Source organism: Lactuca saligna, chromosome 5 (assembly GCF_052625555.1).
Source record: "Lactuca saligna cultivar CGN05327 chromosome 5, ASM5262555v1, whole genome shotgun sequence".
Lineage (NCBI taxonomy): Eukaryota > Viridiplantae > Streptophyta > Magnoliopsida > Asterales > Asteraceae > Lactuca > Lactuca saligna.
In genome coordinates this window covers 263212587-263284675 of record NC_136421.1, presented here as the reverse complement: position 1 = coordinate 263284675, position 72089 = coordinate 263212587, and the positions used below count along the sequence as shown (strand labels likewise).

At 34.3% G+C, this 72089-nt stretch overlaps 5 protein-coding genes across 10 annotated transcripts; 3 read left to right on the top strand and 2 right to left on the bottom strand.

Annotated features, from left to right (window-relative positions):
• The first annotated feature begins 26255 nt into the window (after nucleotides 1–26255).
• Nucleotides 26256–26592, top strand: LOC145044955 (seed maturation protein). Its single transcript, XM_078993316.1, has one exon. The coding sequence runs from the start codon at nucleotides 26261–26263 to the stop codon at nucleotides 26525–26527; it is 267 nt and encodes an 88-aa protein (XP_078849442.1). The 5' UTR covers nucleotides 26256–26260; the 3' UTR covers nucleotides 26528–26592.
• Nucleotides 26593–30031: 3439 nt separating this feature from the next.
• Nucleotides 30032–36390, bottom strand: LOC145047660 (C2H2 and C2HC zinc fingers superfamily protein). Of its 5 annotated transcripts, XM_078995990.1 has the most exons (13): nucleotides 36169–36390; nucleotides 35978–36058; nucleotides 35865–35886; nucleotides 35464–35546; nucleotides 34502–34534; nucleotides 34272–34350; nucleotides 34133–34185; nucleotides 33878–33938; nucleotides 33641–33723; nucleotides 33339–33487; nucleotides 31923–32070; nucleotides 30653–30865; nucleotides 30032–30294 (listed from the first exon to the last, which is right to left on the bottom strand). In XM_078995990.1, exons 1-10 carry the CDS (start codon nucleotides 36184–36186, stop codon nucleotides 33398–33400), a joined length of 603 nt encoding a protein of 200 aa, XP_078852116.1. In that variant the 5' UTR covers nucleotides 36187–36390; the 3' UTR covers nucleotides 30032–30294; nucleotides 30653–30865; nucleotides 31923–32070; nucleotides 33339–33397. The 5 variants fall into 5 exon arrangements, with proteins under 5 accessions (XP_078852116.1, XP_078852118.1, XP_078852119.1 ...); XM_078995992.1 differs by lacking the exons at nucleotides 30653–30865; nucleotides 31923–32070 and adding an exon at nucleotides 32736–32884; XM_078995993.1 differs by lacking the exons at nucleotides 30653–30865; nucleotides 31923–32070 and adding an exon at nucleotides 32736–32875.
• Nucleotides 36391–49715: 13325 nt separating this feature from the next.
• LOC145047659 (putative protein disulfide-isomerase A6) lies at nucleotides 49716–53292 on the top strand. Its single transcript, XM_078995988.1, has 11 exons — nucleotides 49716–49955; nucleotides 50908–50992; nucleotides 51264–51361; nucleotides 51424–51479; nucleotides 51603–51720; nucleotides 51871–51898; nucleotides 52084–52175; nucleotides 52281–52437; nucleotides 52517–52641; nucleotides 52771–52870; nucleotides 52968–53292. Exons 1-11 carry the CDS (start codon nucleotides 49804–49806, stop codon nucleotides 53031–53033), a joined length of 1077 nt encoding a protein of 358 aa, XP_078852114.1. The 5' UTR covers nucleotides 49716–49803; the 3' UTR covers nucleotides 53034–53292.
• A 9966-nt stretch (nucleotides 53293–63258) lies between these two features.
• LOC145047658 (uncharacterized) lies at nucleotides 63259–64748 on the top strand. Its single transcript, XM_078995987.1, has one exon. It carries the CDS (start codon nucleotides 63405–63407, stop codon nucleotides 64533–64535), a length of 1131 nt encoding a protein of 376 aa, XP_078852113.1. The 5' UTR covers nucleotides 63259–63404; the 3' UTR covers nucleotides 64536–64748.
• Nucleotides 64749–66267: 1519 nt separating this feature from the next.
• LOC145047657 (Polynucleotidyl transferase, ribonuclease H-like superfamily protein) lies at nucleotides 66268–71167 on the bottom strand. Of its 2 annotated transcripts, none has more exons than XM_078995986.1 (13): nucleotides 70969–71167; nucleotides 70806–70882; nucleotides 70606–70647; nucleotides 69984–70119; nucleotides 69212–69899; nucleotides 69032–69116; nucleotides 68843–68930; nucleotides 68568–68749; nucleotides 68306–68438; nucleotides 68036–68172; nucleotides 67823–67897; nucleotides 67595–67717; nucleotides 66268–66565 (listed from the first exon to the last, which is right to left on the bottom strand). In XM_078995986.1, exons 4-13 carry the CDS (start codon nucleotides 70099–70101, stop codon nucleotides 66464–66466), a joined length of 1731 nt encoding a protein of 576 aa, XP_078852112.1. In that variant the 5' UTR covers nucleotides 70102–70119; nucleotides 70606–70647; nucleotides 70806–70882; nucleotides 70969–71167; the 3' UTR covers nucleotides 66268–66463. The 2 variants fall into 2 exon arrangements, with proteins under 2 accessions (XP_078852112.1, XP_078852111.1); XM_078995985.1 differs by having other exon boundaries at nucleotides 68568–68752; nucleotides 70969–71166.
• Nucleotides 71168–72089: the final 922 nt, after the last annotated feature.

Below are 72089 nucleotides of genomic sequence, written 5' to 3'. Positions count from 1 at the left end.
TCTAATGTGCGGATCGCAATGGGTACGCTTGGAAAATCACTATAAGTTATCTGTTGTATAGTATCGAACTGAAGAAGAAGTAAAAACTAAGTTTCTAGACATACGGTCAAAGGTGAAGAATTTTATCAAAATTTATCACAAGATCGACAATGAATTACTGGATGAAGATGAAGAAGTAATTTTGCAGCTGACAAAGGAGGAATACAAACAGAAAGATAACAGAAGATAAGAGGGTTGATTTTCCATACGAACATGCTTGTGATATTTTAAAAGATGTCCCCTATTTTTAAATTATGTATTTTGTTATTTTTGATAAATTATTTTTTAGCCTAAGCGATCTAAACGAATGTCATAGTAGTCGTTAAATTGAGAACGTGCATATAGATAATGCCCAAATCTGACTTCGTAAGAGGAAGTTATGATTTTTTAAAGTTTCAACGCAGTAATGTAGACACATAAATCGAAATTCTAATCGGTTGATTGTTAGCTGAAACAATCTAAACAAGAATTGAAGATCACATGAATATGAACCCGTCGATATAAAGATAGTTGAGAAAAGAGTTTGTATGAAGAAGTTTTGAATTTCGCACAGGCTTGAACAGTCTAAACTTGTCTAAATACGAATTTTTGTTAGAGAGATAACTAAAGGTTGAGACCTTAATGAAAGTTGTAGAGATCGTCAAGATGATTTCAAGGATATACAAAACGTCGAAAACGGAGCTTGTATGCGAAATTTATGGCCATCCTAAGATCTGTAAAAATTTACCTATATTGATGATGTGGCAGCACCATAGTGCACCATGTGGCATGGTCAGCGACCCCCCCCTCTTCCGAGACACTTCGATGTGGATCCATAAGAAACGAACATGTGGCACCACCACATGGTGACATGTGACATTGTTCTAGAAGGATGATGCGGGAGAAGGGATGGATGACACGTGGCAGGCGACCAAAGGAGCCACCAAGGAGCAAAGGTGCGACACGCCTATGGTCAGTGCGTGGCGTACCCTATTTTCCTATATATAGTTGTTGATTTTGCTCTATTTCCTCATCAATTTTACTCTAAGCCTCTCAAAACCTCTCTAGCTTTCAAAATCGATTTCTCCCAAATTTTTAGGATATTTTAGTAGAGTCTTTGGAGTTCTAGGAGCCCGAACAATAGGAGCTATCGGGTCGAAGTTCTATCAATGTAATTTTACCGGTTTTTGCTAAAACCTCTGTAAATTAAGTAGCACTCTTTTGCTTTCAGTGTAACTTATATTTATAGTCATAAGTCGTTACTATGAACCTAGAAATAAAATTTATTGGTAATTTCATGTCATTATATTGGTTGATCTACTTACGGGATAAGTGTATATAATGGTCACTTTGGCTTTGTTTTTGGATTTTAGAAAAGCTATTATGCCAAAATGATCATGCCTCCCAACTTTTCTACATGGCTGATCTTTATTTGATAGAACTCTCAGTATTCATTGAGATCAGTGAAGAATTAAGACTACCATTAATCATTAGGGAATAGTTAGACTAAGACTTAGTAATCATTATACTAGGTCACATCAAAGGAAAAGCTAAAGGTGTTAGGCAAAGTTTTGCCGAATTCCCTAGTCATTCACCTAAGTTAGGTGAGTGCATAGTTACTTTCAACTTACACATAGATAAAAATATTCTAAATGCTTAATTGTTATGTGCAATGTTTCTGGTGTGTTTAATATATTTGTACAATATTATACGATTGTTACTTGATCTAATCATTTATTATATTTAATAATATGATTGGATAGTAAATGGTTGTGTGTAAAAATAAATGAGAGACTGTGATTGGGCCATGTGAGTTAGTGGCTATGATAGGTTAAATGAGAGTTGTGTGAAATAATAAGTCGTGATTTTTCGTGCCTATCCAGAGTACTACTGTATTGTCGTGCTTACCCAAAGTACTATTGTACTATCGTGTGATGTCCAAAGTATTATTATACTGTCGTACTTAACTAAACGTACTATTTGTACTGTCACGCTATGTCCAAATTATTATCATACTGGTGTGCCTAATAAGTTAGGAAAATACAAATGAGTAATGTCAAGGATCCTTTAACGATCATCATTTTAGGATTATGAAGATAAAATAAGGGCAATAGGGTAACTGGGATATTTGAATGTTGAGGATTATATAGTTAAAAGAATATAATATTGTGGGTTGAAAACCCTATGTACTCACCATGTTTCCCAACCTGACCCACTCGATTTCTTTGTATCACAGGTAGCAATACGAAGATGCTAATAGATAATGTAATTATCTACTGAGAGATTTAAGAAATTCGTAGGATGCAACAATATTGATGTAAGGTCTACTTATGCTTATGTTTTTGTATTATTTATGGCATCCCAAGTTTTAATAATCATTGATAAACATTTCTTTGGAAATACTTTTTATGGGACATATTATGCATTTACAAGGATCACTCTGATTTAAAATACACATAAAGAAAAAGTTTTCAAAAGGCTGTAAATTTGAGAATGTCATAGTAACTTCGTGAAATTAGCCAAGATAAGTTTAAGTCAGTTTTACGAGGTGAGATAAGTGGATTCAAGAGAAGAAAGTCAAAAGATTATGCACTTAGGCCATAAAGGATAAAATGGAAATTTTATGCCTCTAGTGACAAGTTTATGACTTAATGGATTAAGAAGCGTAAGTATTCAGTCCTAAGTAGTTTAATGGACTTGTAGAACTCATTCTCAACTTCATGTTGATATAAAGGTCATTGAAAACCGATTTAAAACGAAGAAGTTATGATAGTTTGAAGTTAGAATGGAAATTGGACAAAGTTAGAAAGAAATCAGTAAAGAAGTTTGTTGATGTGCCGCAATTGCGACACGGTAAGGCCCTTTCCACAACGTAGTTTGCTAAGCGATAAAAGTGTCATAAGTTTTATCATAGGTAGAGGGAGACGTACTTTAAACCATGACGTAGTAAGAGCTTACCATAACATGGAAATGAAAATAGAATGTTATAGGTGAAAGGCACCATACTTGATTAGAGGGAGGCCGCGGCGTATATTGTCACACCCTCAATTGTCGGCGTAAATGCCGAGGTGTGCGATGTGGTGTGCAATGTAAATTAGTGATCACAGTTTGTAAATTAGTGATCACAGTTATTGAACATACATTGAACAATACAAATATAATCTTCTATTATTACCGAAATATAAATTACATCGTCAATGACCGCTAAATCATGACACACGCTTAATAATTCAGTGTTTACAAAGGTATAGTACAATAACGGAAAGTCTTCTATGAAAACTCTTCCGACATGCTAATAAACATGAGAATACATGCATTAAGATACGCCAACAAAATATTGTTGGTGAGTTCTACAGCTTTTGACACGAAGTACTTTTATAACGAAAAGTATTTTATAAACTTTTATCTGATTGACCAGCTTTTATAAATACGTACTATTCTATCAAAAGTATAAAATAGATGAGTTATAAAATTGTATTTGGACTTATATAGAAATATTGTTTGTTTAAATCCAAAAGTACAAAATTTAACAAATATATAAGTCATTCAAACTTATATCAAAGTTTATCGTTTCTGTGACCAAAATACATTTTATATAAATATTTTGAGTATCACATTATATAAGACAAAGGCGTGTCACACCTTGTGAAAGTATAATAATAAAATAACCAGCTTCAATCTTATAATCCCCTACAAGCGATTGTATAGTTTACATGTAGAACTCATAAATTCCGAGTTTATAAACTTGTATGGTTGTGTCAGAGTATATATTAAGTGTTATCTTACTTAATTTTGGAAACAGACACTTAATCTGTGGAGAAAACTCCTCCCACATAAACGTTGTGTTTTCATGTCATAATTATTAAGTCTCATCTTACACCTTTTTATTTGTCTCAAGAGAATTAGTTTCACAAAAAATGCTTTTGTACAAAAATGAAAGGTTTATATAAATAACTTATTAAATGTCAGTTAATAAACCTTGTTCACTTGTGTCATGATGTTGATTAAGGTGTTGTTTGTTTTTTTGAAGTCAAAATGTCTGCAGTCTGCGGACCACATCTGTAAGCCTCTGCGGCAGAAGAGGTGGACCAAATGTCTGCAGTCTGCAATAAGAAGACTGTTTGTTTTTAACGTCTGCGGGCTGTTAAAATAACTTGAATTTTTAAACTTAATTTCATGTCATAAACATTAAAAATGTATTTTTAACAAAAAAAAAAAGAAAGAAAAAAGAAACTGCACAGTGGCCCATGTTTTTTTTTGGTTTAGATTAAAATGAGATCTGAAGACCTTTGTAGACAGTGGCCCATGTCTGCGCCATGAAGACCTCGCGCAGACGTTTTCTGATCTGCGCACTTCCAGAAAAAAAAAAACAATCTGCAAGGACATATGTCTGCGCATTGTCTGCGCGGCGCAGACAAAAGTGGTTGCGCATATCTTCACACAAAAAACAAACAGCCCCTAAGTGTTATATGACTTAACTTTGGTAACGACATTTATCGTTTTGAGTCAAAACTATCCAATTCTATACAATCTCTTTCAACTTGTTCAAGTGAACAAAACCCCGTATAAATCCTACTTTAATTCTATACAGTACCTAAAAAATCTAGGGTCTATAATGAGCTCATAACCGAACTGCGACACGAAGCCTCTGCACCAGCACTAAAAAAGGGTGTGCTGAAAGTCCACATCAAACAATTTTATCAATGTCATGGAGTAAGTAGTGTAGAAACGTCAACGCCTAATTTCGACTCGTCAGACGATGCCCGTAGCTAGCAACCATTAGTGGGATGGCTACCCATGTATATTTGTACCATTAATCTATACCTAACATTCCACTTTACATATAGATTGACGGTTATAATTCATAGGACATTGACTAAGACATACAGTCTTAGTGTAGTTACAACATATCCCATGCAGCTTAGAAAATGGTCCTAACTCATATGGATTTTAGAAACGAACATAGCTTATGTTGGAAACCCGTGGGTGTTGGTAACTAACAATGTGTCTAGGCATTCTAACCCTAAACTTGCAATTATAAGTTTATTAAACACCTATAATTCTTTGATGTTTAGGAATAATTTGCAGTATCTTAAGGTGATTCTCCTATAGAACTTCTAATTTTGGTTCACAAGCTTGATGTAATTCTTAAGCTTTTATTAACTTTTAGCATTGTGCTTATTTTTCAAGCTAATAAAGCACTCATTTTGGGAGACTCTTATGTTTTCAGCACTACCTTCATCAAGGTATTGCAACGTACTTTCATATATTTATGTATTATACATCCTACTTTCATTTCTTTCTATTAAAACATTGTGAATTAAAACACTTTGTGAAATTTTTTTTGCAGTATCTTTATGAACGAATGGAGAAAGATCTGGATACCATTACTCTATCTGGGCTTATTGATGACTTGCATGTTGCTTAATCAGGAAGAGAAACAAATGGCACTTCATTTGAAGTCAATGACACGATTATTGAAAGTGGGTCCAACAAACTTACTTCAGAAAAAGGATCAAAGAAGAAAAAAACACATCCAATACAAATACCAAAACAATTGATTACAATCCAGATAATCAAGAACCTCCTGCTAAATTACAGAAGAATCACAAAAAAGTCAGAATTGCATCTTTATCACATGGGTCAGACCCAATATCAAGTGCCAAAAAAGACGAGGATACCCTTGGTATCTTTGTAGAAGAAGAACTATGTCAAAAGATAAATGGACTTGTACTTGACTTTGAAGATCAAGGTGATTCTTGTTTCCTGTTTAACTTTTTTTTTTCTCATTTTAGGTGTTGGATACAGTTCTTGTGCCCTTAGGTAATCATTTACGACCTATGCTGATTAATACATGGAATGAGAGAAAAAAGTTGCTTTAACAGATAATGCACAGAAAATAAAACATGCCCTTGACAATTTGCAAACGAAACTAGATGAGGTAGTTACATTTTCATAGAATACTAATTTAATTTTTATGTTTTTTTTTTTTGAAAAAGAAACTGGATGAGGTAAAAGCTAATTAAGTGATTATATCAATTCTTTAAAGTGGCTATATTTTCAACTAAATGCTAGACACATCAGTGTTTCATGTTGACATTAGAAAGGTAAACATAAACTAACAGATATGAGATAACACTCATTATTTTGTTTATACGTAGTAATTTGTTGAAGCTTTTAATTTCTTCAGACTGCTTACATTTCTATTATGAGAACTTCAAGAACTCTTGAAAGAAGTGACTTTGATTCTCTATTGAAGCTATACAGAGAAGTCGATGCACTTCAAGAGAAAACTAGGTTCCCGAGTAAGCATATATAGTAAGCCTTTAAAATGTAATCTAAATCAATCCATTTTCCTATAAACAGGTCGGGTTTTCGACCTATAATCTTTGACATTCTTCAGATTATATAGCTTCTTCTCCAGAATCTAATGTATTCATAAATGTTCTAAATATCATGTTTTATTCCGCATTATCTATTTAAACCATTAATATCAACTCATTTGAATCATTCCATGATTCTTTTTAAATTGTTACTTTCACACAGATCCGAGAACAAGACATGTTTGTTGATCCAACAGCCTTTGGAATTGGATCCGATGGCAGTTACAGCTGTGAGGGATGAGGAACCCAAGTTTACTCAAGGCACTGTTGTAATTCATTTCTGATTTTTTCTATTTAAACAATGTTAGCTGCCATATTTTTCGTTCTGTCTTTTAATAAAGTGTTAACTGCAAGAAAAAACAATGTACTTTGATTTATTTGTCTATTATAGCACCATAATTTCAAATTTTCTTATCAAAGTATCGTACTTAAAAATATTTGCCAAGTTATAGCAATTAAATATGTACCGTGAAACTAGAACCGGCCCGGAAAAAGACAACAACTTCCCCGGCCTGTAGCAAAGCGCGGGCACTTCCTCTAGTTTTTATAAAAACCGGTGGATAATAAATCATTTTTTTATAAAAATCAAAGCGATCATTCGACACAATATGTAACCACTTTTATTAAAACCGGTAGATAATAAATCAATATTTTATTATAAAAATCAAAACGATCATTTATTGTTTAAAAACTATATCAAAGTTTTCTAACAAAATTGTGCAGCATAACATCTGTATTTTGACCAAAACTAGGTTTCGCCCATTGTGAAACCAATCACAAATAGGGTAATGTACAAGTCACTAAAGCAGTAATTATATCAAAATGATATTTTAACATTTATCATATTTTTGTAACAAATTTTGATACATGTGTTATTTATATATGAATATAACTTGTGAAGAGAGCTAATAAATGTTTTATTCGCATGTGAATATAACATATGAAGAGAGCTCATGCAACTATAAAAAGTTTATTACACGCTATATTCATATATAAATGATACTTAAATTATAAAAAATAAATAGAGAAATAAATAAGCATACTTTTTATTCATATATGAATAACAAATGAACTGTAACATAAGAAAATAACGAATGCACTGTAATAAAAACATGATATACTTTTATTACACGCTATATTCATATATGAATAACAAATTAATTGTAACATAAGTGAATAACGAATGTACTGTAATATAAATTTTTAAGATAATTCTATTTATTTATTAATAAAGAGATCTTAAACTATAAAAAAAAATTATAAATTTTGATATATTTTAAACCGTTTTTCGATAAAAATAATTCCTTAAAAATAAAAAAATTAAAAAAAAAAAACTATATTTTTGTATATATCAAGGTAATGATTAGCACGGTTTATGGAAACATGTTTTGTTTGAAAACACACATGTATTCTTTTCCCCCTTTCCGCCGGTACGATAAAGGGTTATGTGGCAAAAATAAATGATTGGTTGAGAATGATTTTCAAATTCTTAACCTTTTTTATTTTTTCAATTAAACTTATCTTTATAGTATAATTATTAAATTATTAATAAAAACTAAAATAATTGTATTTGATTTAACTCATTAAATCTTATACCAACATACTCCCAACAGTCATTGGAACTCAAGTTCGACCAATTCTTATTTTTTAAAAGATAAATCTTCATAAATGGTCCACCTGGAGAATATCAAGTTTAGTCCTTAATTTTTTTTCATCTCATGGAAGGATATGTTGTTTCAATTTCTATCGTGGTTGGTCTCGCACCCATATAAAAAGAACATTAGATTTATTTGAAAACTATACAACTAAGGTGGCTTTTATCAAACCCTTTTTATTTTATTTTATACTAGTTTATAATCCATGAAACCACGGTTACAAAATTAATTAAACTTTAATAGTGTAACACCGGATTTTTCAAAACAAAATTTTCATTTTTAAAACATACTTTCATTCATAATTAATATCAAACATAATGTATCCATTGTCATCATAGTAAAAACATGTCACAGAATCACATAAACAAAACTCAACGAGTGTGTACAGATTATGTCGGCGCCTTCCCGCGATCATCACTCGTACCTGAAACACATACACAAAACACTGTAAGCATAAACGCTTAGTGATTTCCCCAAAATACCACATATAACACATATTAGCCACTTGAGGTTATAACTCTGTAGACCCTCTGGTCCTAACTCTATGAACCTTCCGGTTCTAACTCTGTAAACTCTAGAACATACATAACATAAATCACACAGAAATAATGCAGTGCATCATAATCACATAAATAGCATACAAGATACTCTGTCATATAACTCTAATTACCACTCTAGATAAAGTATAGTGAGAAGACTCACCTCGGGAATCTCGGTAAAATCTCGAACTCAGAAATACTGGCCTAGCCTCCGTCTAGTCACAATAATAAATTACACTAAATGAATATCTCTCCACCACATTTGGATATTCTCTCATAAAAATCCCTAGAAGGGTAAAAGACCATTCTACCCCTCTACAGGCCCAAAGGCCCACTTGTTGACAAACCCTAAAAATCAACTGTCTATTTTGACCAGACTCGCCGAGTGCATACGATGACTCGGCGAGTCCCATCGTCCCCACAGACTCTTCCCTTTTTAAGTCTCACTCGACTCACTGAGTCAACCCCCCCCCTAACTCACTGGATTACCACTGAAGTCAGACCCCGGGGAAACCCGGTCCGACTCGTCGAGTCTACATATGGACTCGGGGAGTTTCCTCCATGGACTCGCTCAAACAACCTCCTGAGGTCAGATCTGCCTTACCAAATCATAGATCTAACCCTTAAACACTCAAAAGTCACGTAAAGGTGCAACCTTTACGTGCATGCAACCCATAACAAGCCTCAAATGGAGAATTAACACTAGAAATGGCAACCTAGTCTCCAAATTCTTATTTGCTTGCAAAAAGCTGGAAGATAATGGATCTAGGGACCTCTCATGGTCCAGATCTGATGTTATTCATACCAAGGGGACCTCATACTCACTTGATCTCATAAAATTACGAGGGAAAAACCCTAAAACTATGAAATCCACCATATGAATGTGAAATGGAAAGAATTATACCTCCAAAGACAATATCTCAAGATGATTAGCTCCAATCCAATCCCCTTCGCGTTCTAGATGGATCCACTCTTCTTCCTTTAGCAAAATCACCCCAAAAATGAAGATTATAAGCCCTCCTTTGCACTCAAGACTTCCTCACTCTCTCTAGGGTTTCTATGGAATAGTGTGGCCGCAAATGAAGGCCATTAAAGGTCTTTAAATAGGCTCCCAAACTTGGGGATTAGGGTTTTCCTAATCAGCACCGACTCGGCGAGTCAGATACCCAACTCGTCGAGTATGGTCGTAAAACCGCATCAACAGATAAGACTCTACTTGACGAGTTGTGGCTCCAACTCGTCAACCCAAAAATAATAATTCAAAATAATAAAATTACATACCCAAACTTCGGCTGTTACAATTCTCCCCCACTATAATCAGACTTCGCCCTCCAAGTCTCGCTCTGCAAATAACTCTGGGTATTGCTCACGCATCTCGATCTCCGGTTCCTATGTCAGCTCGGACCCTTTCTGATGCTGCCACTGAACCAGCACCAAGGACAACTCCTTGTTTCTCAAAACCTTGATCCTTTGATCCCGTATCGTAATTGGCCTTTCAGCATAATTTAGGTTCGCATCCACCTGAATATCCTCCAATGGTACCAATGTCGATTCGTCGGCAATACACTTCCTCAACTGGGACACGTGGAAGGAATCATGAATCTGACCCAACTCTATAGGTAACTCCAAAAGATACACTACCCTGCTTACCCTTGCGATCACTCTGAATGGACCAATATACCGAGGCCCCAACTTGCCTCTCTTCCTGAACCGAATCACACCTTTCCAAGGTGATACCTTCAGGAGAACGAAATCACCAACTTGGAACTCAAGCACTGAGTAATGCTTATCCGCATAGCTCTTCTGACGACTCTGAGCCATCAGCAACCTCTGTCTGACCTGCTGAATTTGCTCAGTAGTCTGGATCACTATCTCCGTACTACCCATCACCCACTACCCTACCTCTCCCCAAGACCTCCTTCCATACAACAACTTGAAGGGAGGCATACCAATACTCGAATAATGGTTGTTGTTATAGGAAAACTCAGCCAAAGGAAAATACGTGTCCCAACTCCCTCCTCGAGCGTCTGAATAGTCCGCTCACTCTGACCGTCATTCTGAGGGTGGTAAGCAATGCTGAAATGCAATCATGTACCCAGCTCTTCGTGAAACTTCTTCCAATACCTGGAAGTGAAACGCACATCTCAATCAGACACAATCGAGATCGGCACCCCATGTCGTGACACCACCTCTATCACGTATACCTCTGCCAACTTCTCTGCAGAAGAGCTCTCACTGATAGAAAGGAAGTGAGCGCTCTTCGTCAACTGATCTACAATCACCCAGATTGCATCGACACCTCTTGAGGTTCTTGGTAACTTGATGATAAAATCCATAGTAATCTATTCCCACTTCCACTGGGGAACCTCAAGTGGCTGCAACTTGCCATGCGGCCGATGGTGCTCGGCCTTAACCCGGCAACAAGTCAAGCACCTCTCTACAACCCACGAAACATCCATCTTCGTGCAAGGCCACCAATAATCTCTCTTCAAATCCAAATACATCTTAGTGGCCCCGGGATGGATCGAAAATCTCGATCTATGCACCTCCTCCATCAAAACACCATGTGCCCCGCCTATATAAGGCACCCAGATCCGACCGTGATAAGTCATAAGCCCCCGACTATCGGTCATAAACTCAAATATCTACCCAATCACTCGCTCCTTGTGGTTCTCTGGTCTCGCCGCCTCTGCTTGAGCCCTCGGATGGTATCTAACACTGCGGTCATCACCGTCATCCGCATACACATATCTCGAATCGGAGCACTTTTCGCCCTACGACTCAGTGCATCGGCTACCACATTCGCCTTGCCCGGGTGGTATAGGATCTCACAATCATAATCCTTTACTACATCCAACCATCTCCTCTGGCGCATGTTCAGGTTAGGCTAATCCATTAAGTACTTCAAACTCTTGTGGTCCGTGTATATAGTACATCGAACCCCATACAGGTAGTGACACCAGATCTTGAGAGCGAACACCACTGCCCCCAGCTCCAGATCATGAGTGGGATACCTTTCCTCATGAGGCTTCAGCTACCTTGATGCATATGCTATCACATGCCCTCTCTGCATAAGCACCGCGCCCAACCCTGATATCGATGCATCACAGTATACCACAAAATCCTCCACTCCCTCTGGAAGAGATAACACCCGGACTTCGCACAATCTCTAGCGAAGAGTCTCATAAGACGTCTGTTGGTTTGGACCCCATGACAAAACAACTCCCTTCCGGGTCAACCGGGTAAGTGGCACTGCAATCTTGGAGAAATCCTTGATGAATCTCCGATAATAACTAGCCAATCCCAGAAAATTTCTGATCTCGGCGGTGGATTTTGGCACTTTCCAACTTATCACCGCCTCAATCTTGGCCGGGTCGACCAATATACCATTCTGATTAACAAGATGCCCCAAGAACTAGACCTCTCGTAACCAGAAATCACACTTGGAGAATTTGTCATAAAGCCTCTCTAATCTCAACACCCCGAGGACCTCCCCTAAATGCTCCTCATGCTGCTCTCGGGATCTAGAATACACTAGAATATCATCAATAAACACAATCACTGACCGATCCAGCATCGGCCTGCATACCCTGTTCATGAGATCCATGAACGGTACTGGTGCATTGGTGAGCCCGAAGGGCATCACCATGAACTCATAATGCCCATAACGTGTCCTGAATGCCATCTTTTGGATATCCTCATCACGTACCCTCATCTGGTGATATCCATACCTCAAGTCTATCTTGGAAAACTAAGCCGCCCCCTACAACTGATCAAACAGATAATCGATCCTCGGCAACGGATAACGGTTCTTGACCGTCAGCTTGTTCAGCTCCCGGTAATCAATGCACATCCGGTGCTAACCATCCTTTTTCTTGACAAAAAGGATTGGAGCTCCCCAGGAAGAGTCTTGCATCTCTGGCGGCGCAATACGATAAGGCGCCTTGGCGATAGGCGCTGCTCCGAGAACCAAATCAATATGAAACTCCACCCGCCTTTCGGGAAGCACACCCGGCAATTTCTCAGGAAAAACATCTGGAAACTCGCGCACTACCGAAACATCATCATCTGAACTTGGACTATCCACGGCTGCTCGGGTATCCATCACATAGGCTACAAACCCCTTGCAACCCTGATGAAGACTCTGCTTGGATCTAGCGGCTGAACAAAACGCTGACTCACTTCGGGTACCTTCCCCCATATACCGTCAACACTCCCCCCCCCCACTAGGGTCTCGTATCGTCACCAACTATCGCTCGCAGTCAATAACAGCCCCGAAGTGGCTCAACCAATCTATACCCACTATAACGCACACGTCCCCCATCACAATCGGTTCCAGATCTATTGGAAACTCAACACAGAAGATCTCAAGCACACATCCCCGAATCACATCCCTGGCGTACACCGCTCGCTCGTCGGCTATAGAAACCCGCAGAGGTCGACTCATCGCCTTTTGCTGAATACTGATGTGCTGACTGAACGCTAAAGACACAAATGACCGACTCGCATCCGAGTCAAATAACACCAAAGCAGGTACAGAATTCACAAGAAAAGTACCTACACATATCATAATATAAACACAATATCTCAAGCATAGCATAAATAAATGGAAGGATACATACCAGCCACAACATCAGGCGTTGTGCGGACCTCCTCCACTATTAACTGAAAGGCTCTCCCGCAAGCCTTAGGCGCCTTGGCCTTCACTGGCCGACTTTCTGTAGCTCGCACCGTAGCAGGGGCAGATCCCTGTGATGCTTCCTGCTCCGACCGCCGCAGCTGTGGGCACTCGGCCTTCCGATGGCCAGTCTGGTTGCAGTGGAAACACACTGCAAATCCCTTAGGGAAGTCCTTCGCCATATGCCCCTCCTTACCACACTTGTAGCAAAATCCAGATCTACATACCCCCGCATGACCCTTGCTGCACTTACCACAAGTGCGGCCCTTCTGGCTCCCCAACCTCGCATCAGCGGGCTTTGCCCTCTTGGATGCCGGTTGAGACTGATTCGGTCGCCTCTCCATCCTCTGAGACTCAGCCTCCTCCCTGACCTGTGTCTTGAGCTCGATCTCCCTCTTCCGAGCATTTTCCTAAATCTCGGCAAATTTCCGGTACGTCGAGTTCACCACGAACTCGCGAATGTCCCTCCTCAGAATACTCAGATATCGACTCATGCATGCCTGCTCCGTAGACACTTGCTCAGGGCAAAACATCGCCCTTTCGTGAAACATCCTGGTAATCGTGGTAACAAACTCAATACCCTGCTTGAGGGTCAAGAACTCCTGGGCTATCCGTTCCCTTTCCACCGGGGGAACGTACTCATCTCGAAACATAGCGATAAACCTCTCCCAGGTTACCGCAACAAGCTCTGCAGAAGTGAAGTGTGCTGTCATGAACTTCCACCAATCCTTCGCTCCCAAGCGAAGCTAGTTCAAAGAGAACCGTACCCTCAGATGCTCCGGACATGAACATGTGTAGAAGCACCCCTCAATGTCAGAGATCCATCTCATCATGGCTATCGGATCCTGAGTCCCATCAAACTCTGGTGGCTTTGTGTTGCTGAACTCCCGGTACAGCAATGCATCACCCCCCTATGGCCTGGCAGCAGCAATGGCTGCAGTGGCTGCAGCAACAGCGGCATCAGTAAGAGCAGCGTACCGCTCATCAAAAGTCACAATCAGAGTGGTCTTGATAGACTCGAACATCTCTAGAATCTCAACTCGGATGGCAGCAGCCACCTCATCATGAATCATCTGGTGGAGCTCCTCATTGCTCGCACCCCCTTCGCTAGTCCCTGGCATGTGGCATGTCCCAACCATGATGTCTATGAAATACAACATAAAATTTATCAGAGACTCTCTCGAGCATACTCGCACTCGATAACTCAACCCTACTTGCTCCCTAGTATCCTAAGGATTCCTACTTGGACTTTTCACTGATCCGGTGTTTCCAGTAGTACGGGCCCTATAGTACCTTCCACACTGCATCAGTATTCATTCCAAGTCTCCCTCCACGGATCCCATATCACAAGTACTCTATCTCTTGCTGCACACAAGCTACCCTTCAGTAGGCTCTCATAAGCTCCTCACTGCTACCTACTCACTCTCAAGCATCTCATAGCAGTAATCTCCCTAGGCTAAGGCATCACAAATCAGGAAACTCTAGTCCTAATAAGAATACCTAGCCTACCCCAGCATGCGTATCATATCATAATATATCTCATAACACATAATGTAAGGGTATTTTTGAGAAATCACCGTTCGGGCGATGGCTGAGCGTATACACTGCTTTCCTCTGTTTTGTTCTCAATCCTTTTACTCTTGGGAAAATCATTTATTTTATGAAAACTTTCTCAAATCCTCAGTTTGAGTTCAAATACACCCGAAGGCGAATCTAAATCCCTCAAACCAAGGCTCTAATACCAAATTGTAACACCGGATTTTTCAAAACAATTTTTTCATTTTTAAAACATACTTTCATTCATAAATTAATATCAAACATAATGTATCCACTGTCATCATAGTAAAAACATGTCACAGAATCACATAAACAAAACTCCACGAGTGTACAGATCATGTCGGCGCCTTCCCGCGATCATCACTGGTACCTGAAACACATACACAAAACACTGTAAGCATAAATGCTTAGTGAGTTCCCCAAAATACAATATATAACACATATTAGCCACTCGACGCTATAACTCTGTGGACCCTCTGGACCTAACTCTGTGAACCTTCCGGTTCTAACTCTGTAAACTCTAGAACATACACAACATAAATCACATAGAAAAAATCCAGTGCATCACAATCACATAAATAACATACAAGATACTCTATCATTTAACTCTAATTACCACTCTAGGTACAGTATAGTGAGAAGACTCACCTTGGGAATCTCGGTAAAATCTCGAACTCAGAAATACTGACCTAGCCTCCGCCTAGTCACAATAATAAATTACAGTAAATAAATGTCTCTCCACCAAATTGGATATTCTATCATAAAAATCCCTAGAAGGGTAAAAGACCATTCTACCCCTCTACAGCCCAAAGGCCCACTTGTTGACAAACCCTAAAAGTCAACTGTCCATTTTGACCAGACTTGCCGAGTGCATACGATGACTCGGCGAGTCCCATCGTCCCCACAGACTCTTCCATTTTTAAGTCTCACTCGACTCACTGAGTCACCCCCCCTAACTCACCGGGTCACCACTGAAGTCAGACCCCAGGGCAACCCGGTCCGACTCATCGAGTCTACATATGGACCCGGCGAGTTTCCTCCATGGACTCGCTCAAACAACCTCCTAAGGTTAGATCTGCTTAACCAAATCATAGATCTAACCCTTAAACACTCAAAAGTCACGTAAAGGTGCAACCATTACGTGCATTCAACCCGTAACAAGCCTCAAATGGAGAATTAACACTAGAAATGGCAACCTAGTCTCCAAATCCTTATTTGCTTGCAAAAATATGGAATGGCTCTAGGGACTTCTCATGGTCATGTTATTCATACCAAGGGGACCTCATACTCACTTGATCTCATAAAATTATGAGGAAAAAACTCTAAAACTATGAAATCCACCATATGAACGTGAAATGGAAAGAATTATACCTCCAAAGACAATATCTCAAGATGGTTAGCTCCAATCCAAGCTCCCTTCGTGTTCTAGATGGATCTCTCTCTTCTTCCTTTAGCAAAATCAGCCCAAAAATGAAGATTATAAGCCCTCCTTTGCACTCAAGCCTTCCTCACTCTCTCTAGGGTTTCTCTGGAACATTGTGGCCACAAATGAAGGCCATAAAGGTCTTTAAATAGGCTCCCAAACCCGGGGATTAGGGTTTTCTTAATCAGCACCGACTCGGCGAGTCAGATACCCAACTCGTCGAGTCCGGTCGCAAAACCGCGTTAACAGATAAGACTCTACTTGACGAGTTGAGGCACCAACTCATCGAGTTTCCCCAAAAAATAATAATTCAAAATAATAAAATTACATACCCAAACTCCGGCTGTTACAAATAGTTATAACACAAAATTATTAATCAATTATAATCGTTAATTTAAATAAATATGTGAAATTATATCACCTTAAATTTGTATTAATTTTATTTTAATTTTTATTCGATTGTTATTAATTTATTGTAATTAAAGTGAAAATATTAAAATTTGAAATAAAGAATTAGTAGGTTGACAAGTGGCATGCATTAATTAAGAGGTTTAATAGGGTGATACATAACAAAAAAAAGAATAAAATGTGTATTAATTAGAAAGCCTAATATGATGACACATGTCAAAAGGAGGTTAAAATTATTCTTTTACTAGTTTATAACCCGTGATAACCACGGTTATAAAATTAATTAAACTTTCATATTGAAAAATCAAAATCATTAATAAATTATTTTAAATAAATTATTACTTAAAAGATATTTTTTTAGTTATATAAAATTATAATCGTTGATTTAAATAAATACGTGGAGTTATATCATTTTATAACTTATATTAATTTTATTTTAGTTTTTAATCTAATGTTATTAATTTAATATAATTAAAGGGAGAAATTTTTAAATTTTGAAATTTAAAATGAAGAATCAATTATTAATTTAATAAAATTAGAGTGAGAAATTTAAAATTTGAAATTTGAAATGAATAATTAATATATTGACAAGTGGCATGATAAATGATATATAACATTAATGAGGGTACATCCGGTGCCCGGTTCGAGACAGTGGTCAGGACACCGTAAGGAACGGGAAAGTGTGTTCGAGTTTCGATGGGTATGTCTTGTGAGATCCGGTCCGATTAAGGCCAGGTGGCACGTTGTGGGAGTATTTCTGGAGTTGAGTTGCTGTAGGCTTCGAGGGCGAAGCCTAATTTAAGTGGGGGAGAATTGTAACATCCCGAAATATCAAGAGTAGAGTTGAAGGGATAAAAGAGTAAATTGGGAAAGAGTGACTCGGCGAGTCCATGTGCGGACTCGGCGAGTAGAGTCGCAACTTGGTCGCGTGTTAAGTGGCCGACTCGGCGAGTCAGGGTAATGGACTCGGCGAGTAGGCGCTGAGTGGAGAAAACCCTAATTCTCGGGGTTGAGCCTTATATAAAGATCATTATGTTTCCCTCCCAGCCTCTTTATCACCCCTTGAGCCCCAGAAACCCCTAAATCACGAAGAAGCACCATTGTTGGATGGAGTGGAGCTTGGAGAATGTATTTGTGAAGGAATTTTGGGAGATTGAAGGCTTGGAGCAAGGGGCTTTGTTTGAATTCGAGTCTCATTTCAATTAGGGCATTCCTTTGAGGTAATATCTCGTTTTTTTGAGCTGCTATTTCTTAGATGCATCATTTTGGGGATGTTGGAGATCATATCTTTGGATGTATTGGAGTTTAGAGGTTAGATCTGAGGTTGCTACCTCAGGTCTGGAAGGGAGAAGGTCTAGAGTGCATGAAAGTCCCTGATTGTGAGTGGTTGATGGAGTCATCTTGTCCCAAATCCTAGCCCAATGTGCAAACGGCTTAGATCTCTTTGGATTCACGTAAAGTTTGCCACTTTACATGATGGATGGGTTGTAGGAGGCTAGATCTATGTTTTGGATCAATTGCATGGCCTGGAGTGCTTCTGAATGGATTCAGAACGGTGGTACTCGGCGAGTTACATGGGTAGACTCGACGAGTTGCTTGCAGATGGCTTGGAACTCGACGAGTTGGAAGAACAACTCGGTGAGTAGGTTGAAGATAGCCTTGGACTCGACGAGTCCATTTGGACTCGGCGAGTCTTGTCGAAGAGTCCCAAATATTCTCTGGTAGAGTCGAGAATCGGTGAGTTGAGGGATGACTTGGTGAGTCGAGTGCGAGTGGACTCAGAGTTGTTGGACTCGGCGAGTCTTGGGGTGACTCGGCGAGTTAGGTCGCAGATTGAATGAAGTTCTGATTATGGGAACTCAACGAGTCACAGAGTTGACTCGACGAGTAGGGTCAGTCAGGGGTTGACTTAGACTGAGGACTTTGATTTCGACCAAGGGTTGGTCGTTGACTTTTAGGGTTTGGTCAGCGATGTTGCCTTTGGGCCAAGAGAGAGGTAAACTAGTCTTTTACCCATGAGAGGGTGTTATGAGAGGATTTATTCTAGTCTCGAGAGTTATATTCATGAGAATATTTGCTTTACGTGTTAGGCGGTGGCGAGTTTGAGATTCCAGTGTGGGGATATCTGCTTTCTGCTTGCCAGGTGAGTCTTCTCACTATACTTTACCTTGAGTAGGTAACCAGAGTTATGTGTTCAGAGTATTTGTATTCTATATGTACGTGATGTGTTGTACTGCATTATTTCTATGTGATTTATGCTGTGCATGTTTATAGAGTTGGAACCGGAAGGTTCCCAGAGTTAGAGCCTGAGGGTTCACAGAGTTTAGGTGCACGGACCCATAGAGTTATAGCCTCGAGTGGCTAATATGTGTTATGTGTGGTATTTTGGGGAACTCACTAAGCTTCGTGCTTACAGTGTTTTGTGTGATGTTTTTTTCAGGTTTCTTTCAGTATCACGGGACGGCACCGGCTTGATTGTACACACCAGAGAAAGAGTCATATTTTGGAGGATCCTGGTTTTCTATGCAAATGAAAATGGAGTCATGTTTTGTAAATCGACTATGAATGAGATTTTAAACAAGTGTTTCTAAGAAGAAAATGATTATTTTAAATGAAAAATTTGTCTTGAAATTTACGATGTTACAAATTCTTCTGAAATCACTGAACAACCACCTCCCAATGTCGGATTTTAAGGAAATCATATCGAACCCCACGTGGTTTGATCAAAACCCCATCCCTCGATTCCCCTTCCTCCGTCGTTAACCACTATGCGATGCCACCTCTAAAGTTTCTAGAAAAAACATACCATTCATTCCAGCCATCGGATTTTTCTAAAATCACCTACATTGGACTCCCCTTAGTGTGTAGACAAAACCCTAACCAATCTCAAAAAACCGTCGGGGCTACCTTGGACGGCCACTCCATGCCGCCTTTTTCAGACACTTCTGACCATCCATTTTCAAAATCAACACCACTACTAGAACCATTGATGTGTGCATAACAAACCCGCTCTTAGAAAACCCGCATAGCATCTTGCCCGAAGTCCATCTGCTGAAACCCGATCGTCGACAAGAGGAAGACGAAGATGGTGGTCAATAGTTTATGTATGTCTTTACTACCAGTATTGATGAAGAGAGAGAGAGAGGGGAGAGGGAGAGAGAGAGAGAGAGAGAGAGAGAGAGAGAGATAGGATGTTAAGGTTAAAGTTAACAATAGAAGGTGGTGGTGACAGTGACGATAGTGGTGGCTGGCGGTATCGTGTTGATGGTTGTAGTGTCAAACAATGGCGTGAAAGAGGGGTGCAAGGGGGAGAGTGATACTTATTTGATTTTCTATTTTTTTTTTTTTTGGTTAAATCACTTAAGCATCAAGAAAAATAAAAAATAAATTAAAGAACATATAATATTTTTTATTCCTTACCAAAAAAAAAAAAAATCTTATACAGGTGAATGAACAACCACGATAAAAATTCAAATCATATTACTTTTAATGGCATGAAATTTTAAAGATTAAACTTGATATTTTTATAAATGATTTATTTTTTAATAATAAAATATTTAATATATTCTCTAATAAATAAAAATCATTTTTATCACTTGTCACATTCTCATGCATTTTGACACATATAATTTTGTATTAATTCTTAGAAGTTAATTTTCAATTGTTATTTTGTTGTAATTTTCGAATTTCTTAATTAACTATTATAATTGACAAGTTATAGAAAATAATTAATGTGTAACTAATTTGTTTCCTTATATTTTCAAATTTTAATATGTTTCCATCAATATACATTATTCAAAATTAGGATGTTTATTTCAAAGTTCATCATCATTTTCAAATTTTATATTTTTCATATATAATCTTTTTAATCAACCAATGTAATCCGTGAGTTTCATGCCTAGTTATAATAATAAAAAAATCAACTAACTATGGTTCCACATTTGTTAAATTTGACATCTTAATATATATATATATATATATATATATATATATATATATATATATATATATATATATAGATATATATATATATATATATATATGAAAAAAATTTAGGTTGTAACCATAAACCAAATTTGATATTTTATAATTGATTTGTTCCATAGAATGAAATACTTAATATTCTAATAATAAAAAAATCAATTGACTATGGTTTGAGTTGTTTATAATTTACTTTTTAAATTTGACATTTAAAAAGTTTGATATGTTACAACTCTAAGCATGGTTTTAAAACGTGTCATAATGTGAGGCGTGGTGTAACAGTTACGAAAATGTTTAAGACGAGTTTGTTAAATGTGACGCCCAAATAATATGTTAAAGCGCGCCTTATCGCTTTATAACACGAGTTTTTTTTTCTAATCGGACCTCAAACAATTTAATTTTTGTTAACTTTTATATTAAATGATAATATAACAGTTCTAAAAATTTGATATATTTGATATAATTCTTTGATTCTATGATCTTTTATGTATATAAAATTGTTACATTTTAAAAAAATGCTATATTTCGCCATGACTTAGGTTAACCTGTCAAGCTCTCGATTCACGCCATTTGGATTCTTGATTCTAAGAGCATTTCCAATAGGAGCTTTTTTTTATGGAAAGTGACACAAATGCCCTATGAACTTTTTCGGATTTACCTGTTGAGTCCCTAAAATTTTTATCGGGCTTTATGGGTTCCTAAACTAATATATGACCTGCTCTTTTAGTCTCTGTCAACCTGTAATAGTCGGTTCAATGGCATTTTAGACCAAAAAACTCACATTATGCCCCTATAAAACCATAAAAAAAATAGTTCTAGGATCAATACGTACCAAAAAAATTCTTATTTTCTTCTAAAGACGATTCACACTCAATTCATACCCTCCTGAACCAAATGCTCATCAACATTTTATTCAGCCATTACAGCCACCATAACCCACCATAATCACCATTGAATCAATATCACAACAACCCAATCCAAACACCCTTATTCCTCCCCCTTGTCTCATGAAATAAGCCACCCTTGGAGCACCCATAACCCACAAAAACCACCGGTCAGCCACCATAACCGATCACCTGCAAATCGAAGAAAAAAAGAGATTGACTCTCATTTTCTCTGTGAACCTCATCAAACCCACGCATCCTTCTCAACATCGCATCCATCAAATTTGCAACTAGGAAGGAGAAGGAGAGGTAGCTTGTGCAATTTTGAACAGAGAATAAGGAAGGAGGGGTCAATTCCTCGAAGAGTTGAAATCGGATCAAAGAAAATAGTGGAAGGGGGTTGTGATCGAGAATCGATTAGAAGGGGAAGAGGGTTGTGATCTTCGGTGAGTGTGTGTGTGTGTGTGACGATCGAGGGTGAAGATAGAAAGAAGAGCAACGATTGATTTCTTGGGGTGGTACGAATTTAGTGTGAATCGGATTTAAAAGAAAATGAGAGTTTTTTTGTATGAATTGATCCCCGAACTTATTTTTTTGGCTTTATAGGGGCACAATGTGAGTTTTTTTGGCCTAAAAGATCCTCGAACCGACTATTACATGTTAACAGAGACTAAAAAAACAGTTCATATCCTAGTTTAGGGACCCATAAAGCCAAAAAAAAAAAAAAAAAAAAAAAAAAAAAAAAAAAACTTTAGGGAATCAATGGGTAAACCCTAGAAAGTTCGTAAGGCATGTGTGTCATTTTCCCCATATTTTCTTACACTGATGACTTTCTTGATTTAAATTTTGATATTGTTTTCAATGCGAGTAAAAACAACAATTGCTTTTGATTGTTTTTGATATCGTAATTAAGATTTTATTTTAGTAATAAATTTGTTCATTGTGATTTGTAGTATCGGAGTTTGTAGCTTATTTTCTGTTGATCAAAGAAATATCGACCAAAAAACTCCATTTTTTTAACTCAAAAATCACTTACCATGCCTATTATGATTAAAATTAATTAGAGAGTAAAGTTAGTATTATTGCACGATTTATGAAACTATGTTATTTTATTTTACTTCTAGACAATGATTAGGTTGTTCTGCATACTTAGCTATGGCATGAATGTGTTGGCCTCAATGTTAGATGTGTATGGCACTAAATAGTAAATACTAATTCAAATTAATAGGAACAGAACTTCGGCGCCTTTAACATCATTATACTCGGAGCCAATAAGCCCAGCCATAACCGAAATGTTCAACCTTCGATTATTATATTTTCTACTTATGTGTGTTGGTGCTTTTCTGGCTTATGGATCACTAAACTGGTAACGTTCTTTGTTTTTTTACCTCTTTCTCTTCAACTCTATTCAATTGAATAAAAAATGTATTAGACTAAAAATATAATTATTGTTTAGGATGATGAAGAAGCTAAACATGGTGAACATTGTTGTTATGATGAAGCTCTAGACTCCGAGAGAGTTGAGTGTTTCTTTTAGTTGCCTAGCCATAAATCTACATGTTTTTGTATTGATTTTTTTCCCGTTTTAACTGTTACAGTATATTTATTTCAAAAGAGTTTAAATTAGGACTCATCGTCTATTTTATTCTTTCACTAGTTTATAATCCGTGAAACCACGGCTACAAAATTAATTAAACTTTAATAGTTAGAACACAAAATTATTAATCAATTATAATCGTTAATTTAAATAAATATGTGAAGTTATATCATCTTATAATTTGTATTAATTTTATTTTAACTTTTATTGCATTGTTATTAATTTATTGTAATTAAAGTGAAAATTTTAAATTTGAAATAGAGAATTAATAGGTTGACAAGTGGCATGCATTAATTAAGAGGTTTAATAAGGTGACACATGATAAAAAAAGAATAAAATATGTATTAATTAGGAAGCCTAATATGATGACATATGTTAAAAGAAGATTAAAACTATTCTTTTATTAGAATATGGATTATGTATGATTTGGATTTCTTACTGTAACGGGTAAAACAAAAATGGCATTTGTTGCAGTTTATAATTATAAAGAATATGATTTGAGTCTTTCTCAAAACTAAAATCCCAATGCTTAAAATCTGAAAAATAATAATAATAATAATAAATAAAATATGATGTCATTGTGGATGCTTGAAGGCTATGATCGAAGTTATGTGGATTTCCAAATGTAAGGACACCATAAATCTGTGAAGGGCATTTCGATCTTTTGACAGTAAAGATGACAGTTTGGCCACCGTATCAATTGCTTTGCTTGGAATTGTGGTTTTTCGCTTCATAAGTTAAAATACAAGTGTTAAAGTTAGAATTAGATCAAACAAACTCTTTGGATTCCATTCCTATTTTGAAACATGGTGTTGTAAATGGTTACAGTTTTCAAATCCAATAGTAGGTAGAACTTATTAGACGGTCCATGGAATCTAGTAAGTTTTTATATCCATTTCTTTTATTGATATTGTTTTTTTATCTTTTTTATTTCTTTTGCGTTGCATCAAAATTTGATTTTGTTTGATTGTATTTACTTGATGTAATCCAGTCAAACAAAACACCCATGATTTTTAATCCAAACTTAACATTTAAGTTTGAAATTCATTTCAAACCCGCGCTAATGGCTCAGGTGGTTTTTACTAGTTGAGATTAAATTCTTGACAAGATTCATAGACCAACAAATAATATGTAGCTTCAAAGCCTATAAAACGGTGACATGCTTGTTTTAGTATTGTTATTCAACAGCTGAATTTTATAAAATCTTTTTTGAAACTATAAAACATTGCAAAGAACTTACAGTCGATATTTTATTTTAGGGTTTAAATCATTTTTAGTCATAGAATTTTTCTGGATGTTTTATTTTGGTAATTATATTTTGTTTAAACTATAATTGATCATTGAACTTGTTTATTTTAGTTCATTTTAATCTCTCTAACCGGTGATAGCCGGTGTATAACAACGAACGACATTGTCCAAGTTATATTAGTCATTGAATTTTTTTGGTATGTTTTATTTTAATCGTTATACATTTTTTAAGCTACCATTAGTCACTGAAATTGTTTATTTTTTTGTTTTAGTCAATCTAATTTTCTATTATCATTCATAAAAAATTTTAAAAAAAAACTACTATTTTTTTTTTCTTTTTTTCTACAACTAAACTAGTTAAATCAATTATTTTAGAGTACGGATAGTCCTTGTGATTTAGGGGTCCTCCATGTTTGGTTCTTACTTTTTTACTCCAACGATCCAATAGCTTTAAAAATATTATATTGTCCTTATCCACTTCATTGCTTCTGTCGCCATCAGAGACACACTCAATCACCGTCTATAATTACTAATTAGTTTCACTTTGGGTGACCCTGTGGGAAGTCGTTGTATCAGGTCGTCCAAAGCAAACAATATCTTGGTAAGTGCGGATCAATTGAAAACACGAACATGTCAATGTCTTCTTCCAGGAGCTCGAATCACGAGACATGATCTTCATTCAAAGCACAAGGACTGTGTTTTGTATGAAGCAACCGAAAATACAAACAAGTTAAACTAAAGAGAATATGAGTAAGAGGTTTGATGGTTGCCTTAATTTTATGAGAAGTAGAAAGTGAAACTAATTATCAATGATGATTGGGTGCATGGGTGTAGTTCAAAATAATCTTTTTAAAGTTATGGGAATCGTCTGAGTTAAGGATTAAAGACACACGATACCCTAAATCATAGAGATCATTTGTATAATTCACTCTAAATTAATTTATGTAACAAGTTTATTTGTGGAGAAAAAGAAAAAACAAAGTAGTAGTTTTTATATATTTTTTTTTATAAATGGTAATGATAAAATAGAGTGACAAATGAAAATTTTAAACAAATCCAGTAACTAGTGATAGCTTGAAAAAAATAACAAAACATCCGAAAAAAGTTCAATCGACTAATTATAATATTGAAAAAATTGTTTCATGTTATAAACCCGGTATCACCGGTTATAATGATAAAATAAATTAGTGACCACTTATATTTTAAACAAAATATAATAACTAAAATATAACGCTCAAAAAAATGCGTAACTAAAAATGATCTCAAGCTAACCAATCAATCCAATTTAATCTTAAAAAATTACATAAAATTCTATATCTCCACAATACCCAAAATTAGTCAAAAACACGACTTTCCAAACAAGACTCACGCTATGTATGTCCAAACCTCTCCTAGCTCTAATTTTAAGCCAATGGAAGGCAAGAACCTTGTGAACTTTCAATGAAGTTGACAAAGCTTGATCCAGATTGCAAAAGCACCGAGGATAGGAAAGGCAACAAATGGTCAATAAACTCGACGCTAACATAATATCCTTTCACTCATATCTAGGATAAAAATATATATATACATCGATCGTAAATTATCTAATAGGTGGTTAAAATATTTTTGCATTATGTTATTTAATTTATCGACTTGCGAACTTTCAATGAAGTTCAGAAAGCAAACTAACAATTTGTTAACATAAAAAAAAATAATATGAAGATGAAGATCACGATCAGGTCTTTACCCAGCAGCACCCAATTACAAGACACATAAGGGTTGAGCACGTGTAATACATTCCTGCCACGTAACCACAACGTGGCAAATATGGGTTTATTATCCTTTACAACTCCAACTATAATTAAAGAGTACTGGCAAGAAAGGCAAAAAGTAACAAGGTAGAAGTCAAAATGTCAGGAGCCCAAGGAACTCTGCCGCCGGGAAGCACGACGGCGACTACGTACCATTCTGTGCCGGGAGGAGAGAACCAGAGTCGAATGGATATTCACTCGAAAGAGGACGAGGGTAAGGTTCAGATTGACAAACTACAGGACAAGGTGGAAGATTGTGCCGGACGTGGTGGCCCCATTTTCGGTGATGCCGTTTCAGCCACCGTTGAAGCTCAAGAACAAGGCCGTCCAGACAAACCAGACCCTGGCGTTACCGGCACCGGATAGATTACTATACTACTACTGATCATCTAAATAAATTGTAGTCTCTTGCGTAGTCTGTGTGTTTTTGTTTTTAGTTAGTGTTATGTAAAGTTAAATGTTACAAGTTTACATGAATGGACGTTTATACGTAATGTTAAACAAGTAAAAAAAACCCGCCCTACGCCTTGGGTTTAAATGAAATTTAGCTATTGAAAATCATAATGTTAAATGTGTATACATATGGACATCAGGACATGTCAGTGTATACATGCAGTACTATACGTAGTTTTTTAGTTTGGACAAATGATATCTAGTTGATTAATTGCGGCTATTCCGTTTGGATTTCTGAGAGAGTGATCGACCTGAAGGAAGGAATCCTTATTATTACCAAATGTTATTATGGTATGGATTTGAGTAGACATACGATAATAGAGCAATGATAGTTTGGGATTGTAGTGTAGCTCGGTACACCAAAACTTTTGGTGAATGGTATGTAAGGTGCATCATGTCGAGTTATCCAAAAATGAACGCCAAGAGACGATAAACTTCTCTAGGATACTCCAAATGCTGTTTAAATTGCCAAATGTTATTTATATGTTTAAAATGAACAGAAAATGTAATCGTTACATATACCGACCTATTATTGTTGTTGCAAATTAAAAATAAAATGTTATCTTTTTATTTTTATTAAATAAACATAAACGAACTCATATCTAGGCAATTGTGTCGGGTGCAGGTTGGCGGATCAAAATATGTCAATCCAAACACAACCAATTTAAATATACAGGTCACGAGTTGGCGGGTTTGAAATATATAAACTCAACTCGCCAACTCATTTATTTATATGGGTTCGGTTGGGTTCGTGGGTTAGATTTGGGTTTGTTGGTCAGATTCCATAAATAAAATTGACAAGAATAAATTATTGATGGTTGATGCAAATATATACGAATTTTAGACACTTAACTACTTAAGTCTTAAATATCCAAATGAAAATTTAAAATGTTCAAACTAAACATTAATACAAGCATATATAACACTTATTATATAATATTTATTAAATATTGATACCTGATACATAAATACATTTAAAAATTATATATATATATATATATATAAACAGGTTGACAGATCAACCCGTTTATTTTTTTAGAAACTCATATAACCATATATCATATAACCATATATGACTCGTTTAATAAATGGTTTGACGGGTTGAAAAACTCAACCCAAACTCATTTATTTCGTATCGTGTTGCAGATCGTGTCGAGAATTATCAGCACTACTCGTATCCTTTATGTTATCATTTATTCAGTTTTATGTATTATTGAGTCATTATTAAGGATAAGCTTTTGAACCTAACCGAACCCATTTGGAACCGGATCGAGTTTGGCATATTGCAAGAACCGATACTCAGATTGTTGGTGCGGATGCCCGGTCATCCAGCTATATTTCCAATTTGGAACCGGTTTCCAACAATGTACTTCAAAATATGGAGTGGTGTTGGTTTGCATTCTTATAGCAAAACACTTCCAAATAGGGATAGGAGTAGCAAATATGCTACCGATTTTAGTTTTTTGTGATGAGATGCTTTTTAAGCCGGTGAAATCAAAAAAATTTTACTTCATTTTCTTTTTAAAAAAAGAAAACGTAAGTAGTTACAAATAGTTCATTTATCATTTTTCAAAACCAAAAACATCAATCTTCTCTAAATAGTGTCTAAACCATATTTAGGCTTCAAAAAGAATTTGACAATTTTTTATTTATTTTGAAAATGTGCACAATCAGCAGTTATATGGACGGCTGATGAGTATAATCAACAGTCATAACTACTGATTGTGAGCATCGGTAGTTCATATGACTGATTATTGTGCATAATTCACATTCCAAAAAAAACAAATCTTTTTTTAGCCTAATGTGGTTTAGACACACCATTTAGAGAAGATTAGTGTTTTTGGTTTTGAAAAATGATGACTTGATTATGAGTTCACAAGTTTTCACATATATTTTGGTTCACAAAAAAAAACCCAGATATATATATATATATATATATATATATATATATATATATATATATATATATATATATATATATATATATATATATATATATATATATATATATATATATATATATATATATATATATATAGGCGAGGCTAGCTTGCCGGCAAAAGGTGATTGTCTTTTGTTTGATGAGAACAAGAAGGGCAATTGACTGCAGGCCTCTTGGGTGGGGGCAACCGAAGGAAGATAGCACGGGGCAAAGCAAAGGGCAGAGCTTCGAGTGACGTGTGTGTGTACACACACATGATAAATTTAAAACATAAAACTGAACTCCTAATCATTCAAAAGGGTAGAGCTTCGAGTGACTTGTGTGTGACACACCCACAATAAATTTAAAACCTAAAACTAAACTCCTAATCACAAATGTTTTGCCCCAATATTCACCTTCATCACTCGTGGCTCTTCCACATCTTGCGACAAACCTTCTTCAGTAGCCCTAAGAAGTGCCAACTCGTTTGTCATATCTTCTCCATTGTGTCACTATTTCTCCTCCCTAGCACGGCTCTAAAGAGAAGGGAATGGGCGCAAGTGCCCCTAATGATCAAATATATTTTGTAGAGAATGAACTGAAAAAATCATATCATTTAAACAAATAAAAAGCTTAGTACCCCCCAACTGCTCAACCACATAAAACGCAAAACGCAGCTGAAGATCATTTATCCGACTATGTGTGAGCTTAAATGATCCAAACCAAAGACAAAAGACAGGTTGTGCTCTTTCTTTTGAGGCTGAACTCTTTTTCTCAGTTGCTTTAATCGTATTGTGTATTTGTGTAGTGTGTTCATATATATAAACTAAGTCAAAGACTATTAAGGCTACGATTATTATAAGAGAATGGCCATACCAACAATAAAAGTTTTCATGTCCCCTATCTTTTGGTTATTACTATTAGCCTATACAAAGGCTATGTTTGTTTATAAATTGGGATATCTATTTATTTTGGTTTATCAACACAACGATTATAGATTTTTATGGTTATTATTTATTTTAGGCACAATATTAAAGTTTTTTAATAAAAAAAAAATGTGAAATAACTTCTTTGTTGTATGATCATGAGCGATCAATTTCTTAAAGATTTTTTCATTTCGTATATTCAGAAATATGTATTATTGACACTTTGAGCCGATCTGATCACATCGTTGACTCAATTATGTGGCCCGACCCTATCATATTGTTGACCGCTAGTTCCTCCTATAATGGGAATTTCTGGATCCCCCAAGTCATAACGCCAACATCCCTTACCATAACGGCGGAGGGGTGGTGTTCCGAAGTTATAACGTCATTTTGGCAATGTTGACAGCAACAACATTTTGGAGGCCCATACCCAAGAGTCTTAATTTTCACTTTTCATATAACAATGTACTGTTGTACTTCATTGGTGTTGGATTTTTGTCCCATTAGACACCTATCGTGTCCATCTCATATCCAACCATCATAGACTTTTAGAATTATTAAGAAAGCTCGAGTTAAACTATATGTTGCTATAAGGTGGAGAAGGTACACTTCAGTTTATGCTGTCCCTTCCCTTATTGGATGTTTTTACCTTTGAGATGGTAGTCATAGCTTAAAATAGCAACATACAACAAAATGTGATAGTTTGATACAATTCAATCAATCTATATAGTTTAATACAATTCAAGTTTCAACCAAAGTAATTATCATCAATTTCTCCATTGCCCACTACCTCGTTGCCTTGTTATCAACATTGTTTAAAGTTTCCTTAATCTCTATATAAAACACAAAACAAAAAGCCTGTTAGCATTAAATAAAATATAAAATATGTATCAAAATAAAACAAGAAGTGAAAATATAATTAACCAAAGCTATATCATCGTCATTCAAGATGTTGGGGTATGTTGTCTATAATCTAGTCTTTCTAACCCATTTTTGGCACACAACAAAGCTTCCACCATCACCATCAACAAGTTAGCACTATAGTCGATTAAAACTCTACGAATAGTGTTAAATGTGGACCCGGATGCCACAGTTGAGATTTGTATCCCCAAAGTCTATTAACAAATAAACTATTGCAAAATGTAACGACATTAATTATAAAAGAAATAAACATTTAAAAATAACTAGTACCTTTTGTCGTCCGAGCAACTATCAGGAACCTTAAACCCGTTAAGTTTCCATCAACCAAGTGTATCAAAAAAAAGTTTGTTCTTCACCGGCGGCTCTTCTAAATAACTTCTTAATTCATTGTCCATCGTGTCCGAGTTTCCACCTCTCGTATTAAAGAAGTTGCACAAAAGAAAATTGTTATCACCGTCACAATCAACAACTTGTTGAGAAGACCTGCATGTGTGACATTTTTCCAAGTAGGTCTTAAGAAATTTCTAAATCTTCATCTCAACCTCAAGATGCATTTGAAGTGCTTTCAAGTCTATGGTCAACTTTCACAACTTATCATATTTGTACCTTGATCATTTCTTTAAAAATATATAACAATAAGTTGGACTTCGTGATAAGATCTAACAAAACCGCAAAGTACACAAAATCATTCAACTTTTCTTAATCACCCTAATCTTTGTCACATTTTTCCTTCATTTCGGCTATCAATTGATCAAGGTCGACTTTGGTTAACCATTTTCTTAGATGTATCTCTACATCTAAGGTTTTTGCAGGTAAAAAGATGGACTAAAGGTTTTGTTTAAGCCGAAACGTTCTCTATTTTCATCTTAAAAACATGTAAATTGGTGTTTGTAGTACATTTGACTACAAAAACTCCTTTTTTGGTTACATACCGAATCACTAAAAACCTCGAAAGACAACATATCAATATTGAGTTTTTTTTTCTGTTTCAGTAACTTATCATTTTTTATATATTGAAGTTCAATTGTTTTTTTATTTTTGAATTTTGATAGAAAAGTCATACGAGAAGGATCTTCTAGAAAGAGTAACGAAGCATTTGGACTTTGAGACGATATAAGAGATGGTGGATTTCTTTAAAAAGTTTAAGACGAAAACGGAGAACGTTTTGGTTTCAACAAAACCTTTGATCCATCTCTTTACTCGTGAAATCTTAAATGCGGAGCTACATCTAAGAAAATGGTCAACCAAAGTCAACTTTGTTCATTTGATAGTTGAAATGAAGGAAAATACAACAAATATTATGGTGACTACAAAAAGATGAATGATCTTGTGTACTTTGTGATTTTGCTAGATCCTACCATGAAGTCCAAATTATATATATATATATATATATATATATATATATATATATATATATATATATATAGAGAGAGAGAGAGAGAGATGATTGGGTACTAGTATGATAAGTTGTCAAAATCGATCATAGACTGAAAGCACTTCAAATGTTTTGTGAGGTTGAAGATTGAGAAATTTTTAAGACCTATTTGGAAAAATGCGATATGGACGGGTCTTCTCAACAAGTCGTTGATTGTAATGGTGATAACGACTTTTTGGCTACTTCCTTAATACGAGAGGTGGCAACTCAGATACGATGGACAATGAATTAAGAAATTATTTGGAAGAGCCGCCTGCAACGTACAACAAAATTTTAATACCTTCGATTGATGGAAACTTAACAGGTTAAGGTTCCCAATAGTTGCTCGAATTGCGAAAGATATTGACTTCTTTTTTTAAATATTTCATATTTCATTTATAAACTAATATAGTTACATTTTGCAATAATTTATTTGTTATGTACCCAAAACGGGTTAGAAAGTGTAGAAATCTTGTAAAAGACAACATAGACGACATCTTAAATGACGATGATTAGAAATCCTATAAAAGACAACATGGATGCGGTCTTAAATGACAATAATGTAGCTTTGGGTAACATTATTTTCAGTTCGTATTATATTTTGATACGATTTATACATTTTATTAAATACTAATAACTTTTATGCTTTGTGTTTTATATAGAGATCGAAGAAGCTTTAAACAAAGTCGATGACTATGCAATGGGGAAGAGGGCAATGGAGAGATGATATATACTTTGGTTGAAAATTGAATTGTATTAAACTATTTGGATTGGTTGCATTTGTATTAAACTATTTAGATTGGTTGAATTGTATCAAACTATATGACATTTTGTAGTATGTTATGAATTCCATCTCCGGGGCAAAATCGTCCAATGAAGGAAATGATGGCATAAACTGATGTGAATAGATGGTAAAGTGGATGTAGCTATAAGATGTACCTTCTCGACCCTATAACAACATATAGTTTAAGTCCGAGTTTTCTTAATATTTCTTGAAGTCTATGATTGTTGGATGGGAGAGCATCTACAGCTTCTACAACTGATGGGACAAAAACTAACACCAGTAGCATAGTAGCAATCTGATGTCCCTATTTCAAAGTACATTGTTATTCAAAGTATGCAAACTAACACTAGTAGTAATCTGTAATCTGATGCCCCTATTTCAAAATACATTATTATTCAAAATACTATTATAAATTTTTATATCATTAACACTATTATAATATAATTTTAATAGCTGCACATTTTGACTTCAAAATTCAAATGTGGTAAAAGTGTAAAACAGGTAATAGGGGACAACCGGAGTACCGAAATCATGAAGTTCCTTCTGATTGTACAGCTAAAAATGCAAAATTTGCAAAACCATTATTCAAATGTGAATGTTAAGTTTTTTTAAAGTATGTACGCTTTGAAGCTGCTTAGTAAGTTTATAAAAATAATAGTAATAATAATAATGAAGAAGAAGAAGAATATTGGCAAAGACGTATGTAGGGAAACATGTTTGTACAAGGCACAAGATTTAGCATAACAATGTAAACTTACAGATCAACTTGTTGATGCAGTTGTGATTAAGAGCTTAAACAAGTAAAGTCAGTCTTGTTTTACTTTTTGGAAGAACCAAAACCTCCAAATCCCATCATAGCTGCAACATCAGGGTCCACCTCGATTTCCTCCTCCACTGCCTTCTCTTTCTGTTCAACAAAAACAACACAACACATCCTTCCTACATTACTATCATAATAATAATAATAATAATAATAATAATAATAATAATAATAATAATAATAATAATAATAATAATAATGAATAACTTTATTAAGTATTGGTGAAAATTATAATATTACCTTCTTTTCTTTTTTCCTTTCTCGCCTTTGACGCTTCTTTTCCTCCTCTTCTTGCTGTTGTTTTAAGATCCGGTCATCAAGATCTGTTTTTTATATAACAACTCATCAGGCTACCAACTCTTCACCAACTGGATCTGGGGAGGGTATTCACGTCTTTTTCGGAGGGACAGAATTGTAATTTTTAATTTTGTCTCTCATTTACATTTGTTACTAAACCATGATCCAATTTATTCATACCTTGCTCGGTGAAGGTTCCAGGATCTTTTCGCTTCTTCAGGTTTTCAAATCGCTGCTGAACCTGTGTTTTTCCAATAAAAAATGTGCCTCAAATTTCCTAAAATATAAACTTTTACATTTCCAACAATTTGGTGAACTGAATCAAGTTATAAAGAGAACCAAATGTGATACCTGAAATTGCTTTGATTATATTTAACTACTTGCCTGAGTATTTTTATGTTAGGCTCAATGCATGTGTGGATTTGTAAATTGTACCTGTTCAAGAGATGCACGTTCTACACGCATAGACATTCCCAAGGCTCTTTGATCTGTAGAAAAATAACAATACAGATATATAAAAAGAAAGTAAACCATAAATAATATAATATCTTGACATATGAATTTAACTACTTACGTTTCTTCCCATTGATATGGTCCAGATAGTTTGCAGAATCTTTCACTACACATTCACAAACAGAGCAGAAGTATCCAGCCTGAATTGAATCAAATTAAATCTTAGCATACCCATCAATTTTCATCATACTTTGAATTCTAAAACCTTTTTATTTGAATTCTATTTTCTTCAATTCAACACAAAAAAGAGTAAACAGAATGCCTGATTGATTATAAAGTTTATAGATTTACCTGCTGGCTAAGGGGTGCAATTGGAGTGACAACCTATCAAAGAAGAGAGGCATGAAGGAGTCAGAATAATATATGTTCAGTAGGAACCAAAAAAAAATATTATAATTTATAAGAAGCTTCATTAAAGCATAATAAATCAGCAGCGACCACAACTTTCAAGATGAGAGTTTTTGAAGGGTTCTAATCTTGTCACACAGAATAAAATGCACATGTATACTATATACAGATATGTAAATAGATATGTGTGATGATACAAATGTGTCAAGAAAAGTGGATAAAAACAATGATTAAAAAAAACGAGCATGAGACCTTGTTGTAAATCTGGAATACACATCAAATATTGATCTGTAAGGATCTCAGCAACTAAGAATTTTTTTTTTCTTTATTCTCTCTGTTTGGTGAATCACATTGATACTCTTCATAACTGACAACTTTTTTACAAGCAGAAGAATTACATTTCATTAATAAGCAAAATGCAGGAAAGTTTCAAAAACTTTTTATCATGGTAACATGTCATCAAATGTGGCCCCATTATAGATAGTCATAGTAATATGATTCTATTCCAACACATTTGGTTGTCAGTTCATTCTATTCTACATTGTTTATTGTAATGTAGTTCTTGTTTCCTGGTGTTGGTGGGGCCCCATGTTCTAACAAAGAGCATAGAGTTAAAGTTAATAAAACAATCAATCTTAAAATAACCAGGTAACACTAGCTCATATTTCATATCCATAATATTTAAATTCCTATGTTTTCCCTTTGAAAGGAACATGAACGCATATTGCTTTTAGTTGCTAAAGGCCATAAACTTGTAAGATCAAAGATACAAAAAGTCAAAAACACACTTGACTATCATTATCGAAATCTTGGGTGCCTCATTATTCAGAACCATAATTTCTGGATGACTCACAAACCCTCCATGTATAAATATAATTATATGAACAAAAGGTGAAAGGGATAACCTGAGTCTTCCCCAAGCGAGAGTTGAGATCCACTTCATAATCTCTATGCTTCAAAGGTTTCCTTTGCACTGGCGGACCTTTTGCTGCAATCAAAGTTGGATTGTATCTTCTCAAAAATCTTGATTAGCCAAAAAGAAGTTATATGTATGCATAGACAAATATGGAAGACACTAAGAGAGTTAGGTTGCAATGTGCAAAACAAGAATGTGGGAAAGGGGAGTATTTTTTTCTTTTCCGATCCAAAATGAAACGAACAAAATTTACATTTTTTTCAAACACACCAGCCTTATGTTCTATATCATAATAGAACTTTCTTCCTCAATCAAGTTTTAATGCGTAAAGCTATCAGATGTATTCTTTCTGGGAGAACAGATGACAGAAATTGAACTCTTTTTACTTACATTTGGAACGGCCTTCCAACTCCTGAAATACAAATGAAGACGACAAACCATCAGCAGAATCAAAGTGAAAATGCACAAAAGCAAACAAAATCAGCAAGTGGCGAATTAATAACCTTCTCTTCACGTTCACGAGCGCGTTGCAAATATTCTTCTTTGTCGAACTTCCTTCTGAAAGTGTTGTCAACTCCAGCAGTCTGCATACAGTGATTCAAGCTATTATCAAAACAAACCAAACAATTGAATAAACTAATTGTTACCAAAATCTGACAAAAATCTGATTAAATGAAGGGAGAGGGGAGCTTACATTGTTGGGCTGAGCCATGGCTTGGAATTAATTAGGGCTTAACGAACCAGGTGGTATTTCTCAGTCAATTGAAATCGATAGTGGATGTAAACTGATTCTGAAATCTTGGATTATGGCTGGATATTGCTTATTACGCACGAGAGAAGACGGGGAAGGTTTTTATTCAATTTGGGGCTAAACTTAAAACCCTAATTCGACTTGAGCTCACGAATGCCCTCTTCTCCCAGAAAAAAAAAAATAATAATAATAATAATAATAATAATAATAATAATAAGGGTTATGTTTGAAAATTAAATTAATGTTTTTTTGCAAATTTAGTAAGAATTGACATTTTCGTGAACATAGTCAAATCACAACGAACGAGAATTCGTTGTACTTTTGAGTCGTCTGTTGTGCGACTCATTAGATTAATATTTTTATGTTTTACGGAAAATGAAATTGAATAGTACAGTCCTGCAACTTGAGATTTTTCGCGAGAAGTCGGATCGAGAAGTCCGGGACACACACTATCCATTTGTCATTCTTCTTTTGGACCACCACCATGTTGGCTAGCCATCTTGGAAATTTTACCTCTTTAATCATCCTTGTCTTGAGAAGTTTTTCAACTTCTTCTTGAATGATTTTGTTTCTCTCAAGTGCAAATTTCCTTCTTGTTTGGTACATTAGAAGTTTTCGTTTGTCCAGGGAGTCAGCTTTGAGGATGTGGAAGATTTTTCGAAGGAATAGAGGGAACAGAGAAAGAATAAATGGTCAATTGTGTAGACATAATTTTCGAGAGTTTTTTTTTGAAAGAGCTAATTTTCGAGAGTTATAAACACCATGACCCCACGGTGGGCACCAAATTGTTTTAGTCAAAAATCGATTAAATGAATATCAACCAAAGTAAATGAAAGGCTTTGGTATTGTAGTTGAAGTGATTAACAAAATTGCACAAGTGGTTTACAAGGAAAACACTTAATCCTTGTTAGGATTTCCGATACAAAACCTTGGGAGGTGAAAATGATCACTTGTCTTGTTTAATTGTATTGAATATTGATTGAAACGTAAATTACAGAAATGGAAGTATGAAAATAGGTACAGGTGTTGCAGTAAGTCTAGTTGTGTGTAATGTTACAGTACATGTGTTTTTATAGTTTGATCTAAGTAACTAACAATTTGATATTCCCGGGATCCTCTTGAATAAATATAACATGTTGGTTTGACTTGGTATTTCTAGGTCTCATATATGAACATACATTTATTGATGAACAAAGGTTCCTTTACTAATTTATATGGCGAATGGAATTGAGGATCTTTTGATAATGCTAAAATTGTTAGCTTTATTATTATCGTATAAAATAACTTGTAATCTGTTTGGTTTTAAAGTCCATATTTATTTTTGAACATATGTTCATATATGAACATAGATTGAAAAAAAATGGATAATGGAATGATTTCAAAAGCAGTTGATCAATTTCATTAGCCAATCATCATCACAAATTTGAAGGGTTTTGGCAATTTTAAGAGATTTTGTCGATCGATTAACATACGATTTCAACGACACAACACAATAGATTTTTAAATTTTATTTTAATTTTGCATAATCAATGTAAATTTGTTCAGTTACAACTACTTACTGTGGTGTAAACTATCATATCATTTTGTTCTAAATCTAATATAATGATCACGAAGTGGTCATGTGATTAGATGATGTTATTTGGCTATGCATTGAACCAACCATATATATATATATATATATATATATATATATATATATATATATATATATATATATATATATACTACTTTATTATGCATATATAATAGAGAGTCCTATGATTTTTAAGACCATAGTCTTAAAATAAAGAGACTTAATCTTAACTTTTGAATTTAATTTGAATGGTGTAGATAGTGATCCATGTAAACAAGAAGCAATAAATTAAAATAAAATGATGAAAAATATATTCATTTTAGTTATGTCACATTTGACTATATCTATCTATCTATCTATATATCTATCTATATATTTTATAAAGCAAACATTTTTCATTGAATATTATGCATTTGAAACTCTCAATACTATACAACTTATAAAATTTAATTTATGATTAATTGAAATGTTGATTTGCAACTCCCAAAACACTTTAAATCATCTTATTTAATTGATAGGTTAAATGAAATATTTAACATATACAAGAACATTGTAGCTTGCATATTGCATGTATGTCTAACACAAAATAATAGATTATTTGTAACACCGTAAATTTTCAAACCAAATTTTTCATTTTCAAACACCATAAAACACATGTCACGTTTTCTCAAAAATCTCAAGTATCAAATATCAATACGTATTTCAAAAATTATTTATCACAAATCCAAGATCCACAAAAAATATAACTTCAGCTCAAGTGTGTGTACAATCAAGCTAGTGCCTTCCCACGATCATCGGAAGTACCTGAAATACATAACACATAACATGGTAAGCACGAAGTTTAGTGAGTTCCCAAAAATACCACACACAGCTCACTAGCCACTTGAGGCTATAACTCGGTAAGACCATCTGGTTAATGTGTCTCGGTGATGTAACAGCCCGAAATTCAGGTAAGCCTTATGACCCTTCTACTTTGAGAGATGGCAAGTTGAGTTCCTTAAAGTTATATGTGGATTTGTGAGTATGTTGGGCATCAAGAAACGTACGTCGCACGTACTAAAGCGCTTAATTTGGATGCGGACTCGCCCGGGTACACTGGGCGTACCCAGGGTTATGTTGGGCGTAATGTGTCCAGGTGCAAACCTTAAATTCTGGCTTGTGCACTATAAAAGGAACGTTTAGTCCCTTGCCCTAGCCACCATACCCCCTTGAGTGAGCCCTTAGAGTGCATAAATTCGTGTATAAGCTTGTGTGTGTGTGTTCTTGAGCTTGAAGGTACCTTTTGAGGTGAAGAAGGAGAAGAGGAAGCCATTGTTGGAGCTAGAGGGGGAAGAGAAAGAGTAGATCCGAGTTCTACAGTGGTTGGAGATCCCTTTTGAGGTAAAAAGCTTCAAGCTTTGCATCTTTTCTGTTCATGCTTTTTAGAGAGAAGTTTTATGGTTTTTGGTCCCCAAGTTCATAGCTTTTTGAGTGGTTTAGCTCTTAGAAGTCGAGATCTGTCCCATACTAGCTCATTTAGTGTTGTTATGTGATAAAAATCCAGTCTTGGTTGTTAAAAGTTGTTCATGCATGAGATATGGACCTTTTAAGGTTTGAAATATAGTGTGTTGGGTGTTTGTGACTTCCACAACCATGCAAAGGCTTAAAGTCACCAACTTTATGGATTAAGTCATGTTAGAGGAGTCAGATCTGGATTTTGGACGCAAGACTTAAACGATTAAGACCTGAATAAAGAGGAGGAGAAAATTGGGAGTTACGTTGGGCGTAATCCCAATACGCGCGGCGTAAGGGGCCGTGTACCTTAATTTTGTGAAGCCAACGGGTACGCTTAGCGTACAGATCTGGTACGCGCCGCGTACCCCAGAAGGTTGACTTTTGTTGACTTTTAGGGTTTGGTCAATTTTAGAGTATTCGAGCCTTGAGAGGGGTAAAATGGTCTTTTACCCTACTGAGAGTGCTAAGAGAGGGAATGGTCTAGCCTTGGGGAAATGTGTTGATGCCGAGTGTTTATTTTGTATGATTAGGCGGAGGCTAGATCCCAATTCCACGGAGTCCGAGATTTCCGAGTTACCGAGTTGCGCAAGGTAAGTCTTCTCACTATACTTTACCTAGAGTGGTATTGTGAGTTGATCGAAAGGTCTTATGTGCTATGTATGAGATTGTGTGCCATATATGCGATTATATGTTATGTGTTGTGTGTATGATATATAATTGTATAGACCGGATCGGAGGGTCCAACGATTCAGACCGGGTCGGAGGGCCCAACGAGCTATCACCGGACTAGAGGGTCCAACGAGCTACGAGACTAGAGGTTCCCGTTGAGACATATCGACCGGAGGGTCGTACAGTAGCCTCAAGTGGCGTATGTGTTGTATGTGGTATTTTGGGGAACTCACTAAGCATTTATGCTTACAGTTGTTGTGTTATGTGTTTCAGGTACTAGCAAGGACTGTGGGAAGGCGTCAACGTGACCGGATAGCTCTTGCATCCAAGTTGGTGCTAGACGATAGGGCGATTAGGCTACTGGGTAGCCCCTGGAACTAAGTTGATTCTAAACTCGAGCTGTTGTTGTGGGGGAAATCCCAGTAGTTCCTCTGGAAAGATATCAGGAACGTCTCATGCTTCTGGGATGCTCTTTAGGTCTTTGGTCTTTTGGCTCGTATCGACAACATGAGCAAGGAATGTGTGACATTCCTTTCGCAGGAACTTCTGGGCTTGAATACTCGAGATGATACGAAAGGTCATGGCAGGTTTGTCGCCGTAGATAATAAGGGTTTCGCTAGACGGAAGATTAAGACGAACGACTTTCTCGTAAAACATGATGTCAGGGTGATGAAGACTTAACCAGTCCATGCCGATTATGACGTCGAAGATTTTAATCGAGACTTGCATGAGGTCGATTATAAAGGAATGGTTATCTAGAGTTAGAGTACATCCTATGTATATACTGCGAGTGCTCTCAGATTTTCCGTTAGCCATTTCTACAGTGAACGACTCTTTAAGTGTGCGTGATTGTTGTTTAAGTAAGGGAGCAAAATTATGGTTCACGAAACTCCTCTCCGCTCCGCTATCAAACGGTATGCATGCATAAGAGTTATCGAGGAGAAACGTACTAGTGACCACCGTAGGGTCGCCTACCGCTTCCTCGTGGCCTGTAGCCAAAACTCTTCCTATGTCACTGACGTTCCCTGCTTTCGGGTAGTTCCTTTGTAGTGGACCACCTTGCCACATCCGTAGCAAGCCTGGCACACACCAACGTCGGGGACTTGATTAAGTGGCCTTGCCGGAGACTTGCAAAAACGGGTAGTGTGCCCTTTCCTGTTTTAGTTTGAGCACTGCATTTCCTAGCAGAGTCCATTATGGTGGAAGCTGCACTTGTTGCACTTGGGCAAGCTTCCAGCATACTGCTTCGTAGGCGTAGTAGCAGTAGGTGTTATCGCAGCATGAATAGCCACGACCTGCTGCTTTTTGGCAGAGTTCTGCTTCAATTTTTCCTTCTTGTTACCCCAGTATTTCCGCTTGCTGTCAACAACCTTGGAAGGTTCTAGGATGGCTAGGGTTGTTGTTATTGACGGGGGTGCGGACTCCGTGATACACGAGCCGTTGTGCCAGTCGTTTGGCACTGTCGAATACAGTGGGGTTTGAAGCTAAGACATTCCCCTGGAATGGAGGCATCAACCCCCAAATACACCTATCGACTTTCTTTCCTTCTGTAGGGACCATTCCCGGACATAGTGCCACCAGATCGTTGAATCTGGTGGTGTAGGAAACTACGTCGGAGCCCTTCATGGTTAGGCTCCAGAGTTCCTGTTCAAGTTTATGAACCTCGCTCCTTGGGTAGTATTCCTCGATCATGAGCTCCTTCCAAGCTTCCCAGCCCATAACATTAGCCACTATCAGAGTTAGTGCCTTGACATGGCCATTCCACTATGTGAGGGCTCTGTCCGAGAAGGTGAATGCAGCAAATTTAACCTTACTCCCTTTTGGACAAGAGAAGATCTCGAAGATCGACTCTGTCTTCTTGAACCATTGCGAGAGGGCAATGATTCCACCGATCCCATTAAAGGATCTGGGCTTGCAGTTGTTGAAGTCTTTATATGAGCACTCCATAGCACGTACTGGAGCATCGCCCTTGTGCTGATTGAGTAGTAGCACCACCCCCGCTAGTGCCGCTAGCGCTGAATTACGCTAAGGCTGTCGCAACAGCAGCAGATACCGAATCTTGGAGAGCTGCAAAATCGTATTATGGAGGAGGTGTTAGTGGTTGAGTTGGAGTTATCGGAGGGTTGCGTCTCGTCCCTCTTCGTGGAGGCATTGTTTGATTGAAAGTTTATAAAGATGATGATGATAGTAAGAGTCAATTGAGAGTATAATGAGAGTTGTCCATTGACTAAATCGACATAGTCCAACAAAACAAATGAGAGTATGATTGAAATAGAGGTCTAGCAATAGAAAGATAAAAGCACTTGGATAAGGATTTCCCATAAGATTAGATGTATGCCAATAACATTGGCATTAATGATATAATAAGTTCGGGAAAAATAACCTAGAATAGGTCTTACATCAAACCATATAGAGAAAATTTTGACAACATGGAAACCTAGTAGACTAAAAGTTTAAAAGTCTAACCATAGACATAAAATTAAAACTAGAGTGTTTACATAGACTTAAGTTATATCTAAAAGAGAAGATAAAGTAGGCTCTATCTGCGACGAGAGCTACCGGGACGAGTCCTCAATTATGCCAGGAGACATTCCATGTCTCGCATGCGCCTTTCAAAGTTTGTCGGACAGGCTCGCAGTCCCCTGACTTCATGTTGGGTTGTAGTAAGTTCTCTCTGCAGGGCTACATTCTGGTTTAGGGTCCTTCCTTGATCAGACTCCAGATGACGAATGCGAACGGTATTGACTCCCGCATCAACATCAACCTCCATGACTAGGTCGACGTTTGCCCTTCCCTGCTCCACATTGCTAGCAATCATGCGAACTAGAATAGGTAGGACTCTGTCCGTTGAGCCTCCCTCGCTTAGATTGTAAAAGCTTCGGTCTCCATTGAAGGGTAAGGGTTGACCCTGTTCGTGACTCCATCGGTTTAAGTTTGTTGCCCACAGAGGTGTGGGGCAATGAAATCCTTGTTGAGGCTTAGGGTTTGGAACAGGAACCAACATGGGTAGATTATTAACTTCGGGCTCGGAGTTAGAATCATCCGAAAAGTTGTTTGCAAAGTCATCATCCAATGGGATAGCCTGATTTTCTTCTGGCTCTGCCTCGAGCCATCCGACATTGCCATGGTTGGGAAAGTACGGGTCGCCAGGGAGATGGAATCCAACCATGTTATCTACGTGGGAATAGGGGGATAAAAGAGATAATTAATAGACGTACTACTTAAGACAATTGTAGAATGATCTTTACTAGTTACTTCAACACTTGCGTAGTGCATAACAGTCATATGTAACCATAATAGGATAGACCTTCGAATAAGTGACCCTAACTCTAAATCCACAACCAAACAAGGAACAAGAAGTAAAGCAAAGATCGCAGAATCTAAGTCTATGACACCATAGTTACATATAACCTTAGCGTACCCACTCAGTAACTATTGACCTACTAGTAAAGACCTTTTTAGTTCTCAAATAAGTAATTATAGTGACGGAAAATACTCCTCTAGTATTTTAAGTTTATGTTATGTTCTAAAGTTTTCATTGTGGTAGTGTTGGTAAGTTTTTAGACTTGTTGCAACACCACAACCATTCTTAGGCACATGCTAACCACTTCTCGGGAAAATATAGTTGATCAAGCTATATCACCCCCATATCTGATCATATGTCTCTAAGCCTACTTGTGTTGCCCAACAATCACAATACTTTTTGTTTTGTCCTAGTGACACTGATTTTAGTATGAATGTAGGTATGTATACTTTGGTTAAATATTTTATTATTTAAAAGTATAACTCTTGGTCAGAGTATTTTAACCATGTTGTGTTTATAGTTTGTATATCTTTTATGGGTTGATATACTCGGTTCACTATAAACAATGCTCTGATACAAATCTGTCACACCCCCAAACAGAATTGGTGGAAACATTCGGGGGCGGAGGACGTCATGTACAGTATCACAACAATGCATAATAGTAAACAAGCAACAACATCATCCATTGCATTAATAGTATATTTCAATACAATTGCGTTCAGTGCAATAATAATAAGACACCAAAAAAATGAATAATCAAAATAAAGACGAGTCTGAAAGCGTTCCGTCTTCTCGAAACCGGTCATCTGTACCTGTCTAATGGTGACCTGAGAATACAAGTTATTTTGAAATAGATGATCAATATTTAAGCTGGTGAGTTCATAAGTATTTAGTGTGAAATGTTGTATAAGTTTGAAGAAAAGTGTTTGCAGATGTTTGTAAATGTTTATAATGAAAGTTTGTTGTAAAAGTTTGTAGTAAATGTTTGTATCTCCTAGAAAATCCTATATTTTATACTGAAATGCAGTCTTCTACCAAGAACCGAATGTTCTGTATGTTTGTTTCTTTGTAAAAGTAAGTATTTTCCCAAGTGTAACTATCATTACCAAAACATAGTTTTACATTACCGTTTATGTGAGAAGATCACAATGCGAATGCAATGGGAAAATAATAAAGTACTGCAGTATTGTATATAGTAACTATTGTTGTAGTAACTACCTTAAACCAATTGTCAATTAAGGTATAATGTGATATGATCGTAACCATGCTTGATCGACTAGTGGTAAACATGATGCTCGAAGACGTCGAAAAGTTATGACATTCGTCACCCGTAGACCTGTAGGTCCCACTGTAACTAGCAGCAAGGTGTAGGATGGTTAATCTAGTATAGATCTATACACAAATTCACGCTCTCCCTCCAGGAGACTCTGGTTATAAAACGAGATACATCAGTATGATGCCATGCCCCGAAGTAGTGGCTCACATTTATGTTATAATATTCTTGTATTTGTATAGTGTGCTCTATATGTTCTATTGTATTGTATGTTCTCTTTGTATAGTGTATAGTATGTAGTGTGTTCCTCCTTGTTTCTCATTATAGTATGTTTGAACTGACTTATGTATGAACTGACTCTTTTATGTTTCATTGTACTAGAAATAGTGAGTAGTAGACCTATAAACTATACTTATTATAGTTTACTAGTGATGTTGTATGAATAACTGAGTATGTTTGTACACCTTTGAATACTCAAAGGCACTGAAATGATGTATGAAACCTTTACATCTACACAAATATACATAATATATAACTAAGATTCAAATGACATTCGGACAAACAACCGATACCCTAAGTCCAGAACCAAACAAGGAACATGAATTAAAGCGAGTTATCAGTCCTAAGTCCTTTCAATATTATTTATATAAGGGAGAATTTCATATATGCCATTCTTAAACATCAAAATATCATATTTACCCAACTTAATTTCTAAATATCATATTTACCCTTCATAAAATTTCTAAATATCATATTTACCATTCATAAAATTTCAAAATATCATATATGTACTTTTTAAACATCATAATATCATATATGCTCTTCTTAAATATCAAAATATCGTGTATGCACTTTTTAAACATCAAAATATCAATGGTAATATCTAAAATATTCTTCATCTACAACATAATCAACAAAAAAAACTAAACAATCAAAATATACATTCCATAGAGATGGTTGAAGATGAATATTTTTGTTTGTCAAGAGGACGACATTCCAACAATTTAGAAGTTCACATTCCATTATCATAGACATAAGGATAATATCGTTAAAATTTTTAATTATTATAGTAATTTTAAGTTATAAAAAATGATTATAAAATATTAAAAACATTATAAAAAAGGATTTGGGCAAATATGATATTTTGAAGGTTTATGAAGGGTAAATATGATATTAAGAAATTAAGTTGGACAAATATGATATTTTGAGGTTTAAGAATGGTATATATGAAATTCTCCCTTTATATAACTATATTTGAATAGACATGATTTTGACAATATATAAGCTTAAAAGTGTTTGATAAAGAATTTAGCATATAAAGAGTTTGGCAAAAGAGTTTTGAAATAGTTTGTTTGATAACACAGTTTTGATGTATAAGAAATCAATTTGTTTGATAGTTATTAATCACATGTTATTGATGTAATAACTACAATGTTTCAACTTGTATCCCCCCGTAAAAGCATTTAAAATCATTTAAAAAGTTAGTTAGGGTATGAACTCACCTGTAGTGAGTGGATTGAATGTAAGATCAGAAAAGGATGTTGAGTGCTAAGTGAAATCTCGGGCACAAACGGATCATAATAAGCATCTAATGACATATATGTATATAATTAATGTATACATAACTAATCAAGTAAGGAAACCACTTTAGGGACTAGGAAACACTTATGTTGAAGTGTTACAACCACAAAGGATTGCATCTAAGGGGTTTATGGCCACACAAAAGAGTGTACGACCAGGAGTTTACGGCTAAAGGGAGTTTACGGCCAATGAGTGTACGGTCATGGAGTTTACGGTCGTACACTCATTGAAAAGCTTGCAAATGAGGTATTCTAAGGCCCTAACAAGCATTTCCTAAGTAGTTCAAAATTCCAAAACACTTCATATTTTTTTTTTAACATACTACTTATTTATATATGAATAACAAATGAACTGTAACAAAAAATCTTATAAATGTTTTATTAATATATGAATATAATATATGACAATAACTAATACACGTTTTATTCATATATAAATATAACATGTGACGAAAGATGATGTAAAAAAATATATTTTAGGTAAGAAAACTTTATAACGTGTTGTATTCATATATAAACGATACTTAAATTGTAAAAAAGTTAAACATACATTTTATTCATAAGTGAATAACGAATGTACTTTAATACAAACCTTATGCGTTTTTATTCACTTATGAATAACAATAAGTAAAACTCTAAAAAAATAATTTTTTTATTTGATCTCAAAGCTATATCAACATGGATGTCTATTTATAGATAATAAAAAGTATAAATTTTGATATAAATTAAATAAATTTTCGATAAAAATAACATTCTAAAAATAAAAAAAATAATAAAAAAAAACATGTTTTCGAGTATAGTAAGGTAATGATTAAGATACTTTAAGGAAACATGTTTGGTTGGAAAACACATGTATATCTGTTACACATTCCGCTGGTACGTCTAAGGGTTTTTTTTTTTTTTTTTTTTTTTTTTTTGCAACAAAATAAATGTGTAGCTGATAATGATTTCCTCATTCTCAATTTTTTTTTCAATTGAACTCTCCTCATATATATATATATATATATATATATATATATATATATATATATATATATATATATATATATATATATATATATGTCATTTTATGTAACTTGAATTAACATGTAAGCTAAGAAGCTTCATAATTTATATTCTAATATATGTTCGGGTTTGTGCGGAGTGCATGCATGTATAATGTTAAATTAGAAGCCGGTTCGACGACAAGTCGGGGGTCCAGGGTTTCCAAAGGTGCAACGCCCCTTTGGCGGGGTATAGGTGTAGTGCCCCTAGCGGGGTCCAAGGGATAGAGCCCATGGATGGGGTCCTTCTTGTTTCCAAAGCTAACGAAACTCGTTAGTATTAGTAACTCTAAATCCTTATTTGAATCCGGATTATCCTGACTTGCTTCCAAAGCAACTCATGACGACCCAATCCTAATGAAACCCTAATATCATTTATTATATAAACGATTCTTTCTTCTCAGAAGATACACACGAAATTCAGCTCTCGTTTTCTTCAAACGTTCACAAAATCTTTCTAGCAATTTGGCTTACGATTTCTATGCCTAGTATCGTACGTGTCTACTTAGATTATCCTAAACTGAATTTCTTGCAACCCAAACATATGGTAGAAATTTCAATTCATAAAGTATTTTTATGATCCAAGTTGGTATTCAGATCTCAATCACAAACCCTAAATTTATATATATATATATATATATATATATATATATATATATACACACACACACTATAGTTTTCATATTTATTATAAATATTGTAAATTAGTTCACCACCCCTGCAATAAGTGAGATGAGTCAACAGGGCCGATCCATTGTTTTTTACTACCCGGGGCGAGATAAAAAAATTATGCCCTTATATGTGTACCGTACAATAACAAAAACATATAATCAAACAAATGTAGTAATTTCTAATATAAAAAATGCAGTAATTTTTATAATCAAACAAATAACACAAACAAAATATACAAAAAATCATCTAAAACGATGTCTTCGCGCATTTTTTGAGCGAAAACATCTCTTATTTTACAATAATCAATATTTTTTAAAAAATCACTTTCAATACTTAAAATTGTTAATCCATTCAATCTTTCTTGAGTCATGGTACTTCGGAGATACGATTTTCAAAAGCTTCAATGTTGAAAAACTTCATACAGAAATAAAAAAAATCATTTGAAGAAAAATAGAGATCTTACCCTAATAAGCAGAAGAGCACAAAATGAGAACTGAAAAGAGAATTCAGAAACTGTGGTTCACTTCGTTTTCTATTTGAAAGCAATTGAAAATTCCAATTTCAAAATCTGCAACTCAAACAACAAATCACAATATTCAATTAATCTTATTAAGAAAAAAGAAACAATGATTGAAGAAAACTCACAGACTCACAGTCAATTGATGAAAACTCACCCAAAATTCGAGTTTATCATAATGAAGAATAGAAATTGCAATTAGATTGTATCTCCGGTCATGGCCTCACGGGTTGTGTTTGATTTCTTGCCTTCTTGGTTCCCTACTTCCCTTCCGCCCTTCGTTTGTTGTCGGTAATTAGAAATCATCAAATCAAAAATCAGATGTTGAAAGATCGATTGAACGTATAGGCTATGAGTTTTAGAGAAGATTGATTGATTGAATAAGAAATTGAGAAGAAGATTGAATAAGAAATTGAGAGGTCAAGATTTATTGATTGAACGTATCGGCTGAATCGGTGATGCCCACACAACAAATACGTTGAATCCATTTGAACGTTGGTCGACCGTCTCCTCATCTCCCGACTGCTTCAACTCTTCAACTGACGATTGCGCTAATCCACTTGGCGCTCAAGGTCAAGAATCGCTGAATCGGTAATGCCCTAACGTTGATTATTATTGGATTGGACTATTGGAGTAATTGGGTTTAATTTTTGGGCCAAAATTACATAGATATATTATGACTTGCTGCATAAAAAATATACCTCCATTTTTTTTGATGCCCTGGGTCTAAGCCCAACTTGCCCATGTAGTTGGGCCGGCCCTGCGAGTCAAGTACTAGTTTTATAATTTCTTCTTGGGGGGTGTTTCAAGACTTACGAACGAGTCTTTGGCTTAAAAAAGTATTTCATGTAAATTTGTTTGGTTAGCTTCTAGACATTCCAACACGTTCAAACCAAGCCACCATCACCACTCCATCATCTAGTTTCAGTCCAAATCGAATTATTCTAATTAGGTGTGAATCTTGTAGTATTGGGAATGTCCCATTGTGATAAATTTAATACTATCAAAATAGCATGAAATAGTGGCTTGAAGTTTCATCAAATCATATTTATAGTAAATTTCACGATTATATACAGCGACACTAAAATTTGTTATAATTGGAACTTACCCAATTATAGTAAAAGTCGGAATTACAAAAAAAGGACAAGTCAATATCCTATTTTTATGAAAGTTTGAAATCTTTTTACGAGGAAAACTTGGGGTCGATATTTTTGATTAAAGTTAAGTGAATTGGGTGTAAATTTGGCATAAAGATAATATAAGATATTTTAATCTAGAATGAAGTAGTTATGACTTTGCTAATTTTCTTTTTCTTTTTCTTTTTCTTGGAAAGAAAGATAAATGGGTGGGATTTCACGGGATCCTAAAACATAACGTAGAGCAGACTCGGTCTTTATAGTACTTAAATCCAACCTCTCCTTAACCCCTTTCGCAACAACTCCTTCAAACAAAAATGTCGAGATCCTCCATCTTCTTCACGTTAGCAACCCTAGCTCTTCTCTTTTTATCATCGGCCGTCGCTGATGTTGTCGTACTCACTGAAGACAACTTCGAGAAGGAGGTCGGTCAAGATCGTGGCGCACTCGTTGAGTTCTACGCTCCATGGTAATTAAACTCATCTCATCCTGCTAATCGCTTTCTCTCGATCTGATTATTGCGATTAATTAGGATTCTCTTTTTGTTGAATTTTGGCATGGGACGGCCGATCGGCTTTAGTTTACTGATTTTGTTTGTTGTGGTAAATCAGCTATAAGATTCATTTTCTAGTAGTGTATTTGAATAAGTGAACTTTGGTTTGGTTTTGGTCCTATGCTTGTATCTAGTTTCTCGCCAACCGATAAGAGTGATCTTGATTTTTTTACTTCTTTTGAGTTTTCAATGTAGTTGATCTAGATCTAAGTAAGGTTGAGGTATTTGAAGTGCTGTTGGTGTCTAGGGCGGTTGACCATCCATGTTGACTGTTTGATTTTAAACTAGAAATTGCAACCCCCAGAAGTTTAACGGAACTTGTCGCCAATACTCAACTTGTGTTTCTAAAAGTTCAAATGAAGTTGATATTCTTGTCTTTGAAAGCAATAAGTAACACTTACCCACTTTTGTATGTTCTTGCGATGCTTATGCCTACAATTTAGTTTATCATTGCTTTCTCTTTCTCCTTTTCTCTAATTGCAAGTTTTTCTAACTTAGATCTGTCGTTTTACACATGGTCTGTGCTGTATGCCACCAAATCTCATTAGCTAAAGTTGGCTCACCAAAATCAACGTTAACTGTATTCTTTTTTATATAGGTCTTTATAATATTTTCCACAAGCTAAATCATGGCTGCTTGTGTTTGAATTTTCTCATTGGGGTTTTTAAAGTGAAGTAGATCCTCATTGATCTGTTGTATGTTCTTGAACTGCGTTAGAAATTCCCACTAATCTAGTGAAACTTGGTTATGACTTATGTGGAGATTGTTTGTAAATGCTTTTCAGTTTTCTTCCTTGAAATGTTTGCTATGCTTTTCATATCATGATATGTGAAAATAGCAGTGAATTTTAACTCCTCTTATGTGGCAGGTGTGGGCACTGTAAAAAGCTTGCTCCTGAATATGAAAAACTTGGTGCAAGCTTCAAAAAATCAAAATCTGTTTTGATCGGAAAGGTAAATGTTTGTGATTCTTGAATATGTTTGTAAGATAAGTTTTTATAATTGTTCAAATGTTCTCTATACATCAAATGCTATAAGGCCCATGGGCCTTTAAGCATCTATAGTTCTATCAGAAAAAGGAACCCAATCCTGCCACATTTATAACCTGTATTATCTGGATTAATGATTATGAATCTCAACTGTTACCCTACCCCTTGAAAATGTCAAAAGATACCATAATTAGTTACTAATGGTTTATGCTAATATCTTTACTCTGTCTTGACAGGTGGACTGTGATGAGCATAAGGGTGTTTGTAGCAAATTTGGTGTTTCTGGTTACCCCACCATCCAGTGGTTTCCTAAGGGATCTTTGGAACCCAAAAAGTAAGTGTTTTTATCATCTTGTTTTCATGTGTTGGTTTCCCCACTTAATAATCTCTTTTTAGGTATGAAGGAGCACGTACTGCTGAAGCACTTGTTGAGTTTGTAAATTCTGAAGGAGGTAATGGGATCTGATGGTTATTTTATTTCATTATGATGTTGCTCCTTATCCATTGTTTTTGAAAAAAAAAAAGATATAATATTCTTGTTTATATATTCATAGCTATTTACTTATAATTTTCAGGGACCAGTGTAAAGATAGCTTCAGTTCCCTCAAGTGTTGTAGTACTAAACTCTGATAACTTTGAGGAGATTGTATTGAATGCTAAAAAGGATGTGTTGGTTGAATTCTATGCACCATGGTGAGTCACTTTTAGTTTTATTACATCTTTCATGTTCTCCATGATCCTTCTTACACACATGATTACTTTCATAATAAAAATTTCAAAATAAAATGCTATTTTTGTTGATTACTGTAGATTTGCACTTACAAATCTTCTATCCTGTAACAGGTGTGGCCATTGCAAGAGCCTTGCTCCTGTATGTATCTCAACTCTTTACATTTAAAATGATAACAGGACTTGACAAGCTTTTTAGGGCTATTTTCAATGATGATTATGTGAAGGGTGTATACGTCTTTTCAAAAAGCATACACTGTCATGTAACAAATGGGGAATAATAGTACAAATACAGTACACTAACAGTAATAATCTCTTTTCTATCAGGTTTACGAAAGTCTTGCATCAGCCTATAAAAATGAGGAAGATGTAGTTATTGCCAATCTTGATGCTGACAATTATAAGGATCTTGGTGAAAAGTAATTAACAGTTATAAAATTGGGCCTTTTTTGAAGTCATGAAAGATTGGGTGTCTGTTTTTAACTTTTATATTATCATGATGAAGATTATATCTGTTGATGTAGGTATGGTGTAAGTGGTTTCCCAACAATTAAGTTCTTCCCAAAGAAGAACAAAGATGGTGAAGACTATGAAGGTGGACGCGATATAGATAGCTTTGTGACCTTCATCAATGAGAAATGTGGCACTAGCCGTGATGCCAAAGGCCAACTTACTTCCACTGTTAGTGTTTGACTTCAAATTTGACCTTTGACCTTTAAAACAAAAGACATTTATTAATTTGTTTTTGTGGTGAATGTAGGCTGGTTTAATTGCAGAATTGGATAGCTTAGTGAAGGAGTTTGTGACTGCTGGAAGTGATGAAAAGAAAGCATTATATAGCAAGATTGAGGAGGAAGTTGGGAAACTCACTGGTTCTGCTTCAAGGTTATCTTTTTGTTCATTTTGTTTTGGTTATTTTTTTAACATATTTGTGGAATATATATATATATATATATATATATATATATATATATATATATATATATATTTTATACTTGTGTTTTTTTAAATCAGATATGGAAAGATTTATGTGAAAGTTGCCAAAAGTAGTCTGAGCAAAGGTGGTGATTATGCTAAGAACGAGATCCAACGTTTAGAGCGTATTCTTTCTAAGGTAAAAATCCAATCAAATACATTTTTTTTTTTTGGGATTAACCCATTAAGTCATGTCTCTGTTATCTGATTGTATTTCATTTGTGTTATTGTTGCAGTCGATTAGCCCTTCAAAGGCGGACGAATTTACACTCAAGAAAAACATATTATCTGCTTTTGTTTGATAAATGAGTGGAATCAGTGGTTACTACGAGTTCATAGAGATGTTTCATGTCCTTTTGATAGTGGTAGTCTCGTCAGTCTACTTTTTTTTTTTTTTTTTTTTTTTTTGAATTTGGTTGGGACATACGTAACAATAGGGGAGAGAATGGCCATTCTGTAGTACCACCACCAGCAACATTAGAGTTTAAACATGTAAAACTTTGAAACTTGATGTCTTTTATTTTTCAGAATTTACACAAAAACATGCAAATCTTTTCATCATCATCATCTTGTTTTGTCTCATTTTCTTGTTTTATGCCGTGTAGGAGCATATCATCTGGATGCAATAATATTTCATACTTGTCAATATTTTAATATATTTATTATCATTTAGCATGGGTAGGATTATAGGAAGATATGTAGGAAGAAAATATAAGAGGGTATTCATAAAAAAAAAAAGACTTCTTTTATAACCAACCTTGAGCCATTTCAATAAATGACCACCAATTCTGGATGATTCAATTTAGGACTTAATGGTGTTGCATCAAATGTGTGTGTCCGTGTTTTTTTTTCTTTAACAAAAGATTATTTCAATTGGATGAAGCATTATCGACATAGGGAAAAAACATATTTCAGAGTTCAAAAAAAATCTGAAATCCGAAAAACAAATCTGAAATTTTGAGAAACTAAACATAAGTAAAAATAATTTTTGAAAAATGTTGATGCGAATGAATTCTTTTTGTACACATAATATATTCCAAATCCAAAATGCTTATTTCGGATTTGATGCCTATTTTGGTAAATGAGTAGAAGTTAGGTCAATTGTATCTATATTTTCAGTAACAATCTGGTTCTTGTTTTTATGATGATAAATATGTTTTCTTCGTATAACTTCAGTATGTTTTTAGAGGTAATATCTTTAATATGAAATATCCCATAGATTTTACAATATCTTAATATCATTTCTCTCCTATTATTAAGTATTGTGTTTGTGAAATTTTATTCAGTAATAACAAAATTATCCAAACAAAAAGAGAATTTTATTCCTATAATTTAAATACGACAATATAATAAAAAAATAACTTGAAAGCACTGGCACATAACTTTTATTGTATTTAATAAAAAAAATAAAGATGCAGTATTACAGAAAAATAAGAGTATTACAGAAAAATAAGAATAAAACGTTATACGAAAATGCATATAATTTGTGAAAACGCGAAAACAAAAAAAAACTATAAGATCGTGTCACCCCATTCTTATATTTTAGATAATAATTCATCCAAACTTTGAACTAAATCATGATAATCAATGATATATGAGAAATTATTTCATATTAACAAAACATGATTTTTGACATTTTTATAATTTAAAAAAGGTTAAAGACAGTGAAAAAAATAGTGTTAAAACTTTCTTTAAATTTATATTATCACAACACAATCAAATTTAATTCATTATCTTTAATTTATTGCGTATATATATATATATATATATATATATATATATATATATATATATATATATATATATATATATATATATATATATATATATATATATATATATATATATATATATATATATATATATATATATATAGGTCGGTTACAATACAAAGAAGTAAGTAAAGTATTATAATTTTGGAAAACGAAGAAAAATTGAAAAAGACAGATGAGGAAACGTGGGCTTGTCAGGGACATGGAGTAAGATACAAACAAAAATAATTCCTCTCCCCACTCTCACTAAAGCTGCTCGTCTGAGTTTCCCATGTGAGTGTGTGACTTTGCCTTTTTATTTTCCAAATTTGTTGTTTGCAATTCTTACATGGTAAAGTTGTATAAGGTGGATTTTGTTTTTAGTCTGTAAATTTTTTGGTTTTTTTCTGTTCTTGTAGTCTAGACCACAAACAAATATTAGTCTTTGCAAACTCTTTGTTTTTTTTGAAGATTACGGACCTAAAAATTTATGCGCGTCCTCTTTTTGGTGCAGATGTAAACTTCTAACATCTTCAGACCTCTTCTAATCTAAAAAAACACACATCTTTATTTTTTTTTAGTTTTTTTGAATTTATATTTATTCCAACTTTATTAGTGATAAACAATTTGAAAAAAAAAACCACAAATACTTAAAAAAAATTATTTTTGACAAATTTATAAATTAAATTTATTACAATAATGATTGTTGAAGTTGTTTATATAAATATGAAAAAAAACAAAATAATATATTCTTATACTTTTTTTATGCCAATTTTTATAAAAGATTATTTAATACAGTATCGTCAATTTCTTTGAAAAATATTTATGTCCCGTTTTTAATTGTTTTAATTGAAAAAATCGAAGTTTATTTCCATCCATTTATGTATCAAATTCTTTGATTTATAATTACAATGTTTAGGTATAACTTTGCGACCAAAATTGTTAGTTTTTATCAAATATATACGTTAATTTATACCATTTTTATTTTCACTTACGATAATACATAACAAATGATTTAGATTTGTTAATTATTTATAACAAAATCATAACTATATTAAAAAACCACTTTGTAGTTTAAAAAATTCAGTTTATTTAGATTTTAGTTTATTTTAGTAGCCTGCAAATGTTAAAAAAAAAAAAAAATCTTCTTTTTTTAGACTGTAGACGTTTGGTCCACCTCTTCTGCTATAGAGGTCTACAGACGTGGTCCGCAGACTGCAGACATTTTATATCAGAAAAAACAAAAGCACCTAAGTTAAGCTAAAGGGAGTGGTAACACTTCTAACATTTTGTCAAGTCAGTTTTTCGAATGCCATTTTATATTTATTCTTTTGATGCTTAAACTTAACATTTGGTAGAGAGTGGTAACACTCCTAACATTCTATTTTTTATTTATTTTTTTCTAATTTAATTAATTTATTTTAATAAACAAACATTTTTTATTTAATATTAAATAAAATATATATTTTTAATTAAATTACATTATTTAAATATACAAACATTTTTTGTGCACAAATATTAAACACATATTATTTTTTTAAACCACAAACAAGTAATATAATATAAACTATATTAGGGTAAATATCAGATTTATTAATTAAAAAAGTTAGTAAAAAGTTTAGCGATGGTTCTTAACAACTCCACTCCCTATAGCCTTAGTATTCTTTTGCATCATATCTTCGTCATCCATTGGAACACCATTAGTCCATGTTCAAAAATCAAAGGTGTCAATGTTGAGAATTGAAAGTATTTTGTTTTTTTATATGCAATTAGGTCATAACCCGTGTATTGTATGGTTGACAAATTAAAAAATTTTAAAGACTACCAAAATCGAGTCTTTATTATAAATTTGCAAATATATAATGTCTCACTTATTTGTTTATCTGTAGGATTGAACTTGATTGTTTAAGGCATTAATTAAGGTTATGTTTTGGTGGTATAGCATTCAAATTCCGCCTTTTACTTTGGCTACCAATTTGATTTGTTTTTGGTTTTTTTTGTACGTTTTGGTATATTTAGTCTTTTCGAGTTTTTGGAATGCTTTCATCTTTCAAGATCCTAAACCGAGGAAGGAGAGTATTTGATTCCATTGTTTCCAATTGGTTTACTTGTATTTTGAGTAGACAACTTAAAATCAAGTTACTTGGGTAATGTGACTTAAAGATACTTGTATGAACTTCTAATTTATAATAGTATCTTTTCAGTTTTTGAATAAAACCTGATCATAAACAAATTATATCAATGGGCGAATTTACATGGGCATTAGGTATCTATGGGCACATCTTATTTTGGGAAGAAAAAAAAACAAGAGCTCCAACCTGATGATAGTTATCCACATTATAAGATGGGTCTCAAAACTCTTGAGAAGTCAAAATTATGTTCGTTTGAAATTGTACCTCTAAACATCCCTTTTATACGCGTCACATTTATCCATAAAGTGCTTTGCTAAGTCCTCGATATGATCCATATCATTTTTTCTTTAGAGTTGAACCAGCAAGCTATATTTATAGGGAAAATAACTAAAATATAAAAAAGTTTAGTGAACATCCCAAGTTGTATTTATGTTAATCTGTAATGAATATAATCTTACAAATAGAAAGAGGACGAGTATTCAAATTTTGGTGAGCCTAACTTAGACTCACTAAACATACAATGGTTTTCGAGGATTGCAAATGGGGTTTTGGGGATTACAAACAGTGTCTGAAGTTCAGGTCGAGTTGGGGTAACATGTAGCCTCGACTGGTCACGAGGCCGGTTCGAGGCCGTTTTTTAGTTTTGGTTCAGGAAGGAGGATAACATACCCTGCCTCGTGCACCCTCATTGCCATTCATAGACCTTATTCCAATTGTTAGAGAATGGATAGGGTTTAGAGTTCCATTTTGTTTGGATGGTTCTATATTTATTTCATCAATGATGAATACAACAACTCCATTGAGTTTGTTAGGGTCTTCCATTAAGGTTAGGTGTAACACTTGAATTTTACAGGCAATTTAAAATATATATATATTTAAATAAAATAAATCAATAATAAAAATAATAATTATTAAAACAAACCTAATAACTTTAATGAATTCAATATAAAAATTAAGTTGACTTGACTTAGGTGTGTTTAAACTAAGTGTGGTTTTCATTTAATCTATTTAACTCTCATAGGATTTAAAATGTTAATAATTATGTTACTTCAGGTTGAAATGGTAAACTATAAAATGTTGGTTGAGAGTTAAAATCAATTTGGGGCCAAATGAGTGAAATAGAAATCGAAGGACCAAATGTGTCAGGATGGAAAGCTTATAAACATAAACCCAAAATCTCCTTCATCTTCCTTATTTTCATGATTTTGAGAAGCTTGGAAAATTTGGGTTCAAATGAGTGAAATCCGAACTCTACTTCCTCTACCTTATTTTCACAATCTTGAGATGATTGGGAGATCTTGGAGACACTTTTAGAGTAAATGTTGGAATATAAGCTTTATTAAAGTCGGTTGGAAGATTTTATGCTTGGATCAAGAAACTTGAATGTATAAATCCCTATCCATCTTCTCTAATCTTCTAGTTTGATGAAACTTCCACAAATTCGAATCTATGGAGGATGTGAGTCAAGATTTGAAGTCTTGACGATGTATCTAAGTTTAGGCTGCAATTCTAACTTCAATTTATCATTAGTAAGTTGGAATTTGAATAAATCACTATTTTGGAAAAATTTCAATCCCTATAATGGTGAAATGATGTGTTTAACCACATGAATATGATTTTATTAATAACTATGCATCAAATCATAGTTTAAGCTTCTTGATTAAGTTGTCGTTCAATCTATGAAGCCATCAACTCCATTTTGAATTAATGTGAGTTTAAAATCTTTCAGTTGACCTTTAATGAATTTAGCTTTGGATTTGATATAATTTAGTTTTGATCCATTAAAACTTCCATTTATTTTATAAATCTAGTTTAAATCATATTAGGATCTTATTTGATGGTATTGAATCATCATTTGAACCTAATTTCTTATTTGGAAGCTAATGTGTCTGTTAATGAAATTAATTAAAGTTTGAAACCATAAACCATCAAACCTTCATCTAACAAATGAATATATGGTTTAATGATAATTAACAAGTTGTTAACTAATGTTTAAAAGATGTATTTGAATGTTAGATAATTAACCTATGTCGTTAGAAGTTTAATCATATGTGTTAGAGTTATATGATTTTTGGAAGCTTAATGGAAGTTAAAACTCAATTTGAGTTGTCACGTCACTCCGTTCAATCAAGTGGAATAAAAAAAAAGTCTACCCAATCGAGTAACCTTTTGTCAAGAAAATTGAACATTTTCATCAAACATTCAATTCAACTTTAGTTGCTTCCATTGCTTATCCAACAACTTAGGGACGATATGTAAGAGATAAAATTAATTTTGGAAACTTTTACCTAAATGTTTATAAAGTAGTAATAGTTAGTCACTTAATTTATGTTTATCCTTAGGTGACAACTAGACATCCAAACGACATTTGAAGTGAGGTAATGTATTACAACAAGTTGAGGTGTGTTCATTACCCAATAATACATGCCCCTACAATATTTTGATGATTTGGTATTTCTTTACTTTGTGATATTAGATGCATACTATATGTGAATATTATACATAATACATATGCATATTCATAAAATGAATTTCATAATGAGTTTTAGAATCAGGGATAATGCCATTGTTTTGAAAAGTGTTTAATCATTAACATGAATCATGTAACATCCGATTGCTAGTTTTTGGGATCTTGACGCAACATGGTTGTCGGTTGTCCGCAGCATGGCCATGTCGATTAAATGAGGAGCTTATCTGATTGATTCTCGCGACGTGTCCGTTGATGGGTTCTAAGCCCTAAATATTGGGCCTTACGCCCTACTTAAGCAACATTTTGGCTAGGGTTTCATCTCGCTTCAACCTCTCTCTCCCAAGAAGCAATCCTAGCCTTGCTTTGAGTGTTTCTGAAAGAGTTTTGGTATTTTCGTGGAAAGATCAAGGTGTTGTGGTGCAAGCAAGTTAGATCAAGAGATTGTGCAACCTTCTCTTCAGTTCTGGACCTTTGTAAGTATCAAAGATCTTTGTTTTCTTTAACTCCATGCTTAGATACAAGTTTTATTGATTATTGATGGTATATTGGTCCTATATCTCATGATTACTTGGAGTTTAGAGAACTCTAATGGACATTGTTGGTTAAGATTCAGTTCTGGCCATTCTCATGTTAGAAAGTTGGGTTCTTGATCCCTTTCCAATCCATTCTTTCCTTAATGTCCATTTTGCTTCCATTTGAGATTTAGGGTTTGAGTTTGGAGTTGTCTTGGTGGTGTAATGTATAAAGTCAAGAACTTTATCCATTAAGTCCCTTAGAAGCTTCAAATATGAGATTTTGAGCTCTTGAGGTTAAGGTTTAAATGCTTAATGAAAAATTTTAGTGGGAGCGTTAATTGCGACACGGTGAGTATCCGACCACAACATGGTTATGCGTTGCATTCACGTCTGTTTTGTTTGGTAGTGACAGCGGTGCAACCAAGGAGTTGGTCGCGGTGCGGGGGTTCGTTGACTGTTGAATTTTGGTCAAACTTTGATGGTATTGACTATTAATAATTGACTAAGGAATGATCTCAGTTTGGCATTGGGTAGCTTGGGTTAACTGTTTTATTGCTAGGGTGGTTATTGAGCTTCTGTCAAGTTCATGTGAGTCTTCTCACTATATTGTGTTGTGACTCTTACATACACATTATGTATGTTGGATGGGGCCCGTTATTGGTATGTGGTATCATGAAGAACTCACTAAGCTTTGTGCTTATGGTTTAAGTTTAAATGTTGCAAGTCTTTTTGGCAATACAGGAAGAGCACGTCGTGATTGCACCGCACCTATTGTTATGTTTTTAAGATGTTCCGCATTATAATATTAATACTATGATTTATGTTTTCAAAACAATTGAATATTTAATTTCATCGATGAATGACATGGTTTCCTTTGATTTTCAAAACAACTGAATATTTAATTTTATGGTTTAAGTTTAAATGTTGCAGATCTTTTTGGCAGTACACGATTGCATCACACTTGTTGTTATGTTTTTAAGATGTTCCGCATTATAATATTAATACCCCGATTTATGTTTTCAAAACAATTGAATATTTAATTTTATGGATGAATGACATGGTCTCATTTTATTTTAAAATGAAAATTTTGGTTTGAAATTTAAGATATTACAAATCTACTTAGGATGAGATATGATTTGTGGGGCCACTTATGACTTGGGTACCCTAAATTGGTGTTTTGGCATTATGGCGCCTTTATGGTTGCATTGATGAAATGTTTTCTATCATGTGTGGTTCATGTGTAACGAACACATGACCCTAGCATTGGAGCCCATAAGTGTTAAGTGTGTTATGTGCTAACTTTACACAAGCTATTCTCATTCAACTTGACGATGTGATTGTACTTTAAGATTGAGTTGGGTTTTTTTGAGTAAAAGCATATGCATTAAATTTTTGACATTGTTGATTTGTTTTAATGTTTTGTAATATTCAACTTAAAATGCCTTCCCCAACTTTTGATGTACTTTAACTTTTCAATAGTTTTAAAAACATTTTTGGAGTTTGACTTTGGTTTTAGATTGTTTAACTTATCTAATACACTTAAGAGTTGATCCTAGGAATGCTTAATAGGCTTTCCAAGCCCAACCCACTTATTTTGACATATATTCATATTGAAAAATTTAAAGAATGAGAGATAGAATAAACGAAAATATTTAGAAGATCTTCTGAATTGTAAAGACCTCTCGAATGATTTGTATTGATTGCTACAATCTCGCAACTAACAAACTTTGTTAAATCTTGTTTTTAGGACCTTCTTCTGCATAGTAAACACTTTAATAAAAAAGTTAATCTCATAAAAGACTTTATATTTTGTGTTTTTTCCGGATTAAACTTATCTTTATTTTTTTCATGAAAGACGTTATATCTTTTCATTTTTTTCGAAAAAAACCTTTAACTTTGTATTTTTTTTCAAAAAAAAATCCTTAACCTTCTTTATGTTTCCAAATAAATCATCAATTTACAATTTCTTTTTAGAGCAAAATGACTAAAAGGGTCAAATCGAAAAGAAAAATGAAAAAATACAATGTTTTTTTATGAAAAAAATAAAATTGAAGTTTAATCTAAAAAAACATCAAATATAAGATATTTTATGAGATTAACCCCTAATAAAATAAATGCAATGGAGCTGTAATTTATCGTTTTACACACACACATATACATATATATATATATATATATATATATATATATATATATATATATATATATATATATATATATATATATATATTTCATTTAAAAAATAACATAGTGCTTGAATTTTGCTCAAATGTATACTATGTGGTACTTATTGTGGGTTAAATAATAAAAGAAAAAACTAATGTTATTTTGATATAGATGTCACATGGACATAGGTCCTGACTTAACACGTGACATGTTATAAATTAGCTAATTTTGTATAAACATTAAAAAGAAAAAAACAATTATCATGTCACAAATTAGCTAATTTTGTATAAACACTAAAAAGAAAAAAAAAAAAACAATTAACTAATTTTTTTAAGAGAAATTGAATATCTAAGTAAAACTGATAAAACATGAGTTATCGGAAGATCTCAAATGGGACCACAACAGATGTTGGAGAATGGAGAGATCATGTGAGGTGATCTTACATGGGAAAATAAAATTAAATAACGTATTCTTTTAATGGTCCTTGAGGTATGTATTTTATTGTAGATTTGATCTTATTTTTGAAAACTTGATACCAAAGATCTTCATAGTTTCCGAATCCATCACTTTTATCCTTACCTTTAGTCTAATTTTCTTAAATATATGTACAACGACAAGATCACCTTTGTTTTTCTTATTTTTTGATTTTGTATGTATGTATGTCTTATTAAAAGTAAATAATTAGTCCCCGTTATCATCGTCAATAATGACAATCCATCGTCATCATCATTAAATTGAAATTGCTAACTCTGCCTATCATTTCTATCTTTTTTCCCTCACTTCACTACCATTGTCTGTTGACACACGCTGAAACCTAACCCCGATTATTTTTATGCATGAATCTAGCGCCATGGTGGTTGAAAAAGGAGAGGATGAGAATTTTGGGATAGTAGTGGTTGAGAAGTGGTAGGAGGAGAAAGAGTATGAGACAAATCTAGTGATAGTGGTTCGTCAAGATTAAGTAAATAAGATGCAGTGGCGGCGTCATGGTGTAGGTTGTCAGGAATTAGGAATCAATAGATAAAATGTGGGCGATGGAGGTGAAAGGTTGTTGGGGAGAAAATAGTTGTGTAATGTGAGATAGGGTGGCATTGCCGACGTATTGGATGCTTAGACTTAGACGGGGAGAAAATAGATGTGATTGGCATGAAAGTTGTATTTTAAGTTTAAGGTTTTATTTGAGTTTTTTCTATTTTTTTTTTATCAATTTTATGGAAACGTTCTTTGTGTTTTTAGGTTTATTTAGATTTGATATATGGTCAATCTATTTAATGAATTAGGACTAACGGTAAGTCCGTAACTATCTTAGGATTAAAGATTAGGGGTTTGGAAACCACGAGGATCTTCAACATCAAATTTAAAAAAAATAAAAATAAACCTGTAGAAATGTGCATACCTCATGGACCAAAACTGAAACTCTTCTTAAAATTAAATTTAAAAAAAAAAAAAAAAAAAGAGGTTCAGATCTATTAACATAGGATCCTGTTGGATACTTGTATTATTTTTGGGCAGAGTCACAGAGAGATAATGGAAGGGTAGTGGCGCCGCTTCGGATCGTACTCATTTTGATCCTTATATTATTTTGCATTCCCGTTACAACCTACAACCCTCATCACTCTGTCACCACGGGAGAAATCGAATGGAGCTCCTCAAAACCTGCAGTAACAATGGAGGCATACAACATGACCTTCAATCGTCGTCTGACTTCAATGCCTCCCCACATTACACATTCTCCGACGACATCGACAGTGGCACCTCTACTCCTTACGTTAGTGCTCCGTCCAGTCCTGGCCGTGGACCGCCGCATTCTTACGGAGGCGGATTCTTCTACAGTGCTCCTGCTAGTCCTACACATCATGCCTATTCAAATACGGACTCCGTTTCTTTTGTTCCTCTAGAAGGATCGGGCGGCTCTTTTGAGTTCGAGTTCACGGTAAGGCAAGAAACCACCGGAGCAGCTCCCTCCGGATCCATGAGTTCCGCTGATGAACTCTTCTTGAACGGCCAGATCCGTCCAATGAAGCTCTCCTCTCACCTTCAACGTCCTCAGGATCTCGCTCCGTTGATCGACGTTCTCGAAAACAACGGAGAAAATGGCGGTGATGAAGAGGTAAAGTTTGGTAGAGACAGGTACAGATCCAAAAAACCGTTAAGGAGAAGAGCTAGGTCTATGTCGCCGTTGAGGACGAACAGCGCATTTCAATGGTTGGAGGAATTTGAGGATGGAAGAGAATCTACTGAAATCAAGGAGGAATTGGAATTAGAAGCTGAAGAGAAGCAGAGAGCTGACGAAGATAATGAAATTCCGTCGTCCGGTGCATCATCGCGGTCATCCTCCGTCGGTCGGAGCTCAAAACGATGGGTGTTTCTGAAGGAATTACTATATAGAAGCAAGAGCGAAGGACGGAACCGCAACCACAAGTTGTGGTCGGCATTGTCTTTTACGCCTTCTTCTTCTGGTAAGAAAGATAAGAAATCACCAAAAGCAGAGGATGGAAACAGCAACAGCACGGCGCCGGCGGAGGGGCCATCGCCTAAAACGACGACAAAGAAAGTAGTAAACGGAGTCGGCGTGAATAGGAAGAGGAGCATGGGACGATCAGCACATGAAGTGCATTACACGATCAATCGAGCACAAGCGGAGGAGATGAGGAAGAAGACGTATCTTCCTTACAGACAAGGGTTGTTGGGTTGCATAGGGTTTAGTTCAAAGAGTTACGGAGCCATGAATGGATTTGCAGCAGCTTTCAATCGTGTTCCATCCAGGTAAATTTTGGACATGGATGGCTTGTATAGGAAAAAAATATCTTCTGTATACCGATGTTTCTTCTTAATCAACATATGTTGATGCGCTGTATACATATATACATATAATCATAATTTGTTTTATAGATATTTTTAAGTCTAGTAAAATATATCAAAAAGTTGTATTAGATATTTTTAGTTATTCTAGTTCTTGAATCAAGCAGGATGCATTAATCCATTCCGGCTCAGAGTCTCAAACTTTATTAAGCTATTTTGCAACTCGCACTGTTAATTCATAAATAAGTTACAATGAGCTATTTTTTAGGTTTACCGAACAACAATTTATAATAAATTAACTTATTTTTATGAAACATGTTAAATGATCCTACTCACAAAGCCATAACACCAATTGTCAAAGAGGCATTTCCGATCTAAGGCTAGTGGGAGTGGACTGCCAAGTCCTCCTTGCCATTAAAAAAAAAAAAAAAAAAAAAAAACCACTCACATGCAAGATTCTCTCTCTCCCATGGCACTAAAATGTCATTTTAGTTTTTCATTATGCCATACCGCCTTTGAAAGATATTATTTATAGCATGTCAAGCAAATGCCAAAGTGTTTTTGCCGTCTATAAAAGCATATTCTAGCATCAAGTTGAGAATTTATTGACATTTAAAAATTTTCTTTCTAAGATATTATAAAATAGTTGATTTTTATTACAGAAATCTTCCTATTTTAATAAAAGATATATTTATTCTTGTTTTGTTACGTGTCATCATATTAGATCTTCTAATTAATGTTATACCGATTATCAATTTATTGATGTTGCATTTTAAATTTTAAATTTTAAATTTTTCATTCTAATTACATTAAATTAATAACATTAGAATAAAAATTAAAATCAAATTAATACATATTATAAAATGATATTTTCACATATTTATTTAAATCAATGATTATAATTATATATAATTAAGAAAATATCTTTTAATTAATAACTTATTTAAAATAATTTATTAATAATTTTGAATTTTTACTATAAAAGTTTAATTAAATTTGAACTTATTAATTTTTACTATAAAAGTTTAATTAATTCTCATGGATATAAACTAATAAAGGATAAAACTATCATTCAAACACAAAAACAACAATTTTCATTTACATTTTACAACATACCTCAACTTTCTCAATGTATACATACTTCAATCCAACACTATATGAGAAAAAAATATATATAAACAATTGTGTTCTTCCATACAGGAATGAAGTTGTGTTTAAGTATTTATCCTTTTCACTCGATGAACTTAATAGGAACATGGCATAACTCACTCAAATATGTGTTTCGTTTTTACTTAGGGGGAATTGGGATTGCTTTTTTAACTTCAAAAGTCTTTTGGGCAAAAGTGCTTCTTGACTTGACTTATAGTAGTGGTAAAATGAGTTCTAAAAAAATGTTTGCTTTAGCTTTTATAGCGATAAAAATCAATAAGTCAATAAGTTAAAAAATATTTGTCTGAAAATCTCCTTTTGAAGCTATTATGGGTGAAAAACTAAAAAGAGTTTCAAAAAGCTAAGTTTTACATGTTTTTCAAAACTCCTTTTTAAAGGTTTTTTATAACTAATGGAAAAGTCATTTTGAAAAGTGCTTTTGACATTGCCAAATACTATTTTTGACTTATTGGCTTTTCAAAAAGCCAATAAGTTCGATAAGTTGTTTTGAAAAGCAATCCCATTCTCCCTATTCATACATAACAAGAGTCTTAATAGAAAGTCATGTTTTTAACCTTAATTAGTTGGTATAAAAGTAATACCAACGTTAACCATTGTCAAACCCAACACCATTCAATTTCATCCCATTATGTACACATTCGAATTCCATACCATTTCTAGTTTCTAGGCTTCAACTGCTACTTTTTTTTTTGTCATGCACTTTGCAAAACAATTACATATTTACCCCTAACTCTTACTTGATGGATGAGATTCTTTAATCCCCACATTACAATCTTTCTTGCTCTTGTCTTTCTTTTTGGTCTTCGTGAGGTAACCTACATGAGAAATCTGTATGTTCACAGAAACAAACAAATACTTCATCACCAATTTTATAAGGAAAACAAAGAACCAAAGCCATTCATTAATGTTGTGTTTGGCAGACTAGCTAAAAAGCTAGCTAGCTTTTGTCTGATAAGCTAGCTGATAAAGTAATAGCATTTGGTAAAAACTACATGATAAGTTAGATGACAAATGTAAATGACATTAAAGGACATTTAGATATATAATTAAAAATAATGTTATATCGTATAAACAATTATTCAAATACATCTCAAATTTTATCATATTAAAGTAATTAGCAACAAAGAGTTTTTCAACGATTTTTAGGTTTAAAATACAACCCTTGCATTCCCTATCATATTTGCAATATTATTAGTTTTGTAAGGTTAAATACACAAAATAATAACCTAATCAATTCTTTTTTTGACAATGTATTTTTTCGCCTTTCATTTTTGAAACAAACTTCTAACCAATTTTACCAAGTCAAAACCATACAACTTTTTCTAGCAACGCCGGACCTGGAGAAAAAATTACATTGATGATTGATCAAGAGTAAAAATAAATACGACTCTTGTCGAGTTTTTATAATTTAAAAGCTTATAACTAAAAAAGAATTGGTGCAAAGAGCACTTAATATAGAAAAAACAACAAACTACATAAATAAATATATAAAATGAGTTATTAATAAACAATACACAAGAAAGTCTCACATCAATATTTATTAAAAAGAATAAAAAAAAAACAACTAAAATAATTAAGAATCACATAACTAGAACATATAAATAAAGAAATAGCCCCATATGTAGATAAGAATATTTGAAACAAACTAAATTAATCAACATAAATGATTTTTAAAAGATATTTGAAAAAATGACAACACACTTGAGGAAAATTCATTTTCTGTGACTTCCTTTGTTAAGTCAAAAGGAAACAGCGATATATAGTTATACCAGATTAAGTAAAAAAGAAACATTATAAAATTATAAACCTTATACTTGTATCCAAACTATATACTTTTAGCAATGTTTTTGTACTTACAATGTGGGATTTCCACTCCATTTGGGTATTGTGCTCATTTGAAACATCACTAGATTGTGATTGGCTGCGAACATGCCAGAATATACGAATGAGAACTGCAGCATCAAGAGCAGCATATTCCAGCTGTACATGCATTTAAATGCCACATGTTACAAATCTATAATATAAATATTTCTCATTAAACTAATTTCAAGAAACAGATAATAATAAACATGGAAAAAGAAAAACCTGGTTTTGGGTTAAAGGTCGCTCTTCCCAATTACTGTTTCTTCTTGTCTTATTCAAACCAACACCCAATATTTCCTGTTTTTTTTTTTTTTTTTAAATCAAGAAAAAGTGAGGAAACATATTTCTTTGTGGATTTTATAGCAACTGCAGAAAGGTAGATCTTAAACATTACAAAATAATAAATAAATAAATAAATAACTTTGTTTTGTTTACCTTTGCAAGACCCGAAAGGCCACCACGAGGCTCTTTGAATATGTTTTGAATATCCAAAAGCATTTCAAAGCGCTTAAAACAATCAAAATCTTCATAAGATTGAGACAATTGTTTCATGTCACATTGAAAATTATAACCTGCATAATTAACAACTTCATCTCATTACTATCACTTACAATTTGATGTTGTACTTTAGAATTTTTCACCAAGAGTTTAGAATGTTTAGAAATTACTAATAAAAGGTGTTGATTAGCATGAATATTTATTTACCAAGCTTTAAAATTCGAGGTGAATGAAAAATGCGGATTAGACAGCTGTCCAAAACATCAGGAGCATCATGAGACAATTTTAGCAAGTCAATGATGAAGACCATCTTCTCAGAAGCTATTTGCATGATGGAAACCTGTAACATGGACAAGCAGTGTAACTAATAAAGGGGCTGCTAAAACTTTTAATATTATTTCTAATCGTTACTCAATGTAAAAATATATTTTAATTGGTTGACAAGAAATAGGGTTACTAGTTTTAATACCTTGTTGGCTTTACTTCCCTTTTCATAATTGGGCTTCCATTCACAATCAAGCCCAACAACTTTGCATCCCTCAATATGACACGTGGCATCATCCAGACCAATGGGCTCATCAACCCAAACAATGTTATCGATTGCCAGCTCATCAAGATGCAGATACCGAATATGTGGAAGGCTTACCTCAGCTTCTATACACAGTTCAATATGAATTAATTATTAGATATATAATATAGTTCTCTACATAAAGCTAAACCATGGTGTTATAATAGCTTACATACCTTTTCCCTTCATGAAACCTTCAAGGGAGTATTTATCACAAAGTTCATCTACCTTCTCTGAGTAACCAGCTTCCATTGCCAAATAAACCTTCAACACATTATTATATGAAAAAACAAATATTATCAATAAAAAGTTTATGTACATGATTAAAAAAAATGGCAAATACTTGAAGTCAGTAAGTCACCTACCAAATATTCAAGAAGTTGCCTATCAGATTTTGCCCTCATCTCTGCTATATCCCAGCATCCCTTTTCTGCTAGCTTCTTAAGTGTACTGAAATATCACAGCATAAAAAAAAAAAAACCTTGTCACTGATGATTACATGAAAAATCAACATCTTTATAAAAACCCCAGAAAAATAAAAATACCTTTCTTTACCCATTTGATATACTTGTGGAAACTCTTCACGCAGATCATTTTTCTTTATCAAATCATAAGCTTGTTTTATCATCTTCCTGTCTACATAACCCTTAATGAGTACACAAATCATTGGCTTCCCAATAAATGTGGCCCATTTTTCTGCTGCTCTATATTCTTTATTTTCCAACATCATATGAAGAAAAGACTCTCCAGAGTGACGAATAGAGAGATGTTCTAGAAGAGTGACAGCTGCCATGTATGATTGAGATTGTAACAGCTTAGAAATAAACTGCTCAACGAAGACATCTGCTATATCTTCAAACCTGTCATTCTTCACATCTGAGTGAAATTGAAATATAACCTCTTTGATATCTGTAATTTTAATGTTGAAAACTTCAAGTATTTTCACAAGTATCCTGTCATCATGAATCTTATCACCACGAACAGCAATTATAAACAATTTAGTAGCAAACAACTTTGCTTCATGTAAATCTTCCTGTGTAGTTCCCATTTTCAAACGACGCCTAAGAGCAGCTATCATCAAATGACTAAAACCTTCACAATGTGATTCGAATATTGGAAGCAAAGAGAGGCAATGAGCAACAAACACAGCGGGCCCAGGTTTTGGCACATGGTGTAAAGCTTGATGGACCTGATGCTGAAGGGCAAAAAACTTTGCAGTTGCTTTGCATGTGCCTGTTTATCATTTAAGATCTTAGTAACATTCAAAGGAGTTACTGATCTCTAACAAATTGGAAATGGAGGAAAGAAGAAATTTACCATAAACGTAACATTCTTTCAGAAGATATAAGAACACTACTGGAGAAACATTGGTAAGATCAGAATAGGCATGCAGGGATATGGACCATTCTTGGTGAGTTTTGTCATCGACACCCATAGTTGAAACTTTGAATCCCTAAACGCAACAAAAGAGCAGCATGCATAAGTACTTGTATGGAAATCAATGACAACATTACCACTGATCTAGGGAACAGAATACATAAATAGTTTGTATGAAAATCCAAAATCCATCAGAATTACATGTATTCTCGCTGCAAAATCAATGGTGTTTTTACAAGAACACGAATGTTATATGAAAATAGTCTAGTGAACACCAAATGATAGTTGTGCACGCAAAAACAAAAATGTTATTGATAAACAATCAGCCACATTAACCTAACACGAAACTGGAACCATGAGAAATATATTGCGCACAATCCTAGGGTTTTAACAATAGAACAGGAAGCCAATTTTTATATTTCCTCCAGAAATCAGCTAAAATCAGACGATCATTAACTCAAATAGATACAAAATCAAGAAAACCCAAATTACATAACGCTTTAACATCAGACAAATGATGAATTTTAAATCTAATTGACATTGATAGAGTAAACATGCTTACTTGTTTTTCTTCGCAAAACCAGAATAGAAGTCTGATGTGTCTCTGCAAATTAGGGGAGGAGGAGAAAAGTAAGACATAAAATCAGTTCAATCCATAGCTATTTTGCATTGCTTGTGTAATTGATTATCTTGTGTTTTTTATATTGAAGAATTGAAGATCATAAAAACCCTAAAAACGGGTGATGGATGAGCAGGGCCCACCTGATATTGTTACCAGAAATGGCAACACGACCCAATGTACTTCTTTGCCACCATCCTCGTGTTATCCAGGGTAACGGCTGGTGAGGAATAAATGGGAAAAATGTTAATTTTCACATGTTGCGAGTTAAATAACCCAAAATCTATTATTTATATATATTTATACCAGGATATTTTGTAAATCTGAAAACTAATATGCAGATCTAGAAACAAATGCGTTTGTGTATTTGGGCGTGACCCCATGATTTCCTAGCTCCACCAGGATCCCGTCAAATGGAGAGAGAGGCTCAGAGAGCCTCTTCTAGACTATCATATATATAAATTTGTAAAATAAGAACTAAGAGGGTGTTTGGATAGGGAGCCTCTTCTAGACTATCATATATATACAAATGGAGAGAGACATAGACTATCATATATATAAATGACAAAATTAAAAATTTGGTCCCTGTGGTATGCCCAAACTAGTATGTTTGGTCCAAAATGGGTTTGGCTTGCAAAGATGGTCCAATAGTTTCTATTTGTTGCGAGTTTAGTCAAATGGCTTAACAGCCGTTACCAAGCTCCCGTTAATTTACCCATGCCCCTCTCACTTAAGGGTATTTTAGTCCATTAATCCCTGCAACCGTTCCCGCTAAAGCTCAATAAAAGCAGTTCGTCTCCTCCTCAATAAAGTAGACCGTCGTTTCTTTACCAAGATCAATAAAAGCCTTAGACACAAAATCAGTTCTGTTAGTTAAGCTGCGATTTGTAGAGATTATCGGTGGATGAACATAACAATGTGGAATGTAAGGTTGTTAAACACACCCTTCAACCCCAAGGTTGTTTATGGTACGTAATTTGGCCTTTTTCATCTTTTGATTTCTTGATTTTTTTTAAGTAAGTCCAACTGAGGTGTTTTTTTTCTTGTTTTGAAGAGGGACACCCAACATTGTTTACCATTAAGTTGTACCATGGAGGTGAGTTCACCAAGTACCCTGATGTTCGTTACATTGATGGAACTGTAAACTATGTTGACATGGTAGACATAGATGAGTTTTCAGTTCATGAGCTCGATGCAATCATGAAGGGTTTTAGATATGGGGTTCCTCCTGTTATATACTACCATTTTCTTGTGCCTGGTGGAGACTTCCACTTTGGTCTTCGCCCTTTAGGAAATGATCAAGATGTTGCAAACTTTTCTCAATATGTCAGTGAGCACAAAGTGATGAAGGTATACACAGAGCATGGTGAAACAAGACTACTCACCTATTTCTTGAATCCTAAGCCTGTTACCAAGGTTACCCTTGT

Coding starts and splice junctions, on each gene's coding strand:
- LOC145047658 (XM_078995987.1), top strand. CDS start 63,405: ATGGAGCTCCTCAAAACCTGCAGTAACAATGGAGGCATACAACATGAC.
- LOC145047659 (XM_078995988.1), top strand. CDS start 49,804: ATGTCGAGATCCTCCATCTTCTTCACGTTAGCAACCCTAGCTCTTCTC. Junction 51,480..51,602: donor GTTTGTAAATTCTGAAGGAG/GTAATGGGATCT, acceptor TATAATTTTCAG/GGACCAGTGTAAAGATAGCT. Junction 52,438..52,516: donor AAGGCCAACTTACTTCCACT/GTTAGTGTTTGA, acceptor TGGTGAATGTAG/GCTGGTTTAATTGCAGAATT.
- LOC145047657 (XM_078995985.1), bottom strand. CDS start 70,101: ATGGGTGTCGATGACAAAACTCACCAAGAATGGTCCATATCCCTGCAT. Junction 69,117..69,211: donor TATCAAATGGGTAAAGAAAG/GTATTTTTATTT, acceptor GTGATATTTCAG/TACACTTAAGAAGCTAGCAG. Junction 68,931..69,031: donor GGCAACTTCTTGAATATTTG/GTAGGTGACTTA, acceptor AATGTGTTGAAG/GTTTATTTGGCAATGGAAGC.
- LOC145047660 (XM_078995992.1), bottom strand. Junction 35,547..35,864: donor GTTGGAAGGCCGTTCCAAAT/GTAAGTAAAAAG, acceptor CTTTGATTGCAG/CAAAAGGTCCGCCAGTGCAA. Junction 34,535..35,463: donor CTCGCTTGGGGAAGACTCAG/GTTATCCCTTTC, acceptor CTTCTTTGATAG/GTTGTCACTCCAATTGCACC.
- LOC145044955 (XM_078993316.1), top strand. CDS start 26,261: ATGTCAGGAGCCCAAGGAACTCTGCCGCCGGGAAGCACGACGGCGACT.